General features: G+C 37.6%; 1 long non-coding RNA gene across 12 annotated transcripts; it reads left to right on the plus strand.

Moving 5' to 3' along the window:
- Nucleotides 1-11,427: 11,427 nt before the first annotated feature.
- Nucleotides 11,428-52,136, plus strand: LOC149217041 (uncharacterized). Of its 12 annotated transcripts, XR_016251194.1 has the most exons (7): nt 11,428-11,672; nt 12,082-12,172; nt 20,485-24,091; nt 27,910-28,335; nt 29,557-29,818; nt 46,631-46,724; nt 47,354-48,029. It is a non-coding gene; the product is annotated as an uncharacterized LOC149217041 (long non-coding RNA). The 12 variants fall into 12 exon arrangements; XR_016251195.1 differs by lacking the exon at nt 12,082-12,172 and having other exon boundaries at nt 29,557-29,834; XR_016251199.1 differs by lacking the exons at nt 12,082-12,172; nt 46,631-46,724; nt 47,354-48,029 and adding an exon at nt 51,700-52,136.
- The last annotated feature ends 6,768 nt before the right edge of the window (nt 52,137-58,904 follow it).

Raw genomic sequence — 58,904 nt, forward strand, 5'->3', positions numbered from 1 at the left:
CCTTCGGGAGCACATAACAGTTGAGAGACGTGGACTGCACAGTAGGTGGACGAGTAAGAGGAAGGAGAAGCGTCGGTCGTTGGATTAGGAGGATAGATGGTGGAGATGGCTTGGCAAGGGATATCAGAAGAAGCGGGAGCGGAATGAGTGTGGGCCATTGGATCTTGGCGGAGCTGATCGGACGGCGGAGGGATGATCGGGCGAGTCACTTTATCGAGTGCGACAGGAGTCGTGGAATCGGGTTTTTGGATCTTGGGCCTTTACGGATGGCGACATACGATTGCGATCAGATCGCATCGCAATATCGCATCGGCAGAAGCAGAGGGGCGCAGAATTTATACACACACATATGCGATTTGCGATCAGATCGCATCGCAATATCGCATCGGCGGAAGCCAAGGGGTGTGGCCTTGATACACACACGGATGCGATTTGCGATAGCGATTAAACCCGAACCTGATAAAGGAATTAATCGTTTTTGGGACTGATGAAGGGAGAATGAGCGGTGCAAGGGAAGGAGAAGATGACCGTTGTGAGCTTCTTTTTAGCGGAACCAAGCAGACCAAGATCATCTCTGACTCTAGAAAATCATCGTCATATAGCAGAGCTAACACTGGCTCCTTCTGGGGATGAGATCCTCCCTGTGAGGTCTCAAGAACCGTAGACCGTTGCCTTTCCTACAAAAACCAGATCAACAAAATTTCCTAGTGTTCCATTGGGCATGGAGTCTAATTAAGCTTACACTGAAACTGATAAAACAACATATTTACAACATTAAGGCCTGAAGACCTTAAATAACATAAATCTTCAAAAACTGCCCATTTACTGGGCCATCAAAATTGTATCTCCTTCCAAACTCTGCAGCATGAGGGTATTGTTTCCTTGGACCTGGGCGATGACGAATGATCCGGTCCATAGAGCATTTATTTTACCAAGACCTCCCTGCATTTCCTTCAGTGCATCTCTTTGGAGAAAACAATCATTATATTGAAGATTGACCTTCTTTGCCTTTCTATGAAAGGTCTCCTTCTCTAGGCCAACATGCATGTCAGCCAATTCGTCACAGATTTGCAAAATCGGGTTGATTTGATCATCTACCTCAAAAAGTTTAGGGCATTTGACCTTATCAGGCAGAGATGGTATACATTTCACCCCCTCTCTGTATGCTGTCATCCTTGGATGTTCTTCGTGGGAGCTTTTGTACACCTGCTGAATAACAACGGCTGCTGCGTATTCGGCTGTGTCCTTTGCGGCCCAAACAATTAATATAAATGGTGAATTGATGTATTCTCGTGTGTGGGGCACAAAGATTTCACCTGCTTCTATAGCTTGCTTATAACTAGCCCCATCCAAGGAGGTGTCCCAAATCTGTGCACCTTCTTCCTCTGTGATCTGGCAAACTGCCCTTTCAAGCTGTGTGGAGGCCAACTGGGCAGGCTTCATGATATCAAGACTGAGATTGTCTGTGCTAGCCTTGGACATTGAGTTATGGCTGGCCTCAGCGCCTAGGGGGAAATTATGAGGGCTTGTCTCTTGAACAGACATAGAAACATAAGATGATGGGGAACTGAATTCACCCTTTTTAATCACTGGGCTGGGGATAACAGCAGGTTGGTCAATTTGCAGATTTGCATAGTCATGGGAAGCTGGGCTGGCTTTAAGCTCAAGATCTTCAAGGGTAGATTTCTTGAGGGGCTCATTCTTCACTGGTTCAATCAGAGGCATATATATTCTTGGCTTCTGAATTCCTGATTGAAAACTTAAAGAAGAAGGGGAACCTTCAAGGCCTCCTACCTCTATGGCTGGAACTTTGAGGATGATGGGATCTGCTACTGGTTGCTTCTGCTTATAAGCTTGTTGTTCTGTAGGGACAACAAAATTATGAGCAGGGCATTTGGACAATGACGTCTCATAGGCAGATTTGGTTAGGAAAGGGGCACTACCCTTGTTTTCCATACCATGGACCTTATCCTCCTCTTCAAATTGCTCTTCTTCCATGACTATATCTTGAAAAAGGGTCTCCACCCTTTGGTCTTTGCTTACATCTTTGTTTCTTTGCAAAATCTGCAACTGCTCCTTTTCTCCTCTATATGGACTTGGATTTGGAAGAGACAAGGTATAAGGAGCTTGTCCTTTCCCTGAATGCTGCTCAATCCTTAATTTGGAAACTTCAAAGGCTAATGACTCTATCATCCTGGCCATTGTATCGATCTTAGGATGTGAGGATGATGAGAGCTCACCCCTTTGTCTTCTCCTATTAGTATTTCCTTCGAGCCTTTCTGTAGCCATGATGTTTGATTCTGCTACGAGGGCTGCATCTTGCATATCAGCCAACGAAGCACATCTTCTCTCCCTCAATAGTAAGCAGAAACGAGAATCGAAGGCATTGGCATAAGTAAGCTTAGCAGAAGTAGGAGTGGGTTTCACTTCAGCTGGTATTTTGCTGTACATGCGGTTAAATCTCTTATTGAAATTAGACAGCAGCTCACCATTTTCCCTCTGCAAGTTCCCAAATTCAGTATGATAATAGAGCAGGTCTTTCTTATCCCCCAGTGCTTTAGGAACACATCATCTAAGGCCTCAATGTCTGCTATAGACCTAGGGGTTAATTCTATGAACCATTTTCTAGCCTCTCCATCTAGGCTTTGGACAAATACCCTCATCCACACATCATCTTCACTGGTATCTAGATTATCAACATAGCTATAAAAGGACTCAAGGTGTTCTTCAGCCGTTACTCCCTCTGTACCAGTGAATTTAGGCATATATTTCTGATACTCTCCAGCAGGCATGGCATTCAAAGGGACAGGCAAGACCAGGGGTCCATACCTAAGAGCTATGATTCTTTCCATCTTTGTGGGTGCTTGCTGGCCCGCCATGACTGGGATAGGTTGAAGGATAATGACAGATTGAATGGTAGGAAGTAACGAAATAGATGACAGAGACAAAGGAGTATGATGGACTGTATGGGAGGCTTTCTTTGGACTAGAATCCAAAGGGGAACTAAATGAGCAAGGAGCGTTATGAATCTCTGAAGGTATTTCTTCACTAAGAATGCTAGGCTCTATATCTTCAAACCGTATATTCTCAGCTATAATCTTCTCTTGCAGAGATACATAAGATTTATTAGGCTTACCTGATCCTGATACTCCTTTCTGTGATGTTTTCCTTTGCTTAGCAATCTTCTCACGGTTAGGCACTGGGTGAGCTGGTGATTTCTGAGGATTTCTCCGGGTATGCCTCACAAACTGAGCCAGAACTGTAATGTGAAGTCACCACTAGGTTGGTTCTCCAGTGGAGTCGCCAGATAGATGATTACAACCAGAAATGTGTCCAGACTTTGTCTATCATCAAAGCATGGAACTATGTCGTTCTCCCAGGGAAGCTGAGCTTCAATCTCCGATCCCCGACAACGGCGCTAATTAATGTTATCATCCCAAGAAACTCTCCTAGGTTGTATCTCGGAGATGCTCGGGAACATTACAAATTCAACTTATTGTTGCAAATGGATGAATGGAAGAGATGATGCTTGTTCAAGCCAGATAACCACTTCTACTTTGCTTGACTCCAAACATGCGTGAACACCCCCAGACCACAAGGCTTTAGACCACCAATTACTCACACTTTAAGGAATGGGTGAATATGGAGAATACTGACCACACCAGTAGATGCACAAGACCATGTGATGGCCGGGTGCAACCAGTAAAGAAGTCTGCAAATCTAATTCCTCAACACACAGACATGATGACAGCTCTCTGGGATTAGGTGAAAAGAAACCTGAATAACTCATTCACTAATACATACAAGACTTTAACACAGAGGTAGGATCACAGCTCCCCTAATGCTAAATATCAAGAGCTAAGAAATACAACATATCAGGCACAACTTAGAGCAGAAGGAGAATGAAAAGTGAGAAATTAACAGCAAAAGAAGCTTATATTAGCTGAAAATGAAGACGAGACGCTGCAAGTATCAAAATAGTCACACTCTCCAGAAGTTGAACCTTACATCAAAACATCAATCATCAACCCTGATTACATCTTGTTTCTGGGTATATATAGAGTTTCATTACAAAGGCACTCGGCCATTCTAAGTATGGAGGGGTCATAATTAACCACCAACCACTTTAACTGCCTGATGGAGTCTGAGTGCGATTGCTTGTTATAGTGGATGAATTTGATTTTCTTGGGTGCTTTGCTGTCCTCTCAGGTGGCTAGAGTGTCATATGGGATGAAGTCCCATAACTGTTAAATGAATTTGCCTGTTCGTGCTTTGTCCTTTTCCTTCTTGGCCATACTGTCTGTTGAATGAGGTTGTTGAGGAGAAAATGCACTTGGTACTGGTAGACTGGTCACCTTCGTCCTTCGAGAGCACTGAACAGTTAAGAGACGTGGACTGCACAGTAGGTGGACGAGTAGGAGGAAGGAGAAGGGTCGGTCGTTGGATCAGGAGGATAGACAGTGGAGATGGCTTGGCAAGGGATATCAGAAGAAACGGGAGCGGAATGAGTGTGGGCCATTGGATCTTGGCGGAGCTGATCGGACGGCGGAGGGATGATCGGGCAAGTCGCTTTATCAGGCATGACGGGAGCCGTCGAATCGGGTTTTTGGATCTTGGGCCTTTACGTATGGCGACGTGAGATTGCGATTAGATCGCATCGGCGGAAGCAGAGGGGCGCGGCATTTATACACACACAGATGCGATTTGCGATCAGATCGCATCGGCGGAAGCCAAGGGGCGCGGCCTCGATACACACATGGATGCGATTTGCGATAGTGATTAAACCCGAACCTGATAAAGGAATTAATTGTTTTTGGAACTGATGAAGGGAGAATGAGCGGTGCAAGGGAAGGACAAGATGACCGTTGTGAGCTTCCTTTTAGTGGAACCAAGTGGACCAAGATAAGCTATGAATCTAGAAAATCATCGTCATACAACAGAGCTAACAGGTACTTTTGAAGGCTCAAAAACCTCGGCCTAAAATTCAGGGAAAACCACCCGGTCAGGAACTTAGAGCAGCTCCTTTTCCGTTTGAGATGGTGGCTTTGACTGGGTTGGTGGGACTAGTTTCCCTTAAACATATATATGAAAGCGGATAAAAGAGATATAGGTGTGAAGGTTGATGGATGTATGTAAAAAATAAATGAATATAATTAAAGGCCTTACAATATCGATCCCGAGATAATATATCTTCTATATATGTGACTTAAAGATTTCACTCATAATATGACAATGTAGATCATCAAATCATTCATGAATATAAAACAAGTAATGATAACTAATTTAATTAAATTAGTTGATATAATTTACTACACATATAAGATATCGTTGTTTGCCTATACACTTAGAAGATTTCGATTAAAACACATCAATAGTGATAATTGTTTAATCGTATGTAATAACATATATGACAAACTTGAAAAGAAATTATAATTCAACTCACAAACGTAACATTAATATATAGATAATAATACCCGATACACATTAACTCTGCTCATAAGTAAAATCAAAGTGGTTCTTCTTTCTATTAAGACTTCTTTTCAGCTATAGTAGTGCAAACCAAAAAATTTCTTGCAAAATGTTAGAACCCCTTCTTCATAACATTGAAGGGGATTTATAGTTTAAAATCAAAACTCAAATATAGAAAAATTCCACAAAATGTTGGGTGGTTTAAACAAACCACACTTAAAATAAAATAGAAGATAATAATAACTTGTTGTTGTAACAACTTTGATCATGACTCGAAAGAAGACTGCTTTGATATTCGCTATCGAAGCTCGCATATGTCTGTCATTGGCTTCAATTGAGGTGGATGATGAGGATCAATGCGCATCCAAGCAATGAATAATGCATTGTTGAGTGTTGTAAGAAGATGACTGGTGGTATTTGCAAGACACCTGAGCATCAACCATTGACTTTGAGGTTTAACTAGGAAATGCCAATGGCATTCCAAGTCAATCTTTGATAGTGCCTTTTTTCCCTCAACCTTTTTCTTTGATGATTCTTCCCAAGACTTTGTTAGCAATTTTACATCGGACAAGGTATCTTCAGGGCAGTCTGAAATGAGATTAGCCTGCAATAGGTTATCGCTGATTGATTTGATGATGTTATTTGATATGTCCTTGACTCTATAGATCACCATCTTTGCATGTTTAAGCTTAATCTCCCATTCTTGAAACACAATGTCTTTACGAGATTCTTCTATTTTTGGGAGATTGGCCAATTGATCCTCAGAGTTTTCCTTCTAATCGATGAAATTGGAAATATTTTCCTCTACTTCTCTGTAATATGTTCTCAAATCAGACAATTGATCTATAAGTGAATTAGTCGATTGACATAGGTCTTGGATAATGGCCAACTTTTGAAAAAATACAACCTGCTATTGAGAAAGTAGGTTGTTTAGCTCTGCTGCTTCTTTCTTGAACTCTGCTACTTCTGGATTGACCTTTAGTTGTTGAATTCTGTGTTGCAACTCCTATACTTGGGAATCCTGAATCTTCATGTCAAATTCATAATGAATCTCCAGGTCATAAAAATTGGTTTGCAATTGTGCAAGTTGAGCTTGCCATTTCTGAGTGACTCCCTACTTTTCACTTTCCAAACTCTGTTCGCACTGCCTTATTTTCTCATGCTTCTCCCTGAGGAGTTGTTGCACTTTTGAGGCCTTATCAATTGTTGCACGAGCATAAGCTCCTGCATACTGTGATAGTCTTCCTAGGTCTTCAGTCAAGGTGACTTAGGTGTCTTTCCATCGTACTTGAAAGGAGGCATTGGCAGGGACCAAAATTTGGCTTTGTTCATTTCTTCTCCATTTCCTTTGTTTGCTGACCACTGCCTTATGCTTCTATTGGGCCCCTATAATACTAGTGTATTCCCTTATTATTATTGTCATTGTAGCCCCTTATTATTATTGTTGTGCTCATGTTGTCCCCATATTGTTATTATTGTGCCCCATATAAGCCCACTATTGTTATGGTTGTGCCCTTACATTATTATTGTTTTGTGGGCTTTGACTATATTGTGATCCCTTAGACTCCTATATATAGAAATGGGGTCTTGTCATTTGTATCATCCAAGAATTGTTCATTTGTGTAATGTAAATGAGGTTTCCCCCTCGAAGAGGTTGATTTGAAGTTGTTGCTCTATATTTTTTTCTATTTTGTGAGCTGGTTCCATAGCAATTGGTATCAGAGGTTTGGCTTTTAGGGTTTCGTTGCTTCAAACAAGCCATCATGGAATTTTCGCTATAAGTTTTTTTCTATGACGTTTCAGAAGGTAAAATTAAGACCCATTTGAGCCAAAATCTTGAGGAACCTTGGGTATGAATTTCAGATCTTGTCTCGCTATATTTTCAGAAATATGATCCAAGGAAGTTAGGGTTTTTGCAAGCTCCAAAATTATATCTCAAACATGTGACCTAGGGAAAATTGTCATAACCTTCTCTCTGAGCATCAGATTGAAATTTCATAAAAAGGTACAGAAAGAGTACAGATTGTAGTTTGCTGTGTATCAGTTTCAAGTCTGAAGGTCAAAACAGTGACACGTGTCACTTTGTACAAGTTCACTCTACTGAACCAATCTATAATAAGGTTCAAGCAATGGAATATCACATCGAGCATCAACAACAAGTTCTCCAAGTCTTAAAGGATAACCTCACTTTAGCACAGAATAGAATGAAATAATAGACAGATCAACATTGCAACGAAAGAAGTTTTGGTGACTGGGTATTTCTACAGCTACAACCATACAAACAAATGTCCCTCAAGCAAGCTAAGAAGAATAATATATTACCACCAAAGTATTATGGTATGTACAAGGTGTTGTAAAAGATTGGTAGTATGGCATACAAATTGGTTGCATAACAACTTCAGACTTTAGAATACATCAAGAGGAGGAATCTCCTCTATTTTCAGAATGATCTTAGAGGTCGGAAATATTGGGATGATCTCCAAATCATCAGTGTCCACAGTTTCCTTTAAAGCCTAGATATTAAACAAGGTCTTCTACGTGTTTTTAGGAGTTTGCATATTTTTGGTGTCAGATTGTTTGGCAAACTGTTCCCAAATTTATTCCAGATTATAGTCTGTTAGAACTTTCTCTGCCTGTGATGAAGAAGAAGCCTCTGTCTCTTTAGTATGAGCTACATCTGAGACTTGTGATGTGCTTACTCCTTTGTCATACTATGTGCTCTGTTGATTGAGTTTTACTAACTTTGTGGGCAAGTGGTAGATCCTTTTAGTCCCGTATTGATTGAATTAAATTAATTCTTCGGGGTTGAACCGCACTGATGCGTCTCTCTCAACCTTTGCCTCTCTCTGATAGTGGCATTAAGTCTCCATACTTACCATAATGTGTGCTTTTCCATTAGTTCATTATTGTGACATCACTTAAACTCCCAATAATTAATGTCATGAGAGAGGCACATAGGTTGATATAAGAAACTATATAAACCCTATTTCACAAAAATGTATACTTGCAGCAAAGGCACTAGTCTGCCAATCCTTTTCAATTGGTTCACATTAATTCTAAATGCTTGACATTGACGTGAACTAAATCCCTCATATCTCCAAGATACATCTTGAGGGTCAATATAGAAAAATGTATTTTAGGTGGATACAATTTACTGGGACAATTTCATCATGTTCTCCTTGAGCCATTTGCTCCCTGAGCTTCATCGACTCCATTTTTCTTCTTTCCTTTCCCTTCTCACCTTGCTCCTCGTGTATGCCTTTGCTGCAAGTATACATTTTTGTGAAATAGGGTTTATATAGTTTCTTTTGGACTATAACCTTGAAATTTGGAGGAGAGGCTAAGGCAAATGGGATCTCCAAGACCCAGAAATCGTTTTGAGAAATTTCACCCGGATGAGGAGTTATAAAAATAATTAATATTTTTAATGGGCTCCCAAGTCTAAACTTAGGAAAATAAAAATATTAATGGGTATTAATAAAGATAAGGGTGAGAAGCTTCTAAGAGACGAGGATCAAGTCTGTTTTAATCTTAGTCGTTGATTAGAGACTTAATCTCGGTCGTTGATACATCAACAGGGAAAGTATAAGAGGAGACTTGAGGTACTCAAATAGGTCATCAAACTTATCAGGCTCATTTGTGAACTGCTTCAGTTTTGCTCGAGTGCTAACATTCTTGGCACTATCAATGGGTCGAACTACCAATTCAGAATGGTTGGAAAGTTCATAAGCTGCATTTCCTCCATTTCCTTAACAACATGCTTGAAATTCTCAAGGGAATAGGCACCACAACGAAAGGGAAAGACATGGCACATTATATTTTTGTTATCTTTCATGACCTTAGATAGGCCATTTCCTATAGTCTGATAGGCTATTTCCTGGGCGAGGAGCTTGTCAGGAATATATAGGGGTAACACATGTGGCTGTGCAAGGCTGCCAAAAACTTGAACATAGATAAAGGACTCTTCTCCAAACCATCTGCCAACTGATAAGAGGTGGTTGTTGGCTTCAGGTGAGATTCTAGGGCATTTTTCATTAAAGACAAACTGGTGGATTGGAAGCACAACTCCATGACAAATTTTGTAGAAATGGGGTTGATATTTTGACTCCCAGAGAATACTATGATAAACGTGGATAGAAATAGGGTCCTGTATGGTCCATTTACATCCCATGGATGGGAAATCAGAAGTAAAGCAAATAACATCCATTACATAGGCACTCATGTAAAATGGGGGACCAATGTTTTCTAGAAAAAAAACTACATTTATTCCTATAATCTAGGATTTGGGTACTTAAATTATTAGATAAAACAGTCCCCCAGTCCATAACATAGCTGCATCAATCAAGGGTACCCACTGGTTTGAAAACTTTTGGGTATTGACATAACCAAATAATCTACATATCATGGTGGCAACATAAAAATATGGACCGACAAGAGAAGCTATAGAATGCATACCCTTATTTTCTCGCTTATGCTTGCTGGCATCTCTTCTCCATCCTTTGATGACTTGAGGTTGATCCTGATTTTCCTTCATGAATTTCTCAATGAAGTCATTATCATATTTCTTCTAAGGTGCCGACAATTGGTACATTTGAGTCGAATCTTTGCTGGTGAAAGAGCCGATGACTGTGTTCCTTTTGGTCATAAAGTTTCTGTCAGCTATGTTTAGATGGTCAACAACACATCTGATCAAATCCATGTAAGGAAGGATGTTTAGCTGAGCAACAATTCTGTGGAGGAATGAATTGGCCAGATCACTATATGTAGTATCAGAAACCGGGTATGAATCTTCGGCTATGACTACTCTTTCTATGACTCTCGGCTCTTCATCTTCGAAAAGTTGATATGTAGCCTCCCAGGTAGATGTTCCGGTGTTTGAGGTGCATGTGGTATCGGTAAATAATGTAGGCAATTTTGCAAACTCAAGGGGAAGAGCAACTGATTGTTGTTGAACAACAGGTTTCTTCCTGGGTTTGGTCGACCGAGACATTTTTGTTGAATTATGCTTGTTGGGATTGACCTGTCAAGAGAAACACAAGGGTGAGAGTAACTAACATTCAGAGCGAATAACTTAGCAAATAACCGATTACATAATAATCCAAGACTTTTATGAGCGAAATCTCAGGAAACCGTTAGTAATAATGAATGCGTTTATTCTATTGAAAACCATTAATTCTCCACATTTGGCCATTAATATCGCATCCGCCATATCTCAACTTTTGAAGCCTTGTCACTTTGAAACCTCTGATTGCAATACGTGTTGCAGACCCAACTGCTCCATCATAGCACACCTTAATATAATATCACAGTTGCCACGTCACACCCTTCATATCACAAGTTTTAAAGCCGTGTGTTTGGTCATGGACATTAAAAGTTGCAATGGTTACGGTGCAAATAATTAAATTGAATGGATATGGTGTAAATAAAGTTGCAAGTTAGAGGCTTCAGAAGTCTGGTCATGGACAATAAAAAAAAAAACGCCACTCGCGAGATCCCAATATGCAATGTGGCAGTTTTATGGGGTCGATCTCTTTATTATTATTTACATATATATGCCGGCTTTTATTATATTTAGGCTTTAAACCTTTAAAATTTATTTGGAAAAGGTTTTAATCGCCATTTTTCTTAAAAGACTTTTTAGGATGTTCTGATATAATCATTTCGCATTGAGGCTTTAAAATTAAACCTAAAATTTATCTCTCTTTTTAATTAATATTTTTTGGATTTTAAAACTAATATTTCCTCTCAATTTTTTTATTTTATTTTTTATTTAATTATATCCTAAATTTTAGAATGATAGCCCTTGTCTATTAATTCTATTATTAACTGTATAATAAAATTATTAATTCATACAACACATATGTAACATTTTAGTAAAATATTACTTTTACTTACTTCCCTATCTCACTACTTCTATGACGTTGCACCGGTTTGTGCAAATGCTAGTTTTATATACGATCGGCGACAATGCTCTTAACTTTTTAAAACATTATATCTTAAAATGGGTTGTTATATCGGATGTAGGGTTTCAGGTCCGCAGATATCTCCTTCTCCGAGGGTTTTCAGGAGGGCATTTGCAAATATTTGCATTGCGCTATTTTTCTTTCCAGGCGGCGGATTGACTTAATCGGTGCACGGACAAAGGTGCATTTGTGGATAATCCGATGTGGCTTGTTCAGATCCTCATATGCGATCGGATAGAGGTGAGTCTAAGTCTTCTTTGCTTAACCATGCATGATTGTTGTAAGAAAAACTAGAGTCAAATACTGACTTCTCCACTAGTCTAGGCACTATCTCCTACCCATCATTCTTTAGGAGGAGATGTATTACTCCATCATGGCATTTTGCAGTACTTGCTTCCTTACTGCCGTTACTAGAAGGTTTTGTTTCAATAATGAAAGATATCAGTGCAACATAACTAGGGAACTTTTTAGGAGGGTGGCTTACTTGAAGGGAAGTAGTTGGAGCACCAGCTTACTCTGTTGCCTCTTGTAATGTATAGATTAGCCATCTAGGCTTTCTAGCTGAACTTGAAGGTAAAGAGGCACCCCTTGCACTTCCAAAAGCTTGCTGATCTAAGTCTGCTTTTCATGATCTTTTTGATTTCTGCAGATCTGTTTTTGGGATACCAAGCTCTTCTGCCTCCATGGTCACTATTGGAGGTTCTTGAGACTTAGAGGACCATGCATTTTCTTCAAACTTGGTATCTCTGCTCACAACTACTTTATGTTGAGATGGAATGTATATGCTATAAGCTTTTGAGGTTTCACTCTAACCTACAAAAATGCCCTTCAAACTAGAAGGTTCCAACTTGGTCCTTTTCTCATCTGGAATATGAATGTAGATAGGACAACTGAAAAACTCAAAGATGTGTTACTTGAGGCTTCTGAATTCCTCCATTGATGTCTTATCCTTCAAAATTCTGTGAGGGTACCTATTCAAAATATAGACAATGATAAGACATGTTTATACACAGAGACACATGAGCAGAACTAGATCATGAATCAAGGATTTGACTGTTTTATGATAGATCTGTTCCTCCTCTTTGCAACCCCAATCTACTGAGGGTTGTAGGGAACTATCAACGTTTTCTTGATTCTTGATTTCATGCAAAAGTTATCAAACTCCTTTGGTTTTTGTGAAGTAAGTCTAGGACTTCCTAGAGGAATCATCAATAAAATATTCATAGTAAATGTTACTTGATAAGGAAGTTGAAGAGATGGGCCCACATACATTTGAGTTGATTAGGTCAGAAACCCCTCTTGACCTATGTTTACTGCCAGGAAAACATCCTTTACATGCTGGCCAAGTGCACAACCTTTGCACACTCCTTTCTTCTCAGCCTTGAATATTGGCACACCATGTTTTTCAAGATTGGCAACATTCACTAGTGCAAGTGACCTAGTCTCTTTTGTCAAAGCTCACACATGTTGTCACTATCATACCCTGAAGTTCTTATAGGATTCCCTTGCAATTTAGGATGAGGACTTGTTGATCTTCAAAGTTAGCTATATATGTAGGATCTATCATCACTGAAATTGGAAAGAGATTTTTAGTTAAGCTAGGTACATACAAAACATCAATAACTTAGTAAGCTTAAGGATATCACTTGATAGATCCCACTCTTGCAACTGGTTATGTGGCATCATCACCAAGTTCTACTAAAGGTACTCTTGTTAGAGGTTGTATGTTTGCAGGCCCCACTGTCCACATACCAGTCTACATCAGACATGATGTCAGATGCATTGTTTTACAAAACGGGCGGGTTGAAACGGAAACGGCCGTTTCTGACCGTTTCATTAGCCCACAGGTTGACCCGGCCCGTGACCCGGCTCGGCTGACCGAGTCAGCAATGACTCGGCCGAGTCATCCAATGACTCGGCCGAGTCATTGCTGACTCGGTCAACCCGGCCGGGTTTGTATTGACTCGGCCGAGTCATGGAAAGGACGGCTGGGCAGCAATTTTAATAAAAAAAATTCATGTTTTTGCTGATATTTGGTAAAAAAATTCATGTTTTTGCTGATATTTGATAAAAAAAATACTCAAGTGCATGGCTCTTTAAACTTTAAAGTCTTTCAGCAAACTAATTCAGGCAGCTTTAGGGAAACCTGATTCAGCATTTGATTTTTGAACCTTCTATCTACTGGATATAACCGTGTGAAATGTTCATTTATGTGACTCACCTCTTAATATGGATTCAGAAGACCCTTCACCATACAACTTTATTTAGGGGACAGTTCTTGAAGAATTACAGTGCACAGTATAAGAGGAACCTGGGGTAGCTCCAGTGATACAAACTTTAGTTTCTCAGTCACTTGTTGAGTGGTTTTAGGATTGTCATCTTCAGGTATAAATTATAATGGCTCCTAGATGGTTGTGAACTCAGCCCTTCTTCCACCGAGATACAGTCTTCTAATCAGCAACACGTCCTCTCAAAGGTTGGCTGTAGCTGGACCTCCAAAACTGATAAATCTAGCCCCTTTTTACTGAATATATCAGTTCCGCGAACAGGCACCAAACTCAGCCCAGGTCACAGCTCAGTATCTCACAAACACCCACAATAACTCAGTCTCCATGCAGGGTATGTTATTATGGAATTGAATGGTTGTCTTCCATGTATATTATAATGTTGTGTGTTTGGAAACTTGAATGAAAATCTTTAAAATTATGTTTAAAATATTTAAAATTATGTTTTTTTATAAAAAAAATAAATATTTAATGTATTTTTTACAACGACCGAGTCATTGAAATCGAGCCGGCCGAGTCATTACCGAGTCCGAGTCCGAGTCGGAGTCGATCCTCGGCCGAGTCCGAGTCCGAGTCCGAGTTGTAAAACACTGGTCAGATGACAGGCATGAGACCATTGAGAAGTGTATCTCGAGATTGGATGAAAGCTCATCCACTTGAGCTGATGCTTTTGTACTCTTTATAAGTTGCTTGCCCTTCCCCTTCTTTTGATGACATTGGAAGCAAAGTGCCCAAACATTTGACACTTGAAGCACTTGATGTGGCTCAAGTCCTTCTTTCCCTGGTTGCAAGAACCTGGCTTCTCTTTCTTCCCTTTTTAACCCTTCTTAGTTCCTCTTTTCTTGTTGCCCTTCTTCGTCTTACTAATGAGGACAACATTCTGCTCCTTCTAGTTGAAGTCATTCCATAGCCTCTTCAAAATGGGAAGTTTTAACTTTTTTTTGGCCTAGATGTCATAGCCAAAAAAGTTTCCAAAAAGAACAGGACCTATTTAATGCAATGAGTACTAGCTTTTCACCCTTCACCTCCTCTCAATTGCCGCAAGTTGATCATGGAGATCAATAATCTTCATTAAGTAGGCAACTACAATATCCTTTTACTCATTTGCAGGGATTCAGCTTATTTCTTAGCAATGTCTTCTGTTTGTTGTTCTCACTCTGATAGAGCGACTAGAGCATCAAACATGTACTTTATTGTGGTCTTTTTGGTGATGTGAGGGATCTAATGATCCTTCATAGATTCAAGTATGACTCACTTGACCTTGGCCATCTTCTTTTTATGATTTACCAATTACACAGGTTTGGGAGGCTCTACAACCAGTTTCTCAAAGAAGTTAGACAAATCGTACTCCAACAATATCTTTGTGCCTAGAGGCGCTCTCCAGCTTGGTATGGAAGAGATGTTGTAATGTAGTGTCTTGTTATGTAAACATTTTGACTCGGTCAAATTGCATAAAATAGAAATGAAATAAAATAAAAAATAAAACTAATAATTAAAATAAAATTGAGGTAAAATAGTCAATTTATTGTTGGTGGTTTTGACAACCCATGGTTTTGCCAATGGTATTCTTATGTAAGAATAATTTCTCTCACTCTAGATCCATCTTAACTCCAGATCTATCGAGTGTCGAGAGGGATCAAATCTATTGAGGTGCAAACCTTTTTTAGAGTGAAAAGAAATTTGATCCCGCCAAATGCTTGGAAGATCTGGAATTAAGATGGATGTAGGCTGGTTACCTGAGACTTCTCTGGGATGAAGTTAAGAGGGACCTTCCAATCTGTCCATGTATTTGAGATTGACTGTAGCCACACTACTGCATTGGAATATCGCCTAAACGAAAGTTAAAACAGATCAGCAGCCTAACAAAGAACTCGACAACCTGAAACTTCACTGTGCTTTTCTCAAGCATGGATCACAGCATCCGATCCCTGGAGCCTCGTGACAGCTCCCTTTCATAGGTAGCAGTCCTACTATCTATTCAAGGATTTTTAGAATGTTTCAAAAAACCTTTCTCTAATACTATTATGAATTTTTGTCTAACGCATTGTAAACAAATTCTTCTTCTAGTGGAAACTAACACTGTCTAAATTTAAAGGCTAATCAAAACTGCAATCTGAATCTCACTAAAATCTAGAAACACAGTTGGAATACATACATTGGATCACACAGATCAATGTCAAAAACCCCTGTTACTGCTATTCCAATACTGCTGAATAAAAATCTGCTAGAAAGGATTTTGTGTAAGAACTGAAACAAACCCTATTACAGATCCATACTCTCACTCTCTCTTATAAGTGACACATAGGGTTTATAAAAATAGATATATTACTTAGGTCTCTGGATCTGTGCTCTATCTAACTGATAAAAAATGAATTCAGAAAGACTGAAAGAAAAAACGGAACTGACTCATCTAACTTTAGCACTTTATCTTTAACCTGAAGTATAATGATAAAATTATCTTATTCTATTTATGGCTGGTGCATACATGCATGCGTGTGCCCTTATTGCTGGAATACTAAAATTTGTGATGTGCTCCTACTGTCTATTTATTGCTGCATTCTCACCAACAGATCATTATGCTGTTTGGAATTTAATGCTGCATGGATTTGTGTAATGCTGCTGTAATAGAAGGTGCCCAGATCTGCCATGTGTGCTCCAACCTAGTAGAAGATGATCTGGGGTACACTATCTAACAACAATGAGCCAACAAACACTGGTATTTTTTTAAATGCCACTGTGGGCTGCTAGTTTTTAGAGTATTGTTAGGGAAATAAGCTCGGTGTAGTTATTTGATTCTCACCTGAATCTATTTTAAATCTGATACAGTGAGAGTTATTGAGATAGAGAACACGTATGGCTTCCCTTTTTTGGGGGGTACATTGACTAGCTCCATCAAAGTAATCCCCATGTTCTAGATTTGTCCATAGGAGCACGAATCAACTTTTTCTGTGTTGGGGTTGATGAAAAAGCTTTGAAGTTTGAGAAGATTCACTGACCTTGGAAGGCACATTGAAAGCATTATATACCTGTCTTCAAAGATTTCAACATTTCTATCTTTCTAGATTCCCCATGATACTATTAGAGGAAGGCCTTTGAGGACTGAGTTTTGCCACCACTTTTAGAGCACTCTTCAGCATAACCTCCTTGTCCACAGTCCTTTATCCTTGTCAAACCATCCAGATTCCCTTTAGTAAGGACAGAATATCAGTAAGTGGTCTATGTTCTTTTCAACTCTTTTACACATGATACATTTGCTTGGACTTGATCCATTTCTTCTCTTAAGAACTTCCTATGTGGGTGCTCTATTTAAGATTGCCAACTGCATGTAAATAATGAACTTTTGAAAGGTTCTTATCCATATGCGCTTCCACCATGAGAGTGTGCGTTCTGGTCTATCCAGGGTACACGATTCTTATCCTAACTTTGGAGTGTAAATCCCCAAGGCTGGATTTTAGACCAGACATGTTCATCATCAGAGTCTTTTATATAGGCATGGCACACTTTTGATTTGTTTATAAATCCTTTCGATTGAATATTTGCTTGGCCTTTGAGTCGTCTCTCTATTCAGCGCTATTCCAATCCTGCTGGCAAATGGAGGAGTTTCCTGGTCCAGCTACCTGGTCTAGATTGAAGAGAGTTTATCACTGCTTCTGGCAGCTTGTACTCAGCTCCACTGCTTATCCATGGGTCTATACTGATCTTTGCCTTAGCCTCATTGTGAACCTTCGATGCCAACAATTTTTCTATTAAAGGGAATGTTATAGTCAGTACTTTTAATAATATGGATGCATTGTTGATTGACTTGTTTGGGTTTCCAATCCAGTCTTCTGCTGAATTGGGCTCAATATATCTCTGAATGTGAATCTGATTCCAGAGGTCCTCTTTTGATATTAGTCTCCACACACACTTGGCTTTTAGGGCTTTCCCAAAGGAATGATATTCGATATGTAATGCATGTGGGCTTTTTTGTATACCTTTGTTTTCTTAGCAAAATATAGTCTTATATTATAAAAAACAGATCAAGTACTGTAATTGCTTTCTCTTTGCATCCATGCTAGAAGAGCCAACATATCAGATTGGGCATCATATTTGGAATGTCTCATGTTATTCTAAGGACAAAATCCACAACAGTGATAAGATTCAATGTTTGCTTTTATTTTTATTGTGCTCTTTACAGCTTTGTGGCTGGAATGTGTTGTAGGTCCAATTGAATCTGTATGAATCTGTATTGAGTTCAACCTGATTGTACAATGTATTTTTCTAACTTTCTACAAACGTGTTGTTTATATCTAGTATAAGCAGATGGGGGATAGACTCATAGAGTACTAGGCTTGTGCAGTTACATCCTGTAATTAATCTATTAAGATTGGTTCTGGTCTCCTTAAGTCCATATCCAGATGGGTCATGAGGGGAATGCAGAAGTTGATTTTGTATTCTTATCGGCACTGGGTCATAGATCCCACGATCCTTCATTTAATGTCTAGTCTTTGTCAATAATTAGGTTTTGTTCTTTAGATACTCCAATCTTTAGTTTTAACTTTTAATGTTTAGTGTTCTTTTATGGTGATTATTTTTTAGTATTTAGATCCTGTAATGATCCTTCTACTATGATTGGTTCTTTCTAAATTCTTTTCTAAATCCTTGATGTCAAAGGAACATAATTTCGTTATCGAGTCAGGCAAGTCTTTGTTCATTGGAATTAAAAACATTTTATGGAAATGAGAGTGCTACCAGGAAAAAATTTAGATAATATAGTTCTGTAGTTTGATGCTACAACAAACATTGTTTGTGCAGTCACTGCCTTGTTTGGTTATTGGTATCAATTTTACTTTGGTACTGCATTTAGATACTTTAAGCTACATCATTTCCGCATAAGATTGATAGGAATTCGACTCTGTAGTGATTATAAAAAACACTGCTGTTTATCTATCCTATTTTAGTACTACCACACGACTTGCAATTGTGCTAAACATAAAATACGAAATAGTTAAAATTTTGATCCATTTTTTGCTGTTGAAAGAAAACAATAGTTTATTTTAACCAGTGTTCCATGAGGATGTGTCCCCTATGGTGGGGTGCACGTACCCACGCTTCCCACACACCTAGGATGGGAAGATGCTCAGGGACACGTTTCCCCACGCCCCCTTTTAGGGAGACACAGGGAGACGCAGGGGGAAACGTTTCCCTAGTGTGGGGATGTGTTTCCCCAAAAGGGGTGCTTGTGGGCAGCTCCCCTAAAAAAGGGCTAGGTGCTCCCCCTTAATTTTGCTTGAAACAATAATTTATGAGTGGGAAAGCTCAACATTCCACCCTAGGGCCCTATTAATTGACTTAGGATGTTTGAGAGTGGTTCTGACCTCATTTTATTTCATATGGAGAAAGTAAATTTCAGATTCCACTCAAAATGCATCAGACAACAATTTTAAGGATTTCAGGAATGAGCGAATTGCGATGTTTCCATTGGGCTCTATTATATATAAGGGTTTGGAACTAGCATTTAATCAAGAGCACCAAGCCCAGAAGCACCCCTTTTGAGGGGGGCCGTGTCCTGCTTAGTTTTTTTTCTAGTAACTGTTGTAATATAGAAATTAAAAAAAATTATAAAAAAAAACCATAAAAAAATTAAAACTAAAAAGAACAACACATAACAAATATCAAAACCTAAACTAATTTGCAATCTCTAACTCACTCATTCGAGTTACCAAGCTTATGTCTACTCAGCTTACTGCACAACACTATTTGACTTGCCAGTTAACTGTTGCACCTCCTCCTCCATGGCACTCCTTCAATGCTCATTGGCCATTTTTAATTGTCAGTTTTAACTTTCGAGTCTTGACTTTAGATATGGATGACCTTAGACTGATTCTTTGACTCTCACTCGTTACTTTTTTTGAGTTTGAGTTATATCAATTTACTATTCCAATCTTTAGGCTTAAGTATCTACTATAGTCTATTTTGCTTAGTACTAAGTAGATTCTAGAATCACGAATTTAAATTTTAAATCAATTTAGAATCTAGAATGATGAATGATGAATTTAATTTTTATATCAATTTAGATTCTAGAATGTTGAATAATGAATGATGAATATGGATCAATCTAGTTCATTATTGAATCTCATGGTGTATGAATGAATGATGTATGTATTAGTATGAATGATGAGTATGGATCAGTGTATTTCATTATTTAATTCAATCATGTACGGATCAATGTATTTATGCTTTCATTACTGAAAATATATATATTAAAAAAATTATATACCCCCATATCCCCTTGCCCCCCTAATTTTCCCTAAAATTTGAGGGTACTCCCACACGCCCCCCCTGTGCATCACCCCAAACATGCATCTCCCTATCCCGGAGTCTTGGTGGAACATTAGTTATAACTTGTCAACATAGAAGGGTTGAAAATATAGTATGACTTCATATTGAAATGTGACCATGCCCTTCAAATTTGATCCCAGGTGGAAGAAGTATTTTAGGAAAAGTATTTTGAAGTGTGTTCTGGTGTTTGCCTTTTAGAAAATGTTAATCTTTTTTCAAGCTTTCTTTTTAGTTCTTATAATTGATTTGTTTGTTTTACTTTACTGGTTTATTTATAATAGTTATAAAGGCTTACGAGATTTAATGGAAACCTTTTATACCCACACCAGATATGCCAAAAAGACCTTAGACGTGTGAATGCCAATTTTGATGCACCATTCACATTGTGCAGTTGTGATGTTTTTTGTTAACGATTGTGCTGAATAGCTTTGTTTCGAATGATGCAGGTACCTTCAGGACAATTTATACCACATACGGGAATCACATGAGATGGATCTCGACTTGAAGATAGAATTCGATTTGAAGATAGAATTGTACAAGGCTTTCAAGAGGAGAGCTCATTGGATCCCAGTTGAAGCTCTGGTTCTCAGCGGTCTCATTATCTAGTTGCTCACATTTATTGACAATTGGAATCTAAATGTAAATTCTGATCACAAAAATCTAAAAGACATGCAACTGCGTTTTTTGATTGAACTTTCGCTGATATATGATGTTAGGAGAGTAATGATATGTCTTTTGATTGGTTATTTGCTTCCTGCGATGGTCCGTTCTGGTTTGCAAGCTGTCTGGAGCAATACTGGAGCATTAGCATTAAGTGTAATATGGCATATGAGCAATGAAGTTTACTTCCTTGTGAACGTAAAGGAGGAACAACAATCATATAGGATATTTCCAGCCCGTTCTGTTTCTTGGCCTATGTCTTCTGAAATTTGGGAAGAGCATAAGAGTTATAGAATATGGTTCAAAGTTTCCTACATCACCTTCTTCACAGCCCTTTTGTTGTTGGTTGTGCTCTTGACCTCCGTGGTCATAGCAGGGAAAAGCATTTGTAAGATCTTTTCTCAAAAGGTTCGATCAGCACTCTCTTGTTGTTCTAATTGCCCGGAAACACAAGTGTGTGAGAACATTAAGAATCACATTCTCAAATGTTGGATCGTGAGTCGTGCATCCCAACTTGACTATATAATGGCTGTTGTGGCTAGAATTTCTCTTAAGAGTGATCATGATAATAACGATTACTCTTAGTAACGATTACTCTACCATTTCTTCAATGTCAACGCTCGCATGAGGGTGAACGTTTCCTTGCACATCATCCTTCATTTCGCTTTCAGTTCCATCATTAATTGCATGGCCAACTTCAACTTGACCACTCCCTGCACCGTTGCCTTCCCCATCCACTTGGACAGCCACTCCTCCACTTATGGCATTGACTTCACCTGCCCCAACTTCAGTTTGATCACATACTGCATGGTTACCTTCCATCCTCTGCGAAATAAACAAAATCACAGGTTAAATAGTGTGGAGGGTTTGTTTCCAGAACCATTGCATTGTTTTTAGTGATTTTTATTGATGTTTCGAACTATGACATATGCGTCATGTGGATTGATGATGAGCCACATGTGCTCCATGAGCGCATGTGATGATTCGAATCGTGCATAAAATAAGTAACTACAAACAATGCGATGGATTTGGAAAGAAACTCTCCAGATAATCAATAGTACTAATCACATAATACACAAATAGCAGCAGTCTCATATCTGATAAGTTAAATATTTTATCATGTCCAAGTTATCCCAACAATACTTCTAAATATTTAAATATGCATGAATACTCGTAAATTTAAATATGCACCAATACTTGTAAATTTAAATATTTATATTAGAACACTAATAAATTTGTACCTGCTCCCGAACTCCTTTGGCTTTCCCAACTATATAAGTTGCATTGAATATTTCCTTTTCATTTCCGTTCTCTGCCCATTTAAGGCAATTTTCTATCAATGCTCTGTCCAGTTCCCTTTCTATGCAATGAACAAAAATGTTTGCCAACAAGCATCTAAGATCATGGATTGCATTAACAGAACTAGAATGATGCTTCATGGCTTTCCACGTTCTATGTAAGCTATTGTTTACAGCTACCGCCATCCAGTCGGAGTCATGTTCCCACGGAGCTTCCTCGCCTTCTTTTTCTTCTCGCTCAAACTGTTCCATATGCTGTTGCAGTGGCCTCTTGATCTTCTCTTCCAGTAGTTTGATGCTCTCTTCCGGGAGTTCATCAGAATTTTTAATAGTTTTGAGATGCTTCTTGCAAATATTTTTAATTGTACCAAATGCTCTGTATGCTACCAGATCTATTAATTGGACTTCAGAATCTAAATTATCAACAATATCCATGAAACACCGTGCTTCAGAGTAAGCTTGGATAACATCTTTAACTACGCTTAAATGAATGCCATCATAAAAATAGATCATAAGATGTATCAAAGAGATAGCTCTCATCTTCCAAGATGTGGGAACCTCCTCGTCCACCATCCCTGATGCGTGTCCCATTAAATTGATCAATTCTTCACAATTATTCTTACCACATTCAAAACCTTTTAACATGTTTTTCTCTGCTTTCCTAAATGTCGATAGATTTGCTATCCACAGGCTCCTGGCGATTTCTCCTAGCATTCGAATGATCTCCAAAGCTTCTTTATATCTATTAAATTGATCAGTCTCCGATGCTGAGACATTCAAGCCACACAAGAAAGCATTTTCTTTTGGGCTCATTACGAAACGCCTAATCCTTGAGAGTGCAAGGTCAGATAAAAGCCAACAAACTTTGCTAAGTAAAACCATGAGCCTTTGCAGCCAAAGCCCCTTGATCAACAATATAGAAGGTAGCTTAAATACTGTGCTTATTGAAATTCTCATAAGAATTCTTTCCTCACTAAATAATCTGGCTGCCAAATGTGCATCCAAATACCTTTCCATATCAACCAGACTCCTTGTCCAGAAATCTTCGAAGTTAAACAAGCATCTCGCATCCCTTGGAAAATACATAACAGCTGTGAACCATCTTAATAGGACCACTATCCACAGTATAAAGACAAATGCAAACTCAATAAAATAAATCAATATGCCCTCCAACAGTAAGAAATTAAAAGATCTCCGAAACCATATGGTTTTAACTACTAATAACACGAAGCAAACTGTGTTTAGTAGTCCCGCAAAAGAAGTGAGAACTGATCTAGCCATTATATAGTCAGGTTGGGATGCATGACTCACGATCCAACATTTGAGAATGTGATTCTTAATGTTCTCACACACTTGTGTTTCCGGGCAATTGGAACAACAAGAGAGTGCTGATCGAACCTTTTGAGAAAAGATCTTACAAATGCTTTTCCCTGCTATGACCGCCAAGGTCAAGAGCACAACCAACAACAGAAGGGCTCTGAAGAAGGTGATGTAGGAAACTTTGAACCATATTCTATAACTCTTACGCTCTTCCCAGATTTCAGAAGACATATGCAAAGAAACAGAAGGGGCTGGAGATAGCCTATCTGATTGTTGTTCCTCCTTTACGTTCACAAGGAAGTAAACTTCATTGCTCATATGCCATATTACACTTAATGCTAATGCTCCAGTATTGCTCCAGACAGCGCGCAAACCAGAATGGACCATCGCAAGAAGCAAATAACCAATCAAAAGACATATCATTACTCTCCTAACATCATATATCAGCGAAAGTTCAATTAAAAGACGCAGTTGCATGTCTTTTAGATTTTTGTGATCAGAATTTACATTTAGATTCCAATTGTCAATAAATGTGAGCAACTGGATAATGAGAGCGCTGAGAACCAGAGCTTTAGCTGGGATCCAATGAGCTCTCCTATTGAAAGCCTTGTACAAATCCAAAGAAAGCAGATTCCAATTGTCAATAAATGTGAGCAACTGGATAATGAGAGCGCTGAGAACCAGAGCTTTAGCTGGGATCCAATGAGCTCTCCTCTTGAAAGCCTTGTACAAATCCAAAGAAAGCAACACAATAAATATAAATGTAGAAAAACAGGTGCGTAGAAATTTACCGCGTAATCTTGAAGTAATCTGTATATTCATCCACCATTCTCAGATAGCCAATATTCCAGACTTATGCTGCTATAGATCCGCTGTTTTCACCGATTGAGGTTTTTTGAAATTGGCTTTATATATATATACACTAACTAGTCATTGCACCAGAGTTGCAAAAGAGATTCACTAAGGCATAAATTTGAGACATGTAGAAGATGAATGAATATAAAAATTAGTAAACAGTGGGATGTTTAAAAAGGTTATCCAAAGTTTTAAAGTATTTTACAATTTTCTGAATTAATTTTTAATTTTTTTTTTTTTGAATAATCTGTGACAAAAAGAGGTTTATTAAAAAAAAAAATCCAAAATGAAAAATTCAAAATTTACCATTGAATAAACTAGTTTAAAGAATAGATATGAAATAAATAGATATATGCACACAATAACATGCGGCCCCTTGAAGAACTAACAGTGGCTTGCAGTTTTCTTCCAGGTGTCTTTGTACACAGTTTTAGTTACCTACATCGATGCCGCAAATTAGAACAGGATATGCTGCTCGAGTTGTTATTTTTAGACAATTGGATCCTCCACTGCATCCGAACGAAATTGGTTTTCCTTAAGCACTTCGTGATAGCGTCTCCTAAAAAACAATGTTTATAACTTCAAACTGCGCCCTTTTAACTTTCTAGTCTTAACCTTCACAGATAACTCATGGAGTTTAAAAGCCAATCAACCGGGCTCTAATACCACTACACAAGCTCGTGTAAATTCCATAATAATAACTCTGATACTTTATTGATGAAAGAAACGTATATTTATACAATAAATGATGTTAATGAAACCGAATCTAAAACTAATTATTTACATTAGTAATCGTGAAAGATTAATTAACAATGGGTAGTGAAATCAGTGGTATGTACAAATTTGATTTTTGGCATTTTATTTGGAATTTGATTTTGCATTTTAGAAATTTAATTATGTACTTTCAACATTGTTATTATTCATTATTCATTAGTACTCTCTTTCTAGTCGAGTATGAAGGATATTGTACTGACCAGATAAACTTTTGAGTTGTAAAAATATAAAACAAAATTAAAAATAAAATAAAAAAAATATATATTTTTTTAAATTAATAAATATAATTTTAATTATAAAATTAAATCCAATTATAATATTAAAATTCCATAAACTTTTGACTTTAATATTAAAATTCCACAACAGTGATAAGATTCAATGTTTGCTTTTATTTTTATTGTGCTCTTTCCAGCTTTGTGGCTGGAATGTGTTGTAGGTCCAATTGAATCTGTATGAATCTGTATTGAGTTCAACCTGATTGTGAAATGTATTTTTCTAACATTCTACAAACGCGTTGTTTATATCTAGTATAAGCAGATATGGGACAGACTCATAGAGTGCTAGGCTTGTGCAGTTACATCTTGTAATTAATCTATTAAGATTGGTTCTGGTCTCCTTAAGTCCATATCCAGATGGGTCATGAGGGGAATGCAGAAGTTGATTTTGTATTCTTATCGGCACTGGGTCATAGATCCCACGATCCTTCATTTAATGTCTAGTTTTTGTCGATAATTAGGTTCTCTTCTTTAGATACTCCAATCTTTAGTTTTAACTTTTAATGTTTAGTGTTCTTTTATGGTGATTATTTTTTAGTATTTAGATCCTGTAATGATCCTTCTACTATGATTGGTTCTTTCTAAATTCTTTTCTAAATCCTTGATGTCAAAGGAACATAATTTCGTTATCGAGTCAGGCAAGTCTTTGTTCATTGGAATTAAAAACATTTTACAGAAATGAGAGTGCTACCAGGAAAAAATTTAGATAATATAGTTCTGTAGTTTGATGCTACAACAAACATTGTTTGTGCAATCACTGCCTTGTTTGGTTATTGGTATCAATTTTACTTTGGTACTGCATTTAGATACTTTAAGCTACATCATTTCCGCATAAGATTGATAGGCATTCGACTCTGTAGTGATTATAAAAAACAGTGCTGTTTATCTATCCTATTTTAGTACTACCACACGACTTGCAATTGTGCTAAACATAAAATACGCAATAGTTAAAATTTTGATCCATTTTTTGCTTTTGAAAGAAAACAATAGTTTATTCTAACCAATGTTCCATGAGGATGTGTCCCCTATGGTGGGGTGCACGTACCCACGCTTCCCACACACCTAGGATGGGAAGATGCTCAGGGACACGTTTCCCCACGCCCCCTTTTAGGGAGACACATGGAGACGCAGCGGGAAACGTTTCCCTAGTGTGGGGATGTGTTTCCCCAAAAGGGGTGCTTGTGGGCAGCTCCCCTAAAAAGGGGCTAGGTGCTCCCCCTTAAGTTTGCTTGAAACAATAATTTATGAGTGGGAAAGCTCAACATTCAACCCTAGGGCCCTATTAATTGACTTAGGATGTTTGAGAGTGGTTCTGACCTCATTTTATTTCATATGGAGAAAGTAAATTTCAGATTCCACTCAAAATGCATCAGACAACAATTTTTAGGATTTCAGGAATGAGCGAATTGCGATGTTTCGATTGGGCTCTATTATATATAAGGGTTTGGAACTAGCATTTAATCAAGAGCACCAAGCCCAGAAGCACCCCTTTTGAGGGGGGCCGTGTTCTGCTTAGTTTTTTTTCTAGTAACTGTTGTAATATAGAAATTAAAAAAAATTATAAAAAAAACCATAAAAAAAATTAAAACTAAAAAGAACAACACATAACAAATATCAAAACCTAAACTAATTTGCAATCTCTAACTCACTCATTCGAGTTACCAAGCTTATGTCTACTCAACTTACTGCGCAACACTATTTGACTTGCCAGTTAACTGTTGCACCTCCTCCTCCATGGCACTCCTTCAATGCTCATTGGCCATTTTTAATTGTCAGTTTTAACTTTCGAGTCTTGAATTTAGATATGGATGACCTTAGACTGATTCTTTGATTCTCACTCTTTACTTTTTTTGAGTTTGAGTTATATCAATTTACTATTCCAATCTTTAGGCTTAAGTATCTACTATAGTCTATTTTGCTTAGTACTAATTAGATTCTAGAATCACGAATTTAAATTTTAAATCAATTTAGAATCTAGAATGATGAATGATGAATTTAATTTTTATATCAATTTAGATTCTAGAATGTTGAATAATGAATGATGAATATGGATCAATCTAGTTCATTATTGAATCTCATGGTGTATGAATGAATGATGTATGTATTAGTATGAATGATGAGTATGGATCAGTGTATTTCATTATTTAATTCAATCATGTACGGATCAATGTATTTATGCTTTCATTATTGAAAATATATATATTAAAAAAATTATATACCCCCATATCCCCCTGCCCCCCTAATTTTCCCTAAAATTTGAGGGTACTCCCACATGCCCCCCCTGTGCATCACCCCAAACATGCATCTCCCACATAGAAGGGTTGAAAATATAGTATGACTTCATATTGAAATATGACCATACCCTTCAAATTTGATCCCAGGTGGAAGAAGTATTTTAGGAAAAGTATTTTGAAGTGTGTTCTGGTGTTTGCCTTTTAGAAAATGTTAATCTTTTTTCAAGCTTTCTTTTCAGTTCTTATAACTGATTTGTTTGTTTTACTTTACTGGTTTATTTATAATAGTTAAAAAGGCTTACGAGATTTAATGGAAACCTTTTATACCCACACCAGATATGCCAAAAAGACCTTAGACCTGTGAATGCCAATTTTGATGCACCATTCATATTGTGTGCAGTTGTGATGTTTTTTGTTAACGATTGTGCTGAATAGCTTTGTGTCGAATGATGCAGGTACCTTCAGGACAATTTATACCACATACGGGAATCAGATGAGATGGATCTCGATTTGAAGATAGAATTCTCCAAACATGTTAACTAATGCAGTCAACTGTCCAATGTTCTTAGGTAGCAGTCTTGTAAGATTTCTTATGACAATTTCTGGTAACAAGAGTATTATTGTAATCTCTTAAGATGTTGTAAGAGCTAGTCCTAAGAGCTTATGATGACGCTTTTGTTGTCAGAAATGTGTGAGGAGTGAATGTTACAGGGTTGACATTTAGTATATTGAACAGTTGAATGATAGTTAACATGTCAGCAGAGTTCAGTTCTGTATGGGAATCAGATGAGATGGGTTGAGAATGGAGATATGGGTCCAGATTCAATAGTAAAATTCTACAAACATGTTGACTGATTCATTCAGCTCTCCAATGCTCTCAGGTACTGATCCTGTAATATTTATTTTGACAATTTCTGGAAACAATAGAATATTTCTAAGCTCTCAAGATTTCACATAAAGTCCAACTCTTAAGAGCTTATGATAATCCTTTTGTTGTGAGAAATTTGTGAGGAGTGAATGCTAACAGGATCAATACTTGAGCGCATTGAACAGTTGAATGATTAGTCAATGTGTAAGCACAGTACAGTTCAGTATATTCCTTTATGTAACCCTCTGAAAAGGTATAGCAAACACGCATGGTGAATATAGAATGTCTCCATGTTTTGCTTTGTGAAATTAGTCATATTTTATGGTTGAAATATTGGTGAGCATTGTCATAGTGCGTTTAAATTATTCTAGTGGACTCATAAGTCTTCCACCTAGGTTTATGTAAAATAGATACAGACTTTAGTCTTGAAAATGATACTGAAGTCGCAGTCATCTGTTATTGTGTGGATTGTCATGTTACTTGACAATAATCATCTGAACAGGCTGTTTGCAAATTGCTTCAGTTTACCAAATGAAATGATCTTTTTATGCAGTATCTTGGAAATATCTAGGTTAGACACCTTCAAGTGCACCTACTATCATTGCATTTCTTACCAGCGGCTTTTAGGATTGTTTTGTATTCTAAGCAGAGTCTGTCTTTGTATCTATCTTGACATGTATGTGGTACCTGGCAAATGATCCTGGTTTTATATATTTTGGCAATCATACAATACCTTGCAATTGATCCTGCTTTTTTATATATTTTGGCCAGAATACGATACCTTGCAATTGGTATTTTGTACAAAAGGAAATTGGGGGGTGGTGTATAAAGCTGGAAAGGGAAGGTTGAATTAATAATCTGATGTGTTTTAGTGTTATTGTTTTACTGGGGTAGAGCTAAGGTAAGACCATTGAATCTAATAATCCATGCAAGAAGATGCGGACATCGTTTCAATATTGGCGAGATGGTTTCCTGGCGGGATAATTCGGTTCATTTACACCTTGTAGTTCTTCAATAGTCTGTGCAAAATATGAAGAGAATGCGCTAATGTTAGCTAGAGAAACCCTTCTACTAAGCCACCATTGATTTCCCCATCACTAGGCCTGACAAAATTAAATACTACACTTGCAAAGTGCATGTATATTCCAGATATTTTCAATGGCAATGCATATGAATCACCATTTTCAAAACTCCATAAGCTCATGGCAAATAATTCTCACCTGTTTTTTGACAGGCTACTCCAAATCCAGTTAATACAGTTGCTTTCTCAATGGATCTACACAAGAGCAGAACCATACCCATCATCATCTGAGGTGCAAGAGCAGAACCATACCCATCATTTTCTGAGTTGCAGGAGCAAAACCATAGTCTTCTGAGTTGTAAGAGCAGATTTATTACATACAAATGGATGTATGTCAAGTTCATACACTTCCAGAGCTTTAACATAATGGAGATCAGAAAACCAAGGACAAAGCATGCATGCACAGACCAGGATGGTAAGCCAACAAGGAGGTACAGCAAAGTTGCACAGTAAAGCTTTAAATCATAAATAGAAAATTTGTAAACGTCAGCTTCTTCTGTGGTTTGGATAGGCCATTTCAAACACACACAAACACACACATACATGCTCAATTGGTATTGCCATCTGTACAGAATTTGTAGTGTCCTCTTCAAATTAATTGCCTGAGGGAGGACACAATAACCTATTTAACCTCGTGGGCTAGAGTCATTCGTAAAGGGGGACTATTATTTGATGTTAATTGGGTAATATTGGATAATGATAGTCAATTTGGGGCAAATGTAGGGAAACTTTTTAGCCACTTAAAATTAAAATTAGGAGGGAAAAAAACCACAAAGGGATATATGAAAAGGAGAGAGGACAATGATAGTTGGGGGACTATTATTTGATGTTACTTGGGTAACATTGGCTAATGGTAATTATTTGGGGCAAATGTGGGGAAACTTGTTAGACACTCAAAATTAAAATTAGGAGGGAAAAACCAAAGGGTTATATGAAAAGGAGAGGATATTCATTGTGATCATCATGGTTTTGTAACCTTTCTGATTTTGAGCTGAAGTTCTTGGATGGTTTAAGACCCCTTTTTTCTTTTGGTTTCAGTGGTGAAAGGTTCCACCTTGGACAATCCCTCTATGTCATCTCGCTACAAGATTGAATTCTGGCTGGATGATAATCTATCTGTGGCAGTAAACTATCTTTCTAAGGCAAGTATGGACTGATATCTTAATTTTGTAGCAGTGAGGGATAAGACCTAGTTTCAGTGGTAGTGATGGTAGAACGATGAGTAGCGAGTTATTATCTGTGGTTAGCGAAGGTTGTAGGTTTCTTGTTGATGGGCATTAACCTACAACAAAGTTGGAATCAAACCTTTGTGTGCAGCGATTAGTGTAAGACCAACTTCCCAAGGCCAACAAAGTGTGGAGCCGAATTCAATGATAACAACACCTTTTAGGCATCTGAAGAAATTCAATGATGAGATAGAAAAGGCCATCATAGAACTGCTACCATGGGCCACATCAGACATAGTTTAAATCCATTTGCCTCATTAATAGTTTTGGTGAAGAAAAAGGATGGCACATGGAGGATGTGTATTGACCACTGAGCATTGAACAAGAAGACTATCAAAATAAGGTACCCCATCCCTAGGATCTGTTCTAATACAAAATTACTCAACCAAAATTAATTGGAAAATACAAGTAGTTTTAATCCACACCCAAACATGCCAAAATAAACTTGATTGTTTTGCAGGTCTAATGGGTGGTATCACCTTGTTGGATGCAAGCACGGAAGTAATGAGTGTGTATCTTATCAATCCGAAATTATTATTGATCTTTAGATATGAAACAACATTTTTGAACCTAAAAAGATTTTCACAGGTATTGTTGATCATCCTTGAGCTCAACCTCTCATGACGATCATTTGATACTAGGCTTAATGTTTGAAACAATGCTCACAACTTAATTGTTGCTATTATATAACTTTATTATGGGGTGATCAAATCATATTCGTAACCCTCACAACATTCATCATTATGTAATTGTGTCGCCGGAAACTAATAAAATTTATTGTGAGAGATTTTTCAGCGAAAATCACATGGAGTACCATTTGTCGACGCGTTTCGAACCAACTAGTGTGGTTCATCGTCAGGACGATGAACCACACTAGTTGGTTCGAAACGCGTCGACAAATGGTACTCCATGTGATTTTCGCTGAAAAATCTCTTACAATCTTGATATGGATCACAGAAGCCTGAACTCTTTAATAAAATTTATTTTAATTGATGTGGACACTATGGGCTAGAATGCAGGTTTGAAACTCCGTTGCATAGTTTTAGGTTGTTTTTGTAAATGTTGGTGATCTGGGTCACAACTTTATCATTTTGAGGGCAAACCAAATATCTCTATTACTAGTTCAGAAATGAAAGGTCCTATAATCAATGATTGATCAAACATTTTTGGTAAATAATAATTCGGAGGATTTTCCCATTGAAACCACTATCTTCTTCAACCAATTGCATGGTACCAAATTCAACCCTTGAGTTTGCGCAGAAATATACGAAGCAAGCTTAGCAACAACACACTACATGCAATTGTAAGTATGATCCAGTCGTGCTGGACATTAAAGGTAGGGATGTTTTGAAAGAGTTGAAGGAAAACTCATTAGGAGCACGACTGCAATGAGATCTGTTGCTCACCCGAGTGGCACCTGAAGATTTTTTGACGACTCCATGCTCAATGATGTACCAAAGGTTGCTTGTAAAATCAGAGATCATCATATTACTAGAGTTTTTCAACTCTAGATTCTTCTTCAGTCCTCAGATTCCGCAGCCATACAGGGATATTGTATAAATGTCACTAGCATGATGAATAAAGCCATGTAACAGGCCTAAGGTATTGGGACTCTACCAACAACTGAGTACACCTTGGAGTGTTTTTTTTTACTTTGTTAATTGATTCCTGCTTTTTAGCAGCAAATAATTTTCTAGGTTTTTTAACTCACTGCATTACCCAAAAGCTGGGGTGACGACTTGAAGGTTGAGCCCCTAATGCATCTTAGTGTCTAGACTTAATGTATATTACCATGCTAGGTCATCTCTGAAATTCGCGGAATTTGACTAGGACTAAGTAGGATTTTTTAATAATTAAATATTCCCGCAAAATGAGACTTTTTAATTAATTTCCATGTAATGATGTAAATAAGTGATCTTCAGAAATGTTTAGGGCATGTTTACTTTAATGCTGATGTGATTGCTAATCTGGAAAAGATATTGAGCTAACTGTGAAAATTGAAATAAATTGCTCTAGCATAGAACATACCTAAACTTAACATGGTATCAGAGATGAGGAAAAGACAAAGCCCAAGCAAGAGTGAAAGAGCAATCACCAAAGACATTGGGAAAGGACAAAAGGATCCTCATCCGTCTTCTAATTCACCAAGGGCGAAGTCGAAGCAGAGAAAATTATCAGAATGGCGCAGCGGAAGTTTCTGATGGCCTACCTGAAGATCACTTCTATGGGAAGTCCGGATCTAAGGATGGAAGGAAAGGCAGTTTGGCCATTATGCGAAGGAGTGTTCGACTGGCAGGGACACATCACTTGATGATGATAACAATGATTCCAGGGACATCTTGAATGATCAGAGGAATGACACATAATGCAGGTCATCAAGGATACAACCGACTCTTCAATGAAAGCAAGGAACCCCAGGTATGAAGAATCAAATGTTGTTTCTGATAAGATAAAGAAGCATTATCTTGTATTGGCCCTATCCTTTAGATTCTTTGGGAATTTGGCTTATTGATTGTAGTGCTTCAAGGCACCTCATCGGATAGAAGGGTGCTCTCTCCTATTTGGTAGAGATGGAAACTATTGTGGGATTATACCTGGAGCCGATGCCACCTATTCCGAAAAGGGTGTAGGATTTTACTCCTCAAGCCAGTGTGGAGGATCACTAGAGCACTTCTCAGTGTTGGTTGTCTTTGGATTCTGCTTTGATATCATGGATGAGCAGGAAGCAGAAGTCGGTTGCTATAAGCACTGCCGAGACCGAATACATAGCTACGAGTATGATCTCGGTACAATTGCCTGGTTGTGGAAGCTCTTCAATGAGTTATTTGTACACATGATGAATACCACTGTGATTCTCTGTGACAACCAGGGGGGATTCGATTGTTGAGAAATTCCGTATTCGATGATTGCTCCAGCAGATAGACATCAAAGACTACCTTATCTGGGATATGTTATGTCGATGAGCAAGGAGGCTCCATCGCATTGAGACCGATGTACATGTCGTAGACATTTTGTTAAAGCGCCGGGGAAAGGTCAAATTTGTGACTTTCCTGAACGACTTGGAGTCGTTGAGAGACTTTCTTATAAGGGTCTTGCATGTTGCATGCATTGAGCTCTAGGAGCTCTTGAGGGGGCTTGGGGTACTTATTGGAGCAACACACGACCATAGGGCGACTCACCCTCTACTAATGGTGCGCTGTGTATAGGGTGAATGGCTTAGCCTTCCCCTGTGATACCCCGTGGCGACTTTGGGAAATGATGATTCGTTCTCTTGTGGGACATGATGATTAGTTCTCCTGTGAGACAGGATGATTAGTTCTCCTGTCGAGGCATCCTACCCATGCATTCTGGGACTCATGGGAAGTACCTCTCATCTGATCAATGAGCAGGGAAATGGGGTTAGGGACCAGTGTAGTACTATCGATGGACGCATCGTTGTATCTGCCGTACTCCCTATGTTAGGATGACCTCCATTGAGCTGGGATCAATGAAACTGATCTAGGATCAATATGAGTGGTTTGAGACACTCTCTTGCGATATTGATCTAGGATCAATAAAACTGACTTCGGGTCAGTAAGAGTGATATGACACACTCTTCATATGGAACTGACTTCGGGTCAGTAGAGAATGGTATGAGACATTTTCAATCAATTCTTCTTCTTCATGGTTCAACAAAGCAGAGCAGTGCAAGGCACTGATGGCAGAGATAGTACAATTGGACATATGGATCAGCGGATGGAGTTCTCCCTAGTTGAGAGGGATTGTTAAAATTGGCAACTAGGGCCAAACTCCATGTGGGTCATCTTATTAATGGTAGTTGATATTTTTCTTGGATCCCTCTCATCGAGAGTAGGATTGATCTAAAGATCATCTGATTCCGATAAGTATTCATGGAGATATGAATTTATTTGTGTTATGGGACAATTCATCAAGGTCGGCCAACAACCAAATAAACCCCACTTGTGCTCAACGTTTTAGTATAAATAGAGGTGGCCTTCAAGTCATTTCAACACACTTGGGATCTCTTCCTCTCTACTTGTCTTTGGGTTTTAGTAGGAGGAGAGATCCTAAGGGATAATGCTGCCCTAATCTAGAGGGAGTGCCTTAGGCTCTATGCTGCCCTATTGAAGAAGCCTTAGACGCAGGAGGAAAAGGAGATCTAGCACGGTGAAGGAGGCCTAACAACAAGCCCTAACGCTGCCCTATGGAGAAGCCCTAACGCTACCCTATAGAGAAGCCCTAACGCTGCCCTATGAAGAAGTAATAATATGCAGCCATGGAAATGAAGGCAGAAACCCTAGTCGCAGGTCTAAGGAGAAGAGATGCCCTAAACCTAGTTGCTACGCTGCCTAATGGAGATGGCACCTAAACGCTTTCCTAGAAGAAGCGTTCTACACATGGAATGCCCTTGCTGTCATGAAAGGAAAAGCCCTTATCCTATACGCAGTCATGAAAGGAATACCATTGTTGTCATGGAAGGAATGCTCTCACACGTAAACGCTGAGATAAAGAAGCCACACCTTCAGCGATCCTTAATGCGGTTCTAAATAAGGATGCTCTATCTGTCGTTTGGATTGAATCACAGTCATGAATGATAGATCCAAGTCTTATGATGGATGCTGTAACATTATAGACAACATTGTATATGACAGCAAGATGTATGGTGCAACAATGGTGCAGTAGTATGGACAACAAGAAGTATGGTGTAATAGCCGAACAACAATACTACATGGTGCTGCAATGATAAGCAATTGGACAGCAAAGGCAACTTGGTGTAGTATGGTGCAGCATATGGTACAACAATGGGACAACAATGGTCAATGGCATATAGTGCACAACGGGACAACAATGGTACAATGGTACAACATGGGACAACTAGTATTTAGTGCAACAAATTCATGGTGTTGTTATGGTATAGAAAAGCACAACGGGACAACCATGACATTGTGTAGCAGTGGCACAAAGGTACAACAGTGTGCACGGGACAACAAACTAACATTGGGACAACTAACTGTATGGTACTTAGCAGCAAGTACGCCAAGCATGCAATGGTACAATAAGCATGCAAGGGACAACAAACAAGCAATGGGACAGCTAACATGGACAACATGGTTTAATTGTGGACACATGGGACAATAGTACAACATTAGGTGCAACAGTCATAAGGTCCAGCATTGTGATGATGGGTACAGCATGGTGCAGTACGGTGAAGTGCAACATGATGACGAGATGCAACACGATGATAGGTGAAGGAGTCACCTTGGAGAATCAGTTGAAGCAGCATGTCTTCAACTGATTTCATGTATCATCTTCTTAGAGATGATCTATACTCTCATCTAGGTAAGTCAATGTGTTGACTTCAGTTGTAAATGTACTATCTCTCTCTGCTGAACTAGCAAAAGGTGGGGTGACCCACATTCTCCTTTAACTCTTGGACTACCCTCATGACTCTTCACATTATAATAGTGGTTGTTCACATTCCAATAATGACACTTGGAATTTCACTTACAACATATTTACAATAATACAATTTCCAGATATACCCATGTGGGACAAAAATAGGCTTTTGTCAGCTTGACAAGACAAACAACATCACTCAGGGTCTTGTAAAAAGACCAACTTAGTAACCTCCTCGCGATGGTCTTTGGTGACGAACTAATACCAAGCTTGGTATTGCGCTATTGTGTCCCCGTACTATTTGATGACATCTTTGTCGAAGCGGACTATTGCATCCATGGCTTCAAAGCAGACACTCACGACAAGCAAATGTCAGTTAAAAACACAAGGCACTTCAAGGATCAGTCATGCAACAAACTGGGTGACTGTTGGGCAAGATTGCATAGTAGTCACTCTAAGAGGTTGGAGACTGGCAGCTAGAAATGCGCATTGCCCAGTCTCACGTGCCAGTGAGACTCGCTGCTGACTGGAACTGCGCAATGCACAGTTCCAATCTGGCTTAACTGCTGGCTGGGACTGCACATTGCGTAATCCTAGTGGGCAAGACTGGGCACTGTCTCCCAGAATTGTGCAGAGCATAGTTGGAGGCCAGTGACAGGCAGCCTTTGCGCAATTCCTAGGGGCCAAGGCAGAGCCTTGAGTTCCAAGAATGCGTAGTGCATGCCGGGCAAAGCAAGATCTGAGCCAAGGCATCCTAGATCTGCCCAAGGGCAACTTGAAAACGAGTATATCTAAATGCATGAGCGAAGGATGGTGTAGATAGGAGTGAATGATCATGCATGCAATCAAAACCAATGCAGGAATCAGTCAAATGGACGAACAACGAAGCTGGTGGAGAGGGTCGTCACAACGACGACCGTTAGTGCAAAAACAATGTTATGCATGCGACGCTTAAGAAAGACAATGCAAAACTTGAAACAACACTTCTACAAGTTAAAACAAATTAAAACGCCAGCGTTCGTTCAATAAAACATGCAAAACAACACTTGCACAAGCCAAGGAAATAAAAGCGATAGAAAAAACAACAACATGCTTAAAAACAAAACTTACTCGAAAAAGTTGTGCCGATTGTGCCGAAGGTTCCTAGATTCCTTGGGAATGCTAGAGCTCTAAGATCAAATGTGTAGAATGAGCTTTGGGCGTCATTTAAATAGATTTGATCGATTTAGGGTTTATGACGCGCATGCCAAAAATCTAGGAAAAAATGACAAGTGGCGGGAAGTTTCAAAAATTAACTTGAATGTGACTCCTAGTGCTAAAAATTAATCCCTATTTTTAGGGATGCTTTTTTGCTTTTTGCCTTTTCGGGAAAGGTTGCCATGCATGCATGGGTATATTGCACAGTTCTTCTGTAGGGAACCGGGCAACTTGCCAGCACATGCATCGGACAATAGCTGAGGGAATGCTTTTGCGCAATTCTTGGGCTGAGTGGTTCTGGTTACCTCTTATGCTCTGCGCAAATTCCCAGCTGAAGACAAGCTGCCAGCTGGGTCTACGTAATCCTTGAGATGAAGCCCAGTATACATACCTAGCTTTACACAAATACATGCTTAGCTGTACACATAACTTGAATCTAACCAGTATACATGCATAGCTTTACACATAGCATTTCCATAATAGCTAGTACAACTTATCAACCATTATCGTGTATCACTGCTCAATAATGGGAACAACTGAGGTATATAAGATACGTGATGTCATAGTAGTACTACTCGTATCAATGTTAGAATCAGGCAATGGGTAAGCTCTTATCGTATACGTGCTCTATTCACATGTCACTACTCATATAAAAGTATCATATTACAGATATAAAGCAGGTTGTATATTGGTATTCAACTTATTACTTATATCCTTATCAAATCAACATACGTGTATTCAATACTGATTACCTGTGTTTACCTTATCAATAGTGTGATTCCCATTGTTTAACCCATAAGTTGTGGTTAACTATGCTATAGTGTTCAGGCTAGCTATTCAAAGGCTTTGTCAGCTTACTTAACTTGGAGCTAATCCCATATGTATTATGTACATACCTATACTTGATGTAATCGTAATCAATTAACTCGTTATGTGCATTGATTTGACCTAACTGATAGCTTACATAGGTTTTCTTATTAGTAGTATTATGGTTCAATTCCATATGTATCATTATTGCTTGTACTAAGGCTATACTTTCTTATCCATATTCAATGGGTGTAATTAGGCTGTGTATTGAATATGCCTGATTGAACAAGGAGATCAAATACCGTATAATGATAAAGGTAACATGATGTAACAGAATAACATGGGTATGTACTGTATTCAAGCATGATACTTAGAACTAATACCATATCCATTACAGATTCCAGGTTACAGTGTAATACGGGTTAAGAGTGATTACTGGTACTTAATGCTTATCATTGATTATGTAATGATAGTGATAACCAAAACCCCATATAAGGTGTAAAGCACATTAAACATGCTTATACTACTCATATTACGATACAGGTTATGCTGAGTTCATACACTGTTTTAGTACTGATATTGAATATGTACTATTAGTAATACTACATACTCTATTAGTCTTGTTAAGCTTTGAGAACTTGTTTGAATACCATTTCTTTACTGTCATAAGAGGTTTGATAGGAGAGCATGTTATTAGCTGTCTTCGGCTTAATGGTCACTATTACTTACGTGTATCAAGTAACCTCTTGCTTCATTAGTAGTATTACATTTATATTGATGGAATAGGGTGTGATAGTGTAATGACTTTAATGTCACACTTGTACCATGTTATTAGTATGATCTCCATTATACTGTATAAGCTCAACTACTGTGCTTTCTTGTTATTACTATAAGCTTAGTAAGTATGAGTCATTCTACATAGATATGGTGTTATTTACCTCATGATGGTACAAAGATCATGTCTAAGCTGGTCATATGATATGTGTAATAGCTTCAACCTTATCCTATTCAATCAATGGGAATAGAGCTCGAATGACATTATGGAAATTCTGAAAGGTACGGTATTAGTAATAGTGATAACGTGTAAGCATAGTGTGATAACTTAAGCATAGTCTGTATATGTTGATTACTAGTGCAATATTAGTAATAAGCTTTATTTGATTAGGGGATCACTTAAGCATTATTCGTATATGTTGATTACTAGTCTTAAGCTTTGTCACATGTTTTATTACAACAATAGTTTTATTACTTACATACAATGAGAGTAACCTTACTATATCATATGAAGCTATGACTAAGGTTGATATTATGCTTATTCCCCTAATGTCATGTTTATGTTCCCTTTATTCCCATTGTTATGGAAATACGGTAATCATACAATACCCAATATGGTTATGTTGCACTATTCCACACTATGTCTATGATTACAAGTACAGTATTCCCATATGGAAAAGAGGCTTCTATTACCATTACTTATTATAGGGAAAGTGATATGGAGTAGAGTATTACTAAGAACTATCACGTTATCCTACATGAAGCTCCTACTAGTTGAGTGATTAGTGCTAGTAGTGTTTCCATTACTTCTATAAGCTTATATCATGAGGTTAGCTTGAATCAGTAGAGTGATCATACTAGCCTAAGTATTACCCTAATGATCATGCTATTATGGTAAGTATTAAATATCAGTGTTTCATATTAACTGTAAGGGTGATATAAGGATATAGCACAGCTTAACTAGTACCAGTTTAAGCAAAGGTTAAGATCACTGCTTGATTAAGCTCATATCACGTTCTTTTTATAAGTTATGAAGAGGTAGTGTAATGGAAAGGCTCGTATCATATTCAATATTCAGGTTACTTACTGTGATTCAAACCCTATGAAATGTATAAGAGCTTGAATACAACTCTTTCCATATTCAATGCTTGTTTCAATGGTTATCATACTATCATGTCTTGTTCTGTCATTACCATTCGTTTTCACTGCTAACTTGTGATCACATGTTACTTATACGTATTCGATTAATCATACTAGTATCAATACCATTAAAGCTTGATCAATATTGCTTATGTGTTCTATGTTTATGCTTTGACTATGTTTATTGAGATAGTAGCTATCATGATGCTTTCATTTCCATAACATATGTCATACGTAAATCACATATTGCTACCAGGTGTAATCACGGTAATCTAGTATTCATACTTCATTAGGTTAAATACGGTCATGTTTACCCATTGCATTCAGATTCAATACCTATTGTAAGCTGATCCTTACATTAGTCTAACCACCATCATTATTGGTCCCTAGCTAAGCAGTGGAAGTGTAAGCTCTTGGTATATCATAGCCCATCATATTCATGGAATAGAGATTATGGAATATACTATCATTATGAACCGTATCAAGCTTATTGATCTCTTGTTAAACTTGTGTTAGAAAGGATAAAGCACATACCACATCACTTAGTATTAGTTCCATAAGTAAACATGAAGCTTAGTTTGAACACTCTCATATTTGTAACCCTTATTGTCACTAGCCTTATATGATTACTAGCATAGGTCAAATAATCCCCTTGAATCATATCCTAGCTTAATGGAATGGTAATAGCTCGTTATAGAGTATATAAGGCATATGGAATAACTAGCCTTTGTGATAAGATGATCCTTGTCGTGCTTGTTACTATGAGTACAGTATGTTTGATCGATAGATACCACTCAAAGCATATGAAACGTTTGACTGTTACACGGGTCGTATATCATACATAAACCTTATAACATGATCTAGTAATCCAGTGTATTATGTGATTGATTACCCTTATGATCATAGTTAACATCATATCAATGGTTATACTAGTATCAATGAACAAGAGGTATTACTTTGAATATTGGTTAGCTGTATGCCCTAATCATGCTCCTGACATGAAAGCGGATATCACTGCTATATCAACTTGTTAGAAAGTTGGAATCAAAATCAACACATGGAATTAGATCATGTAGAGTCATGTTTCACCACCATTTGGCATTATGTAATATGGAGCTTACATTTCCATTACTTAGATATCATAAGTGTTACGCTATCTTATTAAGCAGTACCAGTATAAGCTTTATCTCACTCGTATCTAAGATTCAATACTAGTCCATGATTCCGTGTATGCTATTATCTCAACATCATTCATTACTATTACTTAGGGATGATACGTACTTACTGAGTGCATTACCTGTATAAGCTTTATCTGGTATAGTTGCTGCTATAGTCATCATTAGATTAGGGTTCAATCTATCTTAACTAGACATACCGTATTTGATCTAAGTAAGTTGTTGTTTGTGCTACATGAGCTTACACCTGCTTGCCTTTGTTCCCCATGCTCACCAGTCAATCTATGTAATCTATGTGAACACACTAGGCATATAGAATACACCCTACTTATAATGTTTCCATAATGATTCAATCTATATTATACATAAACCTTACTAATCATGTTTCCATAATGATTACAACTATATTATACATAGGCCTTAGTTCTAGTAGCATGATGTGATAGACCGTACGAGTAAGCAATATGAGCAAAGGGATAGCTACAACACTGCCTACTACATAAGGTTGTCAATGATTATACTATGATGATAGTGTTACGTATTCTCCCTGTTCATTAATAGAGAGTAACTATCAATACAAGCTGGACTCAAAGCTAGAGATCAGACTAGTATCACCTTGTTTCCTTATACCAATACATGAGCTTATTAGTAAGGATGTAATCCCATTGATTCATTCTTATGATAAGCTATGATATAGAGTTACAATGTTACCTTATACATGCTTGATTCATAGGGGTTATTGATTATACAATAGACGTAATAACCACATAGATGTCATTGTATGCTTTATCCCTATGAGTTACCCTTTCCTGTTTATTGTAATCCCATTCAATATGATGTAATTAGGGCGATTCTGTACTCATTATCCACAGTGTTACTCTAATGATAACAGTTGTGTAAGTTAAAGCAGATACATGGTATTCATTCAATGGTGTACAGTATGCTCATTAGCTAATCTAAGCATGGTTTAGCTCAGTATTCATAGTTATGGAGACTAAGCACGTATCGATATTAGTATAAGTCAGATCCATCATGTAATCTGGAATCAGTATAGCTTAACAAGCTCAGTGCATTGGTTATATAGATATGATCGTAATCATCAAGTTATAAGTATAATGTAAATGTAACCAAACCCATTGATCTATAGGACATATTGCCTCATTATAACAGTTGGTTTTTTATTATTATATAAGCGTGAATATACACTTTGTTTCATTAATGTGATAACACTACTTAAGCTATCAAGCTGTTGAATAAGATGGTACTCATAGTAAGCTTCTTATTATTGAATGACTCTAAGCTTCATCATACGAGTTATGATATTGCAACTCTATTCATTACATAAATATGGTATGCTTAAGAGTCAAGGTAATGGTGATTTGTTCACTAATCTAACAAGCTTACTACAGGTCTATGTTTCCATAACAATCACTAGTATGTATACTCTTATTACTAGTTGAAAGAGGTAAAGAGCTATGATTGGTATGAACTTCATGTAAAGCACGTAATACTGGTGTTTCTTACTCAGCTTGATTGGCTTTTATGGAGTTTAATCACACGTATATCTCTCTAATTAGTACAGTCGTTTGTTCACATGAAGTAAGGTCTAAAGTAAAAGCAAGTGCTATAAATGTTACTTGATAAGGAAGTTGAAGAGATGGGCCCACATACATTTGAGTTGATTAGGTCAGAAACCCCTCTTGACCTATGTTCACTAAACATCCTTCGCATGCTTGCCAAGCGCACAACCCTTGCACACTCCTTTCTTCTCAGCCTTGAAGATTGGCAATCCCCACACCATGTTCTTCAAGATTGGAAACATTCACTAGTGCAAGTGACCTAGTCTCTTTTGTCGAAGCTCACAAAAGTTGTCACTATCATACCCTATAGGAATCCCTTGCAATTTAGGATGAGGACTTGTTGATCTTCAAAGTTAGCCATATATGTAGGCTCTATCATCAATAAAATTGGAAAGCGATTTTTAGTTAAGCTAGGTACATACAAAACATCAATAACTTAGTAAGCTTAAGGATATCACTTGATGGATCCCACTGTCCACATACTAGTCGACGTCAGACATGATGTCAGATGACAGGCATGAGACCATTGAGAAGTGTATCTCGAGATTGGATGAAAGCTCATCCACTTGAGCTGATGCTTTTGTACTCCTTGCAAGTTGTTTCTGCCGTTGTTTCTTGCCCTTCCCCTTCTTTTGACGACATTGGAAGCAAAGTGCCCAAACTTTTGACACTTGAAGCACTGATGTGGCTCAAGTCCTTCTTTCCCTGGTTAAAGAACCTGGCTCCTCTGGCTTCCCTTTTTAACCCTTCTTAGTTTCTCTTTTCTTGTTGCCCTTCTTCCTCTTGCTAATGAGGACAACATTCTGATCCTCCTCAATACCTGCAATAGTCTCCTTCTAGTTGAAGTCATTCCATAGCCTCCTAAAAATGGGAAGTTTTTTAAATTTTTGGCGCAGATGTCATAGCCAAAAAATTTCCAAAAAGAACAGGACCTATTTAATGCAATGGGTACTAGCTCTTCACCCTTCACCTCCTCTCAATTGCTGCAAGCTGATCATGGAGATCAATAATCTTCATTAAGTAGGCAACTACGATATCCTTTTGCTCATTTGCAGGGATTAAGCTTATTTCTTAACAACGTCTTCTGTTTGATGTTCTCACTATGATAGAGTGACTAGAGCATCAAACATGTACTTTATTGTGGTCTTTTTGGTGATGTGAAGGATCTAATGATCCTTCTTAGGTTCAAGTATGACTCACTTGACCTTGGCCATCTTCTTTTTATGATTTACCAATTACACAGGTTTGGCTGCTTGGCAGGCTCTACAACTAGTTTCTCAAAGAAGTTAGACAAATCCTACTCCAACAATATCTTTAAGAGGGACCTTCCAATCTGTCCTTGTATTTGAGATTGACTGTAGCCATACTGCTGCATTGGAATATAGCCTAAACAAAAGTTAAAACAGATCAGCGGCCTAACAAAGAACCCGACAACCTGAAACTTCACTGTGCTTTTCTCAAGCATGGATCACAGCATCTGACCCCTGGAGCCTTGTGACTGCTACCTTTCATAGGTAGCAGACCTACTATCTATTCAAGGATTTTTAGAATGTTTCAACAAACCTCTCTGATACCATTATGAATTTGTCTAACACATTGTAAACAGATTCTTCTTCTAATGAAAACTAACACTGTCTAAATTTAAAGGCTAATCAAAACTGCAATCTGAATCTAACTATAATCTTGAAACACAGTTGGAATACATACATTGGAACACATAGATCAATGTCAAAAGCCCCTTTTACTGCTATTCCAATACTGCTGAATAAAAATCTGCTAGAAAATTTGCTAGAAGGGATTTTGTGTAAGAACTGAAACTAACCCTATTACAGATCCATACTCTCACACTCTCTTATAAGTGACACCTAGGGTTTATAAAATAGATATATTGGTTAGATCTCTGGATCTGTGCCCTATCTAACTGATAAAAGATGAATTCAGAAAGACTGCGAAAAATAAAACAGAACTGCCTCATCTAACTTTAGCACTTTATCTTTGACCTCAATTCTAATGATAAACTTATCCTATTCTATTTATGGCTGGTGCATACATGCGTGCATGTGCCCTTATTGCTGGAATACTAAAATTTGTGATGCGCCCTTACTGTCTATTTATTGCTGCATTCTCACCAACAGATCATTATGCTGTTTGAAATTTAATGCTGCATGGATTTGTGTAATGCTGCTGCATAGAAGGTGCCCGGATCTGCCATGCGTGCTCCAACCTAGTAGAAGATGATCTGGGGTACACTATCTAACAACAATGAGTCACCAAACACTTGTATTTTTGAAATGCCACTGTGGGCTGCTAGTTTTAAGAGTATTGTTAGGGCAGTAAGCTCGGTTTAGTTATTTGATCCTCACCTAAATCTATTTTAAATCTGATACAGTGAGAGTTATTGAGATAGAGCACACCTCTGGCTTCCCTTTTTTTTGGGGGTACCTTGACTAGCTCCATCAAAGTAATCCCCATGTTCCAGATTTGTCCATAGGAGCACGAATCAACTTTTTCTGTGTAGGGGTTGATGAAAAAGCTTTGAAGTTTGAGAAGATTGACTGACCTTGGAAGGCACATTGAAAAAGAGTTATATACCTGTCGTCAAAGATTTCAACATTTCTATCTTTCCAGATTCCCCATGATACTATTAGAGGAAGGCCTTTGAGGTCTTTGAGATCTGAGTTTTGCTACCACTTTTTAAAGCACTCTTCAGCATATCCTCCTTGTCCACAGTCCTTTATCCTTCTCAAACTATCCATTTCAGTCCAGACTTTCCTTTAGTAAGAACAGAATATCAGTAAGTGGCCTATGTTCTTTTCACCTCTTTTACATATTATACATTTGCTTGGACTTGATCCATTCCTTCTCTGAAGAAGTTCCTATGTGGGTGCTCTATTTAAGATTGCCAACTGCATGTAAATAATGAACTTTTGAAAGGTTCTGATACAGATGCGCTTCCACCATGAGAGTGTGCATTCTGGTCTGTCCAGGGCATATGATTCTTATCCTAACTTTGGAGTGTAAATCCCCAAGGCTGGATTTTAGACCAGACATGTTCATCATCAGAGTCTTTTATATAGGCATGGCACACTTTTGATTTGTTTATAAATCCTTTCGATTGAATATTGTCTTGGCCTTTGAGTCCTCTCTGTTCAGCGCTCTTCCAATCCTACTGCCAAATGGAGGAGTTTCCTGGTCCAGCTGACTGGGCCTGATTGAAGAGAGTTTATCACTGCTTCTGGCAGGTTGTACTCAGCTCCACTGCTTATCCATGGGTCTATACTGATCTTTGCCTTAGCCTCATTGCGAACCTTCCATGCCAACTAATTTTCTATTAAAAGGAATGCTATTGTCAGTGCTTTCAATAATATGGATGCATTGCTGATTGACTTGTTTGGGTTTCCAATCCTGTCTTCTGCTGAATTGGGCTCAATATATCTTTGAATGTGAATCTGATTCCAGAGGTCCTCTTTTGATATTAGTCTCCACACAGTACACACACTTGGCTTTTAGGGCTTTCCCAAAGCAATGATATTCTATATGTAATGCATGTGGGTTTTTTTTCTAGCTTTATTTTAATGTTTTCTGAGCAAAAAATAGTCTTATATTATAGAAAACAGATCACGTACTGTAATTGCTTTCTCTTTGCATCCATGCTAGAAGAGCCAACATATCAGATTGGGCATCATATTTGGGATGTCTCATGTCATTCTAAGGACAAAATCCACAACAGTGATAAGATTCAGTGTGGGCTTTTATTTTTATTGTGCTCTTTCCAGCTTTGTGGCTGGAATGGGTTGTAGGTCCAATTGAATCTGTATGAGTTTTCATCTCTCTTCATCCAGTGCTCTGCCTTCCAATACATATTGACAGATTGGGTTGTGTCACGTGTACTTGCAATATGGTCCTTATTTGGGCACTTTCTCTTTTGCAGATGCTGTGGCTAGGTGGCATGATTGGAGATTTCCAACTTTGAATATGGATCAACCTATTTCATTATTGAATCCCGTGGTGTATGGATGAATGATGTATGTATTAGTATGAATGATGAATATGGATCAGTGTATTTCATTATTTAATTCAATCATGTATCGATCAATGTATTTATGCTTTCATTATTGAAAATATATATATTAAAAAAATTATATACCCCCAAATCCAACTGTCCCCCCTATTTTTCCCTAAAATTTGAGGGTACTCCCACATGTCCCCCCTGTGCATCTCCCCAAACATGCGTCTCCCTGTCCCAGAGTGTTGGTGGAACATTAATTTTAACTTGCCAACATAGGTTGAAAATATAGTATGATTTCATATTGAAATACGCGCATGCCCTTCAAATTTGATCCCAGGTGGAAGAATTATTTAAGGAAAAGTATTTTGAAGTGTGTTCTAGTGTTTGCCTTTTAGAAAATGTTAATCTTTTTTCAAGCTTTCTTTTCAGTTCTTATAACTGATTTGTTTGTTTTACTTTAGTGGTTTATTTATAATAGTAAAAAAGGCTTATGAGATTTAATAGAAACCTTTTACACCCACACCAGATATGCCAAAAAGACCTTAGACATGTGAATGCCAATTTAGATGCACCATTTATATTGTGCAGTTGTGATGTTTTCTATTAACGATTGTGCTGAATAGCTTTGTGTGTTGAATGATGTAGGTACCTTCAAGACAATTTTGACCACATACAGGAATCATATGATGGATCCAGATTTGAAGTAAGAATTCTCCAAACATGTTAACTAATGCATTCAACTGCCCAATGTTCTTAGGTAATGGTCTTGTAAGATTTCTTCTGACAATTTCTTGTAACAGGAGTGTTATTGTAATCTCTTAAGATGTTGTAAGAGCTAGTACTAAGAGCTTATGATAACCCTTTTGTTCTCAGAAATGTGTGAGGAGTGAATGTTACAGGATTTCCATTTAGTATATTGAACAGTTGAATGATAGTTAACATGTAAGCAAAGTTTAGTTCTATATGGGAATCAGATGAGATGGGTTGAGAATCGAGATATGTTTTCAGATTCAAAAGTAAAATTCTACAAACATGTTAACTGATTCATTCAGCTTCCCAATGCTCTCAGGGGCTGACCCTTTAATATTTATTCTTACAATTTCTGGCAACAAGAGGATATTTCTAAGCTCTCAAGATTTCACATAAAGGCCAACTCTTAAGAGCTTATGATAATCCTTTTGTTGTGAAAATTTTGTGAGGGATGAATGTTAAGAGGATCAACATTTGAGCACATTGAACAGTTGAATGATTAGTCAATGTGTAAGCACAGTACAGTTCTGTATATTCCTTCATATAACCCTCTGAAAAGGTATAGCAAACACGCATGGTGAATATAGTGTAACGAATAAAATATATAAATAATATAAATATAATGTAAAAGATAATAATCATAAATAATAGTTAAGTTAAGTTAATAATTAGGTTGAAGAGGCATGTCTAATAGGACATGACTCTTCATGAAGAGACGCTTGCGTGATATATAAGCAAGCCTCTTGTTCTCATTGTAAATCATTATCATTATCATTCTTATTCATTTTATTTAATATAATATTTATATCCTTAATGGATAATTTGATATTCCAAGTCTTTTGGAGTAATTAATTTATAGAAGGAACTTTGTTAGCTTCATTTGGTATCAGTATCAGAGCCACGTTAGGCCTTTGGCTATCAACCTATCATCAACCTTCTTGCTGTCATAATTGAAGCGTTTCACTATATATTGGGAGATTCTCTATTTTTTAGACCTTTGGCCCTTAAAAAAAAAAAAAAATTAACCAAAAAAATATAAGTAAATAAATTAAAAAAAGAAGAAGAAAATAAAAAGTAAACAAAAAAAAAAAAAAAAACGGATACAAAATCTCATACCAAGTATATTTAAAGATTTTTACGTGAAGAAGCCCGTGGTTCTAAAAACAACCCATGGTATTTTAAAAAGTTAAACGAAAAAAAAAGAAAAACAAAAAAAAAGGAATACGTTTTACTTTTTATGTGGAGAACATTTTAACAGAGGTTTTAAAAACAACCCATGGTAATAGCCCATGGTATTTTAAAAGTTAAAGAAACAAGAATACAAAAGCTCTTATGTGAAAGGTAAATATTACTTTTTATAGGAGGTTTTAAAAACAACCCATGGTAATAGCTCATGGTATTTTAAAAGTAAAAGATATTTTGATAACATCGGAGAAAAAAAAAAGTGTGAATTGTGACCGTACCAAGAGTCACGTCTCATCCAAATTTTCTGAGAAAAAAATATTATTATAATCATAAAAAAGGATACTATATAAGCCTTATATAGTTACACATAAAAGGAAAAATGGGTCTCAAAAAAGTATATAATAATTTTATATAATTATAATTTTATAATATATATAAATTATAATTATATATAAAAAAATTATTATTATATAAATTTTTTATTAAAAGAGCGAACCAAAAGAAGAAGAAGAAGAGGAGAATATATGAAAAATATATATAGGAGAAATAAGTGATATTTTATAATAAAAATAGCTCTAGTTGACATATGGTTTACATAAAAACATCAAGCAAAAAATGGAGACTAGTAATGAAAGGTTCCCTGAAACTCGTAGTACATGTGTTCGCACACTATTTAACGTCAAAGGATCACTCGCAGGAAGAGACATCATAATCTCTATGAGTCCCACTGAAAGAAGTAATTATGTTAGTCCTAAATGTGCTAATCAATTGGTGATTCCTGAATTAAATATAGTTGAAACAAATTTTTTGGCAAACAATACGATATAAGCAATTTACACCTAAATATTGGAGATTATACCTTTACCTCACAATTCACCGTGCAAACCCTATCTTTTAACGATAGTGACATTGTTTTGGGATCACCATGGATGAAAACTCTAGGTTCCTTTATTCTAAATACTAAGAAAAAGTTTTTAACATTTTCTTACAAGAAGAAGAAAATAACACTCCAAGGTGTTACACTGAAACCTAATTCAGTAACGCCAGAAGATATATCGGATATTTCAAAAGTAATTTCTCAAGAAGGTAAAAAAGTATTACAAAATATGCAAAATGAAATTGATAAAATCACTATTGACAAAATGAAGAAGTTTCTCGACTTAAAAACCATAGTGAAAAAAATCTGACGCAAATTAAGATACTTAAGAAGGATAAGAAGTCATTAGAAAACCAGGTAAAACAACTTATCAAGAAAGAAGCATCAAATCTAGGAATTCAAGTTGATGACAAAACAACACATACCGATTCAGTGAATGTCACAACTCAGGAAGCAGACAAGCAAGTTGAAGAAAAGACGCGCGTGGATGTTGCAATTCAAACGATGAACATCCCCAATGAATGTTTCATAACAAATTCAACAACATCTCCGCCAGAAGAAAATGTAAAAATTGTTGCATGCCTAGTAAGGAAAAATCAAACAAAAAGGGTTCCATATCAGCATCCGAATCATGAGAACAGACGAATCAACCATGCTACATATTTGAACAAGTCAGAACCGAAACAACAAACTGATGTTTCGGATAATAGTGATGTAATCTCAATCCAGACAAGTCGTCACAAAATTCCAGTGATCAGAATGCTATACAAAAGATTAATCTGGGATGGTCTGATCCCTTCTCGGTGCGACAATTTTGTTTGTCACTAAGAAGATCATATCAACTTGTATCGACGAGGATGACTATTCCAAAACAGAAAGACTTTCAAAGTCGAAAAAGAGATCAAGCCTTTTTTCATTGACAAGCTTTGAGGACAAAGCTTTTTGAGGAAGGAGGCAATATAACGAATAAAATATATAAATAATATAAATATAATGTAAAAGATAATAATCATAAATAATAGTTAAGTTAAGCTAATAATTAGGTTGAAGAGGCATGTCTAATAGGACATGACTCTTCATGAAGAGACACTTGCGTGATATATAAGCAAGCCTCTTGTTCTCATTGTAAATCATTATCATTATCATTCTTATTCATTTTATTTAATATAATATGTATATCCTTAATGGATAATTTGATATTCCAAGTCTTTTGGAGTAATTAATTTATAGAAGGAACATTGTTCACTTCATATAGAATGTCTCCATGTTTTGTGTTGTGAAATTAGTCATATTTTATGGTTGAAATATTGGAGCATTGTCATAGTGCGTTTAAAGTATTTTTAGTGGACTCATAAGTCTTCCACCTAGGGTTATGTAGAATAGATACAGACTTTAGTCTTGAATATCATACTACAGTGGCAGTCATCTGTTATTGTGTGGATTGTCATGTTACTTGACAATAATCCTCTGAACAGGTTGTTTCCAAATTGCTTCAGTTTACCAAATGAAATGATGTTTTTATACATTATGTTGGAAATATCTAGGTTAGTCACCTTGAAGTGCACCTATTATCATTGCATTTCTTACGAGCAGCTTTTAGGATTGTTTTGTATTGTAAGCAGAGTCTGTCTTTGTATGTATTTTGACATGTATGTGGTACCTTGCAATTGATCCTGCTTTTATATATTTTGGCAAGCATACAATACCTTGCAATTGATCCTGCGTTTTTATATATTCTGGCCAGCATACAATACCTTGCAATTGGTACTTTGTACAAAAGAAAATTATGTTGAATTGATAATCTTATGTGTTTTAGTGTTCTTTTTTTATTGGGGTAGAGCTAAGGTAAGACCATTGAATCTAATAATCCATGTAGCAAGATGCGAACATCATTTCAATATTGGTGAGATGGTTTCCTGGTTGGATAATTCTGTTCATTTACGCCTTGTAGTTCTTCAAGAGTCTGTGCAAAATATGAAGAGAGACGAGCTAATGTTAGCTAGAGAAACGCTTCTACCAAGCCACCATTGATTCCCCCATCACTAGACCTGACAAAATTAAATACTACACTTGCAAAGTGCATGCATATTCCAGATATTTTCAATGGCAATGTGTATGAGTCACCATTTTCAAAACTCCATAAGCTCATGGCAAATAATTCTCACCTGTTTTTTGACAGGCTACTCCAAATCCAGTTAACACAGTTGCTTTCTCAAGGGATCTACACAAGAGCAGAACCATACCCATCATCTTCTGAGTTGCAAGAGCAGAACCATACCCATCATTTTCTGAGTTGCAGGAGCAAAACCGTACCCGTTGTCTTCTAAGTTGTAAGAACAGATTTATTACATACAAATGGATGTATGTCAATTTCATACACTTCCAGAGCTTTAACATAATGGAGATCAGAAAACCAAGGACAAAGCATGCATGCACATACCAGGATGGTAAGCCAACAAGGAGGTACAACAAAGTTGCACAGTAAAGCATTAAATCATAAAATAGAAAATTTGTAAATGTCAGCTTCTTCTGTGGTTTGGATAGGCCATTTCAAACACACACACACACATGCTCAATTGGTATTGCCATGTGTACGGAATTTGTAGTGTCCTCTTCAAATTAATTGCCTAAGGGAGGACACAATAGCCTATTTAACCTCGTAGGTTGTAGTCATTCGTAAAGGGGGACTATTATTTGATGTTACTTGGGTAACATTGGATAATGATAGTTAAGTTGGGGCAAATGTAGGGAAACTTGTTAGCCACTCAAAATCAAAATTGGGAGGGTAAAAACACAAAGGGATATATGAAAAGGAGAGAGGATATTCATTGTGATCATCATGGTTTTGTAACCTTTCTGATTTTGAGTTGAGATTCATGGAGAGTTTAAGACCCATTTTTTCTTTTGGTTTCAGTGGTGAAAGATTCCACCTTAGCCAATCCCTCTATGTCATCTTGCTACAAGATTGAATTCTAGCTGGATGATCATCTATCTGTGGCAGTAAACTATCTTTCTGAGGCATGTATGGACTGATATCTTAATTTTGTAGCAGTGAGGTATAAGACCTAGTTTCTGTGGTAGTGATGGTAAAACGATGAGTAGCGGGTTATTGTCTGTGGTTAGCAAAGGTAGTAGGTTTCATGTGGCTGGGCATTAACATACAACAAAGTTGGAGCCAACTCTTTGTGTGCAGCAATTAGTGTAAGACCAACTTCCCGAGGCCAACAAAGTGTGGAGCCTAATGTTTTGAGTCTGCAAGGGCTGGAAGGAAGGTTCCGAGTTAAGTAGCAAAGAGCTACTGGTTGCTTGAGTCTGGTTTAACCTACAACGAGGGGGCATAGGGCAAATCTGAGATGCCCAATGGCTAAGGAGGCTAAATTTAAGGGTCTAAGATTGTGGCTGGCTGAAAACAAGAATCTACAGGTGAATTTACGATGTCGATTGAGATAGCAGGGGTATATTGACATCGTAGAATAGCAAGCAAGGTCTTCTGGTGCGGCTTTGTGGAAATAGGGGGATAGCTACATCTTTGTGAGACTAGACACTACATTGATGTTGATATCCTTGTTGGGAAACTGTGGAATTTGCAAGTTTGTTATTTGTTGATGAATTGGATGTACTTCGTAGTGTTTCTTGGTGGAATTAATTGTTGTTTGAATTCTTGTTTATACTTCTTATGCAATCAATAAAAGATCATCATTATTTTATAGACTGAAGAAGCATTATATTACTGTAACCCTAACCCATAATTTCATCCCAACGATAATCTGTTTGAGAGGGATACCATAGTGGTATTAGAGCCATGCATCTTGCTAGCGTATGAGCATATAAACTCTGGATGCTTCTGGAAGATAGGGAAAACGTTACAATTAGGAAAAAGAAGGGTACACACAACTGAGTCATGGAAAACATGGAAGAGAAACCACTAGAAACTAACCCTTTTGACATCTTAAGGGAGTTAGCAAGAGGGCAACAATAGATAGCCCGACAGATGGCACAATGACAACAACGGATAACTCAATTGTTGACATGAAGGTAGCAATAGGTGGCCCAATTTTTTTCCCATGTTGTGCCAAATTTGAACAATGCAGGCAACAATGCTACTAATCGATCTAATGAAGGTAGTAAGAGTTTTGCAGGAGGAAGCAACGACCATAATCCTGCGCCCTTTGACATTTCTGCACCAACTAACATAGTGGCAATCGGTAGGAAGAACCATAGACCTCTACTATCCTAGTTTCTAGATGGTTAGGGAGTAGTAAACCAATGACTTGCAAAACAAAACAAAGCTTTTTCAGAATATTTCAGGGAGTATGCATCACTAGTAGAGGATGTTCGAGCAACCATGACCTTTATTGAGTTCAGTAATGTTAAGTACAAAATAGGCCTATGGGCACACAACAAAACTATGACCTACTACGTAAGGTTTAGAAATTTTCGATCGATCATCCATGTGTTTCGCAAGGTGATCAGTACAAAAGTTAGATACCTATGCACAACTTAACCAAATGTTGGTAGTAGAGGTTATCAAATTCACCACCTTGCATTTGGAAGCACAAGTGCATGAATGGTGGCACCACGAATTGGTTACCTTGGGACATTCCCCCGCAACCTTGGGTTGGGTCAAGGCCTACAAACCCACCACTCTATAAGATGCCATCACCAAGATGCAATAGCTAAAGCTAAATTTCCATCCAAACCACTCATTCGTTAGAAAAATAGAGATAAGAAGCCATTTTAGAGAGAATGGACTAGGAAGGATAGGTTGGATGATGAAAGTTGGAGTGAGCTAAGAAGGAAGAAACTTGAAGTGGTGTCAGACAACGATGATGAAGAGGATACAATGCCAACACCTAGTGATGAGCCTAACAGTTCAGAGGGGGAGGAGTCCCATGAGGAGGCTAAAGGGGATGAGGGACCTTTTACAGGAATTAAGGGTGGCATTATCAACACTATTTCTAGAGTGTCTAGGTTGACTAGATTTTGACTTTTGGGCTCATCTCTTGGATATTGGTTAGTGGATTCTTGGATAGTCAAAAAGTTGACTTTGACTATTTTTTTTATGAATGGAACATTGCATCTCTCTGCTGAACATTTGATGACAATCTAATAGAAGAATTTGAAAGGGTTTTCCCTGTTGTGGGTTTTTTCCCTAGTCTTTGACCAAATCTCGTGTGTCTTGTTATTGCTCTTGGTTGTCTTCTATTGTGCATTGGATTTACTGCTCTGTCTACAATTGTTTATTGTCAGTGAAAGATTAAATTTATTTGAAAAGTGAATGCTAATTGAAAGATAATTGGGTTAAATGATTGTGCTAAGCATAGCACAGTGGAAAATTAACATGGTATCAAAGGTGAGGTGAAGGCAAGCCCAAGGAGAGAAGAGACAAACATAGTGACCTTTGAAGCAATCATCTTTGAAAGAAGTTGAAGGAGCCTATTTGACTTGGTCAAGATGTTTAGCTCATACTTCAAGGATTCAAAGAACTTGAATGACTCGTCAAAATTTATCGTTTGGAAGATCAGGTTGGAAGTAACCTTGGGTGAAAATGATGTTTTAATACGTGGAAGGAAAGGTACCTGAGCCTCTAAAGAATGCTTTTGTTGCTGTCAAGGCTGAGTTCAAGAAAGGTGAGATCAAAGCAAATAAAATTATTATAGATTCTTTGAAAGTTCATTTGCTTACTAACATTGCTAAGTTGAAGTCGTCCAAGGATATCTATGACATGTTGGTTGGGATGTATGAGGTCAATAGTTTGAATTGCATTCTTTCCTTGAAGAATCAACTCAAGGACATTCAGATGAATAAGTGGGGAACTATGCAATCATATGTCATGAGGATATCCCAACTTAGGGATCAACTGCAGACTGCTAGAGAACCCATATCTAATAGAGAGATAGTGCACGTTACTCTTCCAGGCCATCTTCCTATTTGGTAAACTTTCATTACTACTATAAGTAACAATGATAAGTTCTTGACATTTGATGAGTTTGTTGGTAAGTGCACTCGAGAAGCAACCATGATGATATCTAAAGGGAGAATTCATAAGCATGAAGAAGGAGAGCCCTTTGCATTCACTGCACAAGACAAGAAAAGTTAAGGAAGAGGAAGCCCATCTTGTTCACGAAAGCTTGTCCCTTAATCAAAGGACTCCAATAGAAGATTAAGGAAAATTGAATGCTACAATTGTCACAAGCATGGTTACTATGCCCAACACTGTCCTGAAAGGAAAGATGCTCCAAGGTCCAACTACAACAACAATTGTGGCTTCAAAAACAAGAAGTTTAATGATAGAAAAAAATAGATGATAAAAGAAGAGATGATCCCAATGATCTTGAAGAAGGTAATCGTCTTCAAAAGAGATCAAGAAATTCAAGGTATGGAAATAATGCAACTACTACTCAATTTGAATATATTCTGATTTCTGCTCTTTCTAGTTACTCTCCTCTAGCAAAAGTAGGACCAATGATATTATACAACTCATTCATTTTGATCTATGTGGTCCCATGCCGATAAAATCTTTGGGTGGCTATCTATATTACATAATCTTTGTGGATGACTTCTCCTAGAAGACATGGATATTCTACTTGAAGGGCAACAACTAGGTAATTAGAGATTTATAATTCAAATTTTCCACAAGAGATGTAGTTTCAAGGTTTTTCAATCTAAGAGGTGCCTCTAGGAACATTCACCCAATCCCTCAAATATCAATGCATGCAATAATCACTTTTTCAAGGTCCCAAATGTTGGCATTGTTGTCATTTATGGAAAAGGCGCAACAGAGGCAAAGGAGTAGCAGCAAGGAGCAATGAAGGAGCAACAACAAGCATTACTATCAAGGCAAAGAAGCAGAGGAAGACATATGTTGTTATAGCTGCAAAGTAGCGAGCAAAGGAGCAACAAGCACAAGGATCAACAAACAAAGGACCAGCAACACAAGAGCAACAAGTAAGGGAGCAACACAAAGGAGTTGTGATATGCTTGGATAATGTTGCAGAGATTGCTATATTGAAGAATTTGTTGTGGTATACAAACAACCAACAAATTATCTTTATAAAAGATGTGATTTTGGAAGGCATTGAAGAGGTTAGAGAAGGGAGAATGTGAGAGAGTTGACTGAGCTATTACGCATTAGTTACCTGGCACATATGAAATTGATGTGAAGTAGATTTGAAGGGAAGAAGATACAGAGAAAAAGGATGGTATATGTAGACTTTATGACCAAGTAAACCAACACATTATTATTTCTTGTTTGCATCAAGGGATGGTAGTCTCCTTTCAAGTAGTGGATTGATAAACATCAGGTTGGAGCTTGACGAGGTAGGACCTTCCTATGGGTTACAACCTACATAAAACATATGGGAGTTGTGTTGAAGAATAAGCTGGGTAATGTCAATGGTAACCATTCCAGTTTTGTCAATTTTGCTTAATAGATCCCCTACAGAGGCCTTCAATGCTACTAAAGGGCTCATGCAAGGTGACTCGTTATCACCCTTCTTGTTTATCGTAGTAGCAGAAGGTCTAGGAAGATACATAAAATCAAAAGTCTGCAGCGAACGATATACGGGCCTAAGACTCTGGGGGAATGACCTTCCACTAACCCACCAGCAATTTGTAGATGATGTAATGCTATACAGACAGGCATCGCTCAAGGAAGCTAGGAAAACAATGGAAACCCTCACAGACTTCACAAGTGCCTCTGGCACTGAGATAAACAAGGAGAAGTCGAATATCTATTTCTTCAACACCCCAGCACCCTCCCAAGCTTTCCTAGCAAGATCCCTGGGAATCAGAATAGGGAATTTACCCACGAAATATCTAGGTATCCAACTAAATGACCAATAGAATAGAGTGGCCAATTAGAAAACCTTGATGGGAAAGATCCAACGGAAAATGTTGAGTCCATCTCGATATACCAACTAGCCAAGCGACCCCTAAAACAGTCTGCCAGAAAATGGTAGACATGTTCAAAAATTCTTATGGCAAGGACCCAGCACGGTAAACAAATGGGCGCTCCTATCTTGGCGCTGGCTCAGCAGACCCCTAAAAGAACGAGGCCTTGGACTCCGTGACCCCTACATTCTGAATCAGGTAATAGGAGCAAAGTTGTGGTGGAGATGGATATAGGGAGGGGGAGATCTTTGGAAAAACTATGGGAGAGAAAGTATGATATGCCCAGGTTCCTCGAAGGAAAGCTGAGAAGCCAAAACGATAAGAAAGGCTTTGCAATTTGGAATCTAGCCAGTGCCAACAGGGATCTGATCAGCAACCATAGCATTTGGGAAATCAAAGGAGGGGACAAAGCCAACTTCTGGGAAGAAGCGTGGCAATAGAGGGGAAAACTCACCAATCAGCGCAGCTCACAGAAATCCACCAATTCACCAATCTCTATGGGGGAAACACAGTAGAAAACTTCTGGTGCTTGGAACCAGAAGGATACTGGAGAAAGTGGAAACAACAACCTGATTGGCCAGAAGTGCTATAAACACCCCAATGGAAGCTTTATGACAAGGAAATGGCAACCAAGAAAATAGCGATAAAAGAAGAATCGGACATCCTAAGATGGGGCCACAAAATCAAAGAAATGTTTACAATAGGAGAAGACTACCAATTAAAAGCAAAACACAATAGACATCGAGAGATAAATAAATGGGAAAGCATATGGAAAGTAAAAACATGGCCGCAGATAGCCTTCTTCGTCTGGATCCTGAGTCATGGGCGAGCATTAACATGGGACCAACTGCAAAAAAAAGGAATGCAAGGCCCTTCGATATGTGTCATCTGCCGAGAATAGGAAAAAACAATGGAGCACCTTACCAATGCTTGCAATTTCAGCGATAACCTGTGGAAACAACACCATCAACTTTTTGAAATTAATGACAGGAATCCAAACAACATGAAACAACAATAGAGAATTGGAGGAAAAAACCGTACTAGAACACGATCCTGAACCATGCTTGGAGACTCTCGCTAGGATTTGTCCTGTGAAATATTTCAAAATTCAATAATTGAACTAAGTGGCATGGAACGCTAGCTATGCGGCCTTGTTAAATTTGTGTTAACTTTTATGATGGTGGAATTTTTTACGACATTTGAAAAGAAAATTACTACAATAAAAGTAATTTGGCTATCGAATTATATCTTTCACAAAAATAATCCTTATTTAATGTTTTTTTAAACAAATTCTAATAAATTTGAATCAATGAATGATTAAAAAAAAAATAATGGTCATGTAAAGAATATATATATATGAGATTTTTGTTGGATTGAAAAAGAAGATTTGAATATTAAATTTTATTTTTTATATTAATAATGTTTTTAATTTAAAATAACTAAAGTCAATTTATCCTAAAACATCCAAAATTAAAATGCCAGCAACGAATA

This window comes from Pinus tabuliformis, chromosome 1_1, assembly GCF_031772625.1.
Source record: "Pinus tabuliformis cultivar Carrire ecotype Pingquan chromosome 1_1, CPIR1, whole genome shotgun sequence".
Taxonomy (NCBI): Eukaryota; Viridiplantae; Streptophyta; class Pinopsida; order Pinales; family Pinaceae; genus Pinus; species Pinus tabuliformis.